The sequence below is a fragment of the Neovison vison genome, chromosome 11 (genome assembly GCF_020171115.1).
Source record: "Neovison vison isolate M4711 chromosome 11, ASM_NN_V1, whole genome shotgun sequence".
NCBI classification, from domain to species: Eukaryota; Metazoa; Chordata; class Mammalia; order Carnivora; family Mustelidae; genus Neogale; species Neogale vison.
Genome location: NC_058101.1, coordinates 132605815 through 132677903, shown reverse-complemented (window position 1 = coordinate 132677903; position 72089 = coordinate 132605815).

The window sequence follows — 72089 nt, the reverse complement described above, 5'->3', positions numbered from 1 at the left end:
ATAACTACATGAAAATCTTAAAGTAACCCAATATAATACATGTTACAAGCCTACAAAAAGGTAGACTTGGGGATGTTGACAGAAAGAGACAGAGTGCAGAAAGAAGACTTCAGCATGTGGAAGATTGCTACCGTATACTTTTAAAAAATTTTCTGTTGAATTCTGTGAATACTGTTTTGTATAATTATAATTAAGGTTAAATCTCTACATTGATGATATAATTGCTGATTTTAAAAGAATATGGTATATTTTTGCATTGTACAGAAATATACTTTATGAGTTTTATATAAGACTGATAAAATATCCATATAGTGATGTATTTTTATTCCTTATTTTATCCTTTTTTCTTATACCCTCTTCATATCTTTCTGATCTTCTTTGTCACAGAAGAAAATACGTATGTATTTTATATGTACATTTACATATTTCCATACATATGCATTTACATATTTATGTATGCTACATAAGAATGCTTCTGCAAACACAAGTATACATATACTCTCTGTACAGAGTTGGGGTGCCTGTGTAGCTCAGTGTGTTAAAGCTTCTGCCTTCAGCTCAGGTCATGATCCCAGAGTCCTGGGATCAAGCCCCACATCGGGCTCTCTGCTCCGTAGGGAGCCTGCTTCCCCCTCTCTCTCTGTCTGCCTCTCTGCCTACTTGTGATCTCTGTCTGTCAAATAAATAAATAAAATCTTTAAAAAACATATACTCTCTGTACAGAGTTATTACCAAGTAAGTCTGTACGTATGCCAGGGCAAGAGCAATGAGAATTAACCATTTTGTATCATTATTTTTTATGTCCCCTGTTTCAGTAAATCTATTAGCAGCATGTTAAAAATAACCTCTGATCACATAGATTGCTCTATGAAATAAATATCTCAATTTTATAGACAAATCAAGGGAACAGCTGTCACATAATCTTACTCTAGGATTTTCAGTACAGCATAGCAATTATGAAGCAGGACACTCTGTCTAATGTAGCTGACATGTAATCAGCTTCCACTGTTGCTTTAGCCAAAGTGAGGTGCATTAAATTTTGAAAGAAAAACATCTTTATTTGAGGAGGAAATTATTCCTAAATGGCTTTACATTAGGTGAAACAATGTTTTTCATAATTATAATGCTATTCTGAAAGGATGCCACAAGTAAATTTTGTCCAATGAAATTATCTATATTTATAATCTATTGTAATTATTTCAGAAGTCAAATCAGTCAAAGATCTGTACAGAAAAATGAATACTAGTATGTTCAAAATTCTAACTTCTAAAAATTTCTGAGCATCCATTAATGGGATAACAAAACATCAGATAAGGGCTGTGTAAATAAAAAAAGTTACAATATAAAGATCAGGAAGTTGTCACCTTTTCATGTATTTGTGTTTAGCATCTATGTAGCACTTACTATGCACTGTATAACTATTAACTCATTTAATCTTGATGCCAATACTGTAAAGGAGCAATTCTTACTACTTTCATTTTATTTTATTTTTTAAAAAATATTTTATTTATTTATTTGACAGAGACAGAGGGAGTTAGAGAGTACACAAGCAGGGGGAGCAGCAGAGAAAGAGGGAGAAGCAGGCTCCCAGATGAGCAAGGAGCCTGATCTGGCTCAGTCCCAGGACCCTAGGATCATGATCTGAGCTGAAGGCAGACACTTAACTGACTGAGCCACCCAGGTGTCCCACCTTATTATTTTCATTTTAAAGATGAGAAAACTAAAGTACAGAGAGGTTAAGTAATTTTCCATGGTTGTACATCTGGCACATGGCAAGCCTGAAATTTGAAACTAGGTATTCTGATTCCAGAGTCTATGCTCTTAAATAGGTCTTTATGTCTAATTTAAGTACTAAATACTATGATTAATTTAAAGGGGTAGTATATCACTGTTATCTCATATGATGAACAATGTTGCCACATAATAGGGACAGTTAAAATGTGAATAATGAAAACAAGAAAGAAAGAACATAATTCATGAAAGTTGAAGGACTGTAAATGGAAAAGATGAGGGAAAAGGTCATGATGCAGAAACACGAAGCCTGTTTCATGGTCACATAATAAAATAACCTTAGTTCCTAATAAAAAGATATGTTATCAGCTTTCTGCTGTTCTTGGTATAATTTAATATAATATATTTAATATATTTAATATATAATTAATATAATTTAATTTAAATAATACTAGATTAGAGAGGAGAGATTAAAATTCATATTCTATTTCTGCCCAGTAGTGCATGTGTTATCTAGGACAGATTGTGCTTTTCAGGAGTCGTCCTCTCATTTTTATTTTATTTTTTTAAAGATTTTATTTATTTATTTGACAGACAGAGATCACAAGTAGCAGAGAGACAGGCAGAGAGAGAGGGGGAAGCAGGCTCCCTGCCGAGCAGAGAGCCCGATGTGGGGCTCGATCCCGGGACCCTGGGATCATGACCTGAGCTGAAGGCAGAGGCTTTAACCCACTGAGCCACCCAGGCGCCCCTCGTCCTCTCATTTTTATAAGTTTCCTTGAAAATCTCTAATTCTGTGCAGTGAGATTGTCAAATCATAGGGTTTGCCTTAAGAGAATATAATTCTATGAATCAGAATAGGCAAAAATTGTATTTTTAATTTATCCTCATGTGTATCTGTGTATATGGTATAATACTTCTATGATAGAGTGAGTGCACATTTACAGATAGCCTACATGAGCATGCATTTTTTTTATTTGTATTTCTCTTTTAGTGTGTTTCTCTTGTTTCCCCTCACTAGTAGTAATATAGTTTTACTATCCTTTGTTACTGCTATGCTACTAATTTTTAAAGTGAAATGTATAGACTACAGTGACTATAGACTACATAAATTACCAAAGGCTTATTTTTGTCTCTTGTTTATAGGGAAAAAAATTACATTTTTAAAATTTCTGTCTTTGGACACTTTTTATCTCTTGCAACTTGTTCAAGTTTTTGATACTGTACCACCTACCACATATGTCCTGATATCTTGTAATTTTATTTATATGTTTGCTCTGTCTTTATGACTTAAGATATTTTCCGGGCGCCAGGGTGGCTCAGTGGGTTAAAGCCTCTGCCTTTGGCTCAGGTCATGATCCCAGAGTCCTGGGATCAAGCCCTGCCTCAGGGTATCTGCTCAGTAGGGAGCCTGGTTCCTCCTCTCTCTCTGCCTGCTTCTCTGCCTACTTGTGATCTCTGTCTGTCAAATAAATTAATAAAATCTTTAAAAAAATCTTAGATATTTTCTGCTCAGTAATCAAATAAACGTTCATTATAGGTTGCATTCTTATAGTCTTATCTTTCTGCTGGACTTCCCAACTTAAAAAAATCTAAATATTTCTAATATTTAAAATAATATAAGGGAAAGCTTAAAGAAATATGATTATTTTTACCAAGAGTAGGTAGCATTATAGATGTAAATGCTTTAAAGAGGAAAAAATTATCAACAATTTTAAACACTGCCAAAAGATACTATATATTGTCTCTCTCTGTAAATGTTATATATATATTGTAATATAAAGAGTAACATATATGACATATATATGCACACACATATAATGTTCTATATATATACATATGTATATATATTTATTTTTATCACTATTATACATAATTATATTATATTATATTAATATTCATATTCTATTATTACATATTATGCATATGTATATTATACATATACACATATGTGTATATATATTCTGGTACATATTTTGAAGTACTATCCAGCCAAGTGTTTTTTCCTATGTATAATAGTAATAAAAATTACATATAAACAATTAACATTGTAGTAGCTTTATATTAAAGACCTCTTTATATCCCATATTAAGAAGCATATAAATAATATTTATCTGGCTTTTTCTCTCCAATCTAAGGGGAAAATACCTAGCACCCCTTTTCTTTAAAAATAAAAGAAAATTCATGCTAATGATATATTTTAAAATGTGTTCCACTTCTAGGGTAAATATGACTAGGAACTCTTGTTGGTTTTGTTGTCTCTTTTTTATTTTATTTTTAGTTTACTTTTTTATTTACTTACTTAGAGAGATACAGCATGCAGGGGAAGAGTGAGAGGGAGAGAGAGGGAAAAGGAGAGAATCTCAAGCAGATTCCATGCTGAGTGGAGAGCCCAGGCTTTTCCTTTTTTTAATTTAAATTCAGTTGGCCACATACAGTACATCATTAGTTTTTGATATAGTGTTCAATAATTTATTAGTTGCATGTTCATCGCATCATGTGCCCTCCATCACCCAGTTACCCCACCCACTTCACCTCCAGCAACCCTCTGTTTTCTATAGTTAAGACTCTCTCATGGTTTGTCTCCCTCTCTGATTTCTTCCCATTCAGTTTTACCCCTTCCCAGTGATCCTCTGCACTGCTTCTTTAATTCTACATATGCTTTTCCTTTTATACAATATGTTTTCCCTTCTAAATTATATGAGGGTGGACTTTTATCCACCCTCAAAAATAAGAATTTGGAATCAACATCCTTTCAGATCTTAAAGCTATTCCTTCTGAAAATAAAAAGTAATTTAAGAATGTTTTAGTACTTAAAATCAGGATGTTGTCTCCTGATAAAAGAAATATTTTACTTGCCTGGCTTTCTTAGATAATTATGATTGATACAAAATAATGTCTAAATTGTTAATGGAAGTAAACATTTGTTGCTATAAATAAAATGATTAAGCAACTAATTAGGTTGCAAGTAGACTATGTTTGTCATTATTTGCTTTATTCACATTTTGATTGAAACAAATTAGATAACCAGTAGAACTCTTAAGATTGCTACTACTCCAGTAAGTCTAGAACAGATTCCTTGGCATTTAGCCTTTTATTTTTTCTGTGTACTGTTCTCTAACATCTTGCCTATCTGTTTAGAGTAAAAAGGCTAATAAGAAATTAGAAGGTGTAACAGGTCCAAAGATGATGAAAAAAAAGTACACACCCACACACACAAAAGGAACAATGTAAGCAGAGATAAAAAGTCCATAGCCACCAGCTACAGCTCAATCAGTAAGATAGACCCTCCAAAACCATGTGTTCTTGTGCATATTTTATACTCATCATTAATTCATTCAACATATTTATCCCACAGATATCAATTGTGCACCTTATATATACCAGGCACTGTTCTAAGCCAGTGGGATTTCAGAATGAAGAGAATAGTTGAAGATATTTGTCCTTTGGAACTTGGGAGTTATGTTCTATGTATACCAATACTTACAAGTTTAAGGAACTTGAATTTACCTACTTTGTTTTGTGTTTTCAAACTTCTATATAGCATACAGAGAGTTAAAAATTCATCTCCTTGGAGGAAAATTCCTAGTCAATCTTTTACTCCTTTGAGGTCTTTATTTCTACTACCACATATTTGTCTCTGGATTTATCATCTAAAATCTCTACTTTTAATTTAGTTCTATCTTTTAAATTTTATTGTCTATTCTGTTATTTTGTTATAATGTTATAATGTTATTTGTTATAATGGAAGCCATTGTACATATAAAACCCACATAACACCTTTATTATGCATTTGTGTATTATTTAAACAAATTCCTATTTACCATCCAACTGAAGACAATGGGTCTCTGATATGTTTTGCAAGCCCATAGTGGGCTCCTCCTTAGTCAGTCTGCTTCCTTCATCGTTCATTTTTTACTCTTGCTCCCAAATTTTATTTTTCATGTCACTTGCATTTTTTCAACATTTATCACATGTATATTTAAAAACTTACTATTTAGCTTTTCAGGTGTGACCTTTCCAGTCCCAATTTTTATATATGTATGTATGTATGTGTGTCTGTCTGTCTGTATGTGTGTGGAGCCCAATATGCAGCTTGAAATCACAATCCTGAGATTAAGAGTTAGAGGACCCTCTAGTTCCAATTTCCTGGGGCTGAATTTTGAATTGGCAGTTTTCCTACTGATCTGCAGTAGTCCCTCTGAAATATGAAGTTTCAATAAGAGTGTTTGTATGTATGTCAGTTTTTTATTTGGTGACACCACTTTACCTATTCTTGTACCAAGATGAACATTTTTAAGTCTTTGGAATGATCTTTCTGCTCAACTTTATTTTTCTTGTTGGCATGATGTTAAATCTTTCTATTCAGTTTGGGAGCATGGTATGCCTTTACCCCATTGGTATCTTTTTAAATGTCCTATAAGAAAACTTTTTAGTTTTTATAAAACGAATTTTATATCATATTTTGATTTATTCCTAGTACATTTTGCTGTATCATAAATTCTATATTTAGTCACTTTTTCTAATAGATTGTTTCTTTTTTCTTTTTTTTAAAGATTTTTATTTATTTATTTAACAGACAGAGATCACAAGTAGACAGAGAGGCAGGCAGAGAGAGAGAGAGAGAGGAGGAAACAGGCTCCCTGGTGAGCAGAGAGCCTGATGTGGGGCTTGATCCCAGGACCCCGGGATCATGACCTGAGCCAAAGCCAGAGGCTTTAACCCACTGAGCCATCCAGGTGCCCCTATAATGGATTGTTTCTTACATACAAAAGTGAAACTTTTTTTTTTTTGTATAACTGAAATTACATCCATAAATTAATCCATAATACTTTGGCTGTAGATTATTATGTGTAATCTATGTAGATATAAGTTATGTTTTTCATTTAATATTTTATTTACTGCCATTATTTAAAGATTTTATAGAAGATTTTATATAAAGATTTTTAAAATTTCTGTAAAATAGTCTGTAAAATATACTGTTTCTCCATTAGTAATGATAGTAACTAAATATGGTTTCTGTTTCTGATTTGTTAAGTACAGTAAAGATTGTGAGCTGACTGTTAGATTTAATAAAACAAATCATTAGTGTCTTTGACAGAAGTATTTGGGGTAGAGTAATCAGGGCAAACACCTGCTTATAGTGGCTTTAAGAGAAAGTTGGAATGAGAGAGTTAAAGAATATTGGTGTATTAGTTTCCTATTGTTGCTATAACAAATTATCACAAATTTAGTGGCTTAATACAACTCTACAATTTACTTCTCTTACAGTTTTGGAGGACAGAAGTTCTAAAATTGTTTAGAAGGTTATGTTCCTTGTGGAGGCTCTAGAGAATAATTTACCTTCTTGACTTTTCTACCTTCCAGAAGCCTCCTGGATTTTTTTGGCTAATGGCCCTGTCTTGCATCTTCAAAACCAGTAGCCTGCATTTTTCAATCTGTCATTCTTTCTCTCCCCTTCTCTTGTCACATGGCCTTCTGTCTGACTCTAGCTTTTCTACCTCTTTCTCCTAAGACTTAAGTGAATGCACTGTGCCTATCCAATAATCCACTATAACTTGTGTCTCAAAATCCTTAATTATGTTTGCAAAGTCTTGTTTGCTTTATAAAGAAACTTATGTACAGGTTCTAGGGGTTAGGATGTGGACCCTTTCGGGGAATTGGCATTATTCAATGGCGTACTTCGTACAGATAATTCTTTTTAAGAGGGTTTATTTATTTCTTTGTTTTGTTTTGTTTCATTTTGATTGTTTGTTTGTTTACAAATAAAGTTAGGAAATGAAGAAGACATCAAAATTCATCAATGATCCCCTACTGTATAAAGCTGATGAATATGAATAATCACACCTTAATTTATATTGCCTTAATTTTCTGAAGTGGTTTACTTTTGAGTTTTGCTTCCCTTTATTTTATTTATTTACTAATTAATGCAACATGTATATTCTGTGCCATGAACTCATTACTCTCTTTTGTATATGAGAGTTAGACTTTCTTCCTTAATTGAGAGCACATTTTAGGAGTTACACAGCCAGTATCAGGTAGATACAATGGGAAGTTTCCTAAATCTCATGACATTTAAGCTGAGACCAGAAAAAATGAATAAAAGTTAGTAACCAAGCAAAGGAAATGGGTATGGACTGGGTGATGGTGTGATCTGAGGAAGAAGAAAATTCCTGGGATTAAAAAAAAAGAATGTATATATTGAAGCCAGAGAATCAGTGCCTGTTTGAAACTGAGAAAACTCCAATATGACTGTAATGTGAGGCAGATAATGTGAATGGAACTTGAAGGGCAGGAAAAAAGCTCATGAAAGTTATTATTGGGACATTGTGCCCTCTTGATTTTCGACTTTTCTCTGACCTTCTGCATCTCAATATCCTTTACTTGTTCTTTTCCCTTTTCCCGTCTATTAAATACTGAAGTCGCCTAGGAATCAGTTTGCTTTTCTTAACTACACACTTTTCATAAGGTTTGTCATCAAACACTATGCTTTAAAAATCACCAATTAATTGACAACACTCAATTCTCTGTCTTCATCTCCTCTCACGCCCTTTATCAATTTGTTGCTTTTCTGCTTCAAATTCATCCTTTAGCACCTGCTCTGAAATGGACTCGGAAATGTTTCTCATTTGCAAACAGCAGGATGTTAAGCTTTGTCAGTACAGCTCACAGAGAGACACTGAAGGAGGAAGACTACAACTTTGCCTTTCATGGCTCCTGTGGAATGACCGATCGGTGGTATGAGCCTGTGGAGACTGGTGGTGCCCTGCCTCAGCTGTGTTCCAGAGCATGCCGTCATCTGTCAGTGACTGTGTCGTGCTGGCCTGGACACAGTGACGGCTTCCTGAGGCCCTCGTGATACAGATACCACACACTCCAGACCTCGTGTCCGCAGACAAGCCCATCTGTGTGTCCATAGACCAGCTTAGACTCTTCTGCTCCCTGGAAAGTTATTTCTTGCTGCATGTGGGCCACCTCTCAACTGGGAAATGAAACAAATATCTTTACTATACCCAGTGGGCGAGAAGTATACATTCTCCATTAAAGGCTGAACTCCAGCCTTAAGGAGGGCCCCCCTTTCGTGTTTTTCCTTACTTGTTGTTTTCCCGTGGTACTCTTTTGAGTTTCTTTACTCTTTTGTTATTGCTCTCATATTAGAGTTTAATAATTATTTTATATTAAGACCCCTGTTTAAATTAATATAGGTGTCTATTGTCTGAATAGACACAGATTGATGTATATTCTCTATCTGAAAATGAATGCTTGTGTAACTTAAACATGAATGAATTTAATTGGAAATCAGTCACTCTATTCCATTACCAATATTCTTTTTTACTTTCTTTATTTAAAAAAAAATATTACCAGTATCCAGAAACCTAAGGACCATTCTAAAATTTTATAGCTACCTCTGACTTTGTATCCAATGATCATTAAATATTATCTGTTCTGTTTATTAAGAAACTTTGGTTCCTCTATCCATTCTCGTAACTGTCAGAGAACATGATTCACATTTGGTTCTTCATCTATAAGCATAAATGATAAATAATTATAATAATATAGTATTATAGAAATTACATCAGCCATGTAGCATATTACTCTGACACTAGAATGCAAGAAACTTTGCCCTTCTTTTGTCCTTAAAACATCTTCATTTTCTGATTCTTTATCATTCCATGTTGGTAAGATATTCAATCTCCTCATTGCCAAGCCTGCTTGAACCAACCTCCTCAGGGTTTTTTTTTTTTAAATGGTTTTAAATGTTTGAAGTAATCCAATGTGTTTAAGAAAGGGCTCTATCATTCTCAGTTTGTATCAGACATTGTAGACATGGTCAATTTGTTAACCAGTATGATTCTGTAAAGTTGGGCAGCTGTTTGATTTCTATGTCAAACACATGAATGAGCTCTGTTCCTGAAGGTCCCAGGATCACAACATTCAGCATAAGATAACTTATAAACTCTAAGCACATTTCTCCATCCTCCATCTGCTCAGATAATTTAACAAGTCCACCTCAATTAATCTAGACCTTCACAAACAGGAGAGTTGTCTTATGCATACTTGACAACTGCTGCTTTTTACTGTGTAATATAAAAGCTACCAAAGCAAGGAAAAGCAGTACATTAGACAACTCTAGAGATGGATAAGAGAAAATAAATACAGCAGTGATCATAGAAAATATATTTTTATTTTTTTTAAATATTTTATTTTTTATTTGACAGACAGAGATCACAAGTAGGCAGAGGCAGGCAGAGAGAGAGGAGGAAGCAGGCTCCCTGCTGAGCAGAGAGCCCCATACGGGGCTCAATCCCAGGACCCTGGGATCATGACCTGAGCCGAAGGCAGAGGCTTTAACCCACTGAGCCACCCAGGCACCCCAATACATTTTTATTTTAATATTTGATGAGATAAGAAAGCACCATTTTTATTATTTTTATTGAAATGGGTAAGTGTAGTGGCTCTTTGGCTGTCTTTATTACTTTATAATGTCAGATAATTATCTAAGATGTTTACTAATCTGTATTATATAGAGAAGACTCCTTATAACTGTTATAGTTTGTTGAGGTGAAAAATAACTTTTCATGCCATTGTTTCAAGAGACTCCCAATAATGTTTTGCATTTCATGTATTAGAAACATCTTTTAGGTCTTTGAAGCAGGAACAATGATGTCAGCCTTGGATTGTGGAGGATTTCATATTAACCAGCCCTGAGTTAGGGTGGATCACTTAAATGTCTTTGGTTTTAAGTAGGAGAAACCAACTTCATCTTAATGTAGAAAAATAATTTTCTTAACTCTATGAAATCTAGTGTTGACAAAAGTAAGCATCTTATTTTACAGTTCCACATGCCTCATGATATTCAAATTATTTGGCATAGTGGGTAGAATTCCCCTTAGTTATCTCCAAGATCCAGGTGCCACATTCGGTAGAGTCACTGTTGTGCAACTGCATATCATGGGAGAGTTATCATCTTATCCTGGTCTTTAAACAGCAGCCTCTCTACTGTTTCCTCATATTTGTGTGAGTAAACATTTCCAAATACTACATATTTCCTAGAGGATCTTTTGATTGCCCCAACTCCTGGAACCCATTTAGTGAACAGTTATATTCTTTGATTGCAAGCAAAACATAATTAGTCTGAACAAACTGAGAAAAAAAGGATCTAGGTATTTCAAAAGCCAAAAAAAAAAGAGAGACATTGAACATACTGACTCAGAAAAGATAGAAATTACAGCAGCTCTAATGATTTAGGTCAAGGGTCAGCAAACTTTTTCTTACAGAGCCAGATAGTCAATATTTTAGGTTTTGGGGCCATTTGATTACTGTTACAACTCCTCACCTCTGCCTTTGTAGTGTGAAGTCAGCCATACCCAATATGTAACCAAATGAACACGGTTATATTCCAGTAAAACTATTTATAAAAATAGGCTAATTCTCTTGTCACAGTTTGTTGACATCTGATCTACATAGTAGCAAGAAGTAAATGAATTCTTCTGATTTTCTTTGTGCCATCTGTCCAAGATTCGAGACTTGGTAACTTGCCACTTTTCTGGAGCTAAAAAGATACTTTGATTGACTTTTGCATCAGCAGTGCATAGGTTGGGGAAGGGTGGTAGGGAAATTGGATGACATATGATAAGATTATATTTATTATATATTTCTACTATAGAGATTCTTGTGGAGGGGAGCTAGTTTATGAAAGAACTTCCTGAAATGATAATATAGAATACACAGTATTTTCAATTCTTAATGAAATCTGTGATGAAAAAATCTGCACCCATCTATATTGATAGATGTTTAAACTTTAGATTTTCCGCATTTATGAAAGAATCTGATGGTCTGTTACATGTTGCCATTTATTGTGTGCCCAGGGAATGCAATGGATTAGAGCCCGAAGTTATGTAGACTATGAAGAAACCTTACCAATGGCCTAGCATCTAAATTTTAGTAATTTTATTGCTTTCTATCCATAATCAACACAGTAAGTTTTTATTATCAATCAAAAAAAGTCACAAATATTTTAGCTATACTTAATTGCATTTTAAGTAGGAAGTTTTATGTGCCAGAGATATTTATATATTCAGTAGAGATTCTCAAGTCTTATTAAACTCTTATCTTAGTAGACATGTATAGAATACCTTACATTGCGTTAGCAACAAGATTGAAAACTTTTAAGATGTAATGACTTTTTTACAGACAAAGGTTCTGTGATATCACATCTCTCTTTTGAATTCAATCAGGATTTTGTATTATCCAAAAAAGCTGTATCCTATTTAAAGAGTTTTTAATTACAAGGGCTGAACTGGATTGAAAATAGATGCATGGAACATTAAGGGACATAATTATCTATAGCTGACAATTGGTCCAGATGTCAGATGCACCACACCAATAGTTTTATATACAAAAATGTCTTTAATTTAAGAAATTGATTTAACTATTTGGAGTAATTAGACACAGTATTTTCAGACGACATAGAGATGGGTACTGTCAAATTGCTTGATTTTGAATAATTTGAAATGTATGTTTACAGAGGAACACATATGATACTAAATAGATCTACATTAATTATTACTGGACAAAAAAACTAATATATACTACAGATGTAAAACTAATATGGTATACTATGGTACATTTGAAATAATAGGATGCTGCATGTCAATTATATCTCAATAAAAAGATTTTTAAAAAGTTAATATTTTCTTTTCCTTGCTTGATATCTATATAGAAAAATATAGAGTTCTCATTTTATGGGTTGAAAATATGATGAAAAGAAAAAACATGAAATGTTACCAACTTTAAAAATCCTAAAACCACTAATATTTACAATATTATATAACTTCGTATTGTCATTCATTAAAATAAATGAGAAGTTTGACCTAGATATGTCTTTACCCTCATATATTTTGCCCAGTGTCTTTAAAATCCTGTTAAGTGTGTGTGTGTGTGTGTATGTTGTGTGTCTATTCTATGTGTTTGGCAGGGAGAAGCAGCTATTCCTATAATCATTTCCTGGGTTTTAGGGGTCTAAATGCCCAATATTAATTCCGGTCAGTATAGAGGAAATGCCATTACATTAGTCAGTCATTGTTCGCATCACTCATTCTATTTATTCATTAGTTATAATAACATTGAGAATTTATTTAAAAATCTCAGTAATGATCTCAACTTTCAAGGAAGACCACCCAGGCGTCTTTAAAGTAGACTCAATGCTGAGCACAGAGCCCAGTGTGGGGCTCAGTCTCAGGACCCTGAGATCAGGACCTGAGCTTAAACCAAGAGTTGGAACCTTAACCCATGCTGCAACTCAGCTGCCTCACTTTGGTCATCTTTAAAGAATTGACTACATGGTTGAACCAATGATATTTCATCCCAGATTGACTGCTATCAATTAATTTCATATATTTCATCTGCTCTTGGCAATTCTTACTGTTCTGGTTATTGATTGCTTTGTAAAAACATCCCAATATTTAGTGATATAAAACAACTATTTTGTATGCTCACAGAAGTTTTTGAGCAATCAGAATTTTAGACAGTCCTAAGCAGGGGTGGGGGGTAGGGCATTTGTTTCTGTTCAGTGATGTTTGGGGACTCAGCTAAAAGCTTGAAGGCCTGAGCTCATCTGAAGCTTTTCACTCACATCATGGTGGTTGACACTTGCTTGTGGTTGATAAGCTGGAATTTTGGCTTGGTTTTCAACTACAATACTTAAAGTACATGTGGTCTCTCAGTGATTTGGGGCTTTTTATTACAATACAGTAAATGGATTCCTAGAGTAAGGTGTCCCAAAGGACAGAACTTGGCAGAAATTAAATTTCTTATTCTAAACTAGTCTTATATATGCCATGTTATTTCTGTATATTCTATTTGATTGAGGCAGTTACAAAGACCCACTCAATTTCAAGAAAAGAGGAAATGTCTCTGCCTTTTGCTGGGTAGAGGCAAGTCTCTGGAAAGGTATGTGGGATTGGAACTATGGTGCCCTTTACTGGAAAACACTATTGGCTAAAGTCCACCATCCATAGGTGGGTGGTGGACTTTAGCAAACTTATATTTGTTCAATATAAGTTCATCAGTTCAAACTTATATTTGAACTGATGTTGGTACCAGTGCAGAATCTAAATATGAGACCGGGTGGTTTTGGAACTGACTATGTTGCAGTTAGAAAGAAGCTGGAGAGACCTTGAGAAAAGTGTTAGTGAAAGCCCATTAGCTTTAAGGAGCCTGTTAGAAAAAGCCTAATTGCCCTCAAAAGCCTGTTCCTGAGAACTTAAGTGAAAGATAGGTAAATGCTATTGGAAGTTGGAGAGCCAGATGTCCCTTGTTAACAAAGTGGAAGAAATTTGACAACACATTTGTCTAATGTGGAGAGAGAAAATGTACCTAATTAACTGAAGAACTAGTGAAGGATATTTCTAGGAAGAGAGTTAAAGATATGATCTGTTTTTTTCCTTGCCATCTATAGTAAAGTATGAGAGAATAGAAATAAGCTAAAGGAAGAACAGTATAGTTGAAGTGCCGTGGGTTTTTTAATTTAAAAATAAAACTTTGTCTTAGACCGAACCTCTCCAGAGAGCAAATGGTTCTAAAATTAAGAAATGGTTTAAGGCAGGAGATGAACCATGAGAGACTATGGACTCTGAAAAACAATCTGAGGGGTTTGAAGTGGCGGGGGGATGGGAGGTTGGGGGTACCAGGTGGTGGGTATTCTAGAGGGCACAGCTTGCATGGAGCACTGGGTGTGGTGAAAAAATAATGAATACTGTTTTTCTGAAAATAAATAAATTGGAAAAAAAATTAAAAAAAAAAAAGAAATGGTTTAAGGCAGGGGTTAAATAGTAGCTTTCTTTTGTTTTACTTTATTTTTAAAGGCTTTTAGCTATATTCCTTAATACATTAAATAATTATGTATATATAACTTATGATATATAAATACATTTATATACTACATTTATAGTTGAGATGCATATTCATTTTAAATAGAAGATTGATCTATTCTACCTTGAACACTTTTTTCAAAATAAGTTACGTAAAATGGGCATTTAGCTAATACTCAAGTTTCTATAGAAATTAATTTTGGAGGGGGGCCTGGGTGGCTCAGTGGGTTAAGCCTCTGCCTTCAGCTCAGGTCATGATCTCAAGGTCCTGGGATCGAGCCCTGCATCGGGCTCTCTGCTCAGCGGAGAGTCCGCTTCCCCATTTCTCTCCGCCTGCCTTTCTGCCTACTTGTGATCTGTCAAATAAATTTTAAAAAAATTAATTTTGGAAGTTTTTATTTAATATAATAACATTTACATAGTTGTAATAGGCTGAGTATATTAAATACTACTACAATCATATACTTATAGTAATGCTAATATATGAATGAAGAAAATGCAGTGTCATTTTATTTTATCTATAATTATTTTTAAAGATTTTATTTATTCATTTGACAGAGAGAGAGTGCACAAGCAGGGGAGACTGGCAGACAGAGGGAGAAGGGGAAGCAGGCTCCTACTGAGCAGGGAGCCTGATAAGGGACTCAAACCCAGGATCCTAGGATCGTGACCAGAGCCAAAGGCAGAGGCTTAACCAACTGAGCCACCAAGGTGTCCTCTCATTTTAGAAAATGTATAAAATCTAAGGAATAAAAGAAAAATATCCTACCATTCAGAAATAACTATCACCAATTTGTATTGGCATAAATAATTTCTTCTGTTCATTTAAAATACTTAATTTATGTCTAGATAAAATTAGCATAATTTTTCACACCCAGTAATTATATCCTTATATGAATTTAAGCATAAATATTTATCTGAAATTGCCAAGCTTGGAGTCAAAAGAAGATCCTTAAAAAGCAGCACAGGGATATATAAATATATTCATAATAACATCTAAATACAAAATACAGAAATGTCCCTTGATAATAGTGTATGTGTCTTGTGTATCACCACCTTTATCACTAAACAGAAAAATTAAGGATCTTGCTTTTTAGTTATTGTAGCATAATTGATTTTCTGTAAGCATTTGCTATTCATCCATGAAGTATTTGGGGATGGAGGGTGGGAGAGGGAATTGGTTTTTGAATCTAAGCTGTATTTTTAATTTAGAAGAAGTAGATATCGATAGGCATGCAAATTTCTTATTCAGGATGTTGATTTGTGTGGGCAAAATATTATCAAGATAAGCAGAAACATGAAATCATTGGTCAACAAGAAAAACAAAAACAAGTGGTTTTCCCTGGAAAAGATAATGAGCAACAGGTTTTTTTTTTAAATTTTAGACAAATACTAAAGGTAATAACATATGTAATATGATATGCATCTTTCATTTCCAATGTGCTTTGATATTGAAGACCAAAATACTTATTCAGAAGTAAATGGATAAGTATTGCTATTCCATTTTATTCTTACAGAAAGAACATGCATGTTTGAAAGGCTTGGGCTTGATATATACATTTTTGTTGTTGTTATTGTTGTTTGTTTTTTATAATGTTCTTGTGAAACTTGCTTATTCATTAGACACTTAAGTTTCTCCATGTGTAAAAAGAGTACCTTTAGTCCCTACCTTGTCATGTGGTCGTGTGTCCTGGAAGTACATGTGCAGGGCCCAGCCTGAACCTGGTTTCGCATGTGGTTATTTCCCTTTCTTCCTCCAATATCACCTGAGACTGGTCCTCCTCTCCTTTAGCTGGCAAGTACTTCATCCTGCAGTCTATTGTCACCGCTCCGGATCATTATGAGAGGGTCAGGTGCTGAGGTAGTAAGGTATTCAGAAGAGAATGAGCGCCTGTGATGTAAATTTCTCTTGTTTAAAGAGAAATCAGTTGAAAAAAAAATAGCAGCTTGGTTTCAAACCTCGTGGCTGAGGAGGCAGTCTGTCCAGTACAGGACTTCTGAAAGGTCATTGGTGCTGCAAATCACTACTGAACTCAAACTGAAGACCTCAGGCATTGAGGTCTTGAAGTTTGCATTCTGATTTAAAGTCCAGCTATGATATAGTGTGACTTGTTTTTTTTTTTATTCAGACATATTGATGGATTGATGGACGTCATTAAGTGGCATCAATCCATATAGTTGTGTTTAGCCGGATATTAGATACCTTCTTGGACAGAGAGACTGAGGGAGAGAGAAGAGGAAGAAGGAAATGGTAAGGGGAAGGGATAGATGGATATTTTAGTTATATAATTGATCCGAGGAATGGTTAAAATAAGGCAGGGAAAAGAAGGTTACAGAATGGCTTGATGCTAAGATCAGAGGTCATACATTTTTTTGTTTAACTTCTAAGTGCACTCTCATTTAAATCATTTATTTGTGGATTTATTTATTTAACCAATATTTATTTACTCTTAACTAATTGCCAGGCAGTGTCCTGGGTATGAGAGACACAATAAAAAGGCTGATTAATAAGGTCTCTACTCTTGAAAAGGATAATCTAATGTGGAAAATAATACACTAATTAAAAATGTAAAAATATGAAAAATAAAGTGACACATTACCTTAAGTGTGCATGAAGAATGCATATAAACTGGTGTGATAAAAAGTGATGAAGTGAACATTTTGTATGTTAGTGCTATAAAGTCTTTACTGAAGAGATAATAATAAAGCTAAATTCAGAATCCCAAGAAGGAGATTAAGAGCAGTAGCTTTCTGGGGGTGCCTGGGTGGCTCAGTTGGTTGAGCGGCCTACTCTTGATTTTGACTCAGGTCATGATCTCAGGGTCCTGGGCTCGAGCCCAGCGCTCCATGCTCAGCGGAGTCTGCTTGAGGATTCTCTCTCTCCCTCTCCCCCTCTCCCTGCTTCTGCACTCTCTCTCTCCCTCCCTCTCTAAAATAAATAAATAAATCTTTTAAAAAAGAGCACTAGCCTTTCGGGCAGCAAGCTAATTTTTGAAAAAAAAAAACTTAAGATGGAGACCCATTTGGCATGGTCATGGAAAATAAGAGGTGATGTAGCTGGCTAACAGTAGTCAGAGATGAGATCTAAGAAGCCAGACCATAACTACAGAAAATAGTTTGTCTTTTATTTAAAGTGGACAAGAAAGTGATTGGAGAGTTTTGAATTTGATCTATCCTGACTTTTTTCCCCCCAGCTTTTTTTTTTTTTTTTAAGATTTTATTTATTTATTTGACAGAGATCACAAGTAGGCAGAGAGGCAGGCAGAGAGAGAGGAAGGGAAGCAGGCTCCCCAGTGAGCAGGGAGACCTATATGGGTTTCAATCCCAGGACTCTGAGATCATGACCTGAGCTAAAGGCAGAGGCTTTAACCCACTGAGACACCCAGGAGCCCCTCCCCCCAGCTTTATGTAGCTGAATTATATAATACTGTATAAGTTTAAGGTATACAATGTAAATATTTGATATATACATATATATTTAGAAATATTTACCACAATAAAATTAGCTAATACATCTGTCATCTCACATAGTGGCTTTTTTATTTTTATTTTTTTTTGGTGGTGAGGATATTTAAGATCTACTCTCTAGCAACTGCTAAATATTCAATATGGTATTAACTATAGTTTCCATGATCTATCTTTTTTTTTATTTCTTTCTTTATTTATCTCTTCAAAGATTTTTTTTTTTTTTTTTTTTTTTTTTTTTGAGAAAGAGAGAGAACGTGAGAGGAGAGAAGGTCAGAGGGAAAAGCAGACTTCCCATGAAGCTGGGCACCCAGTGTGGGACTCGATCCCAGAATTCCAGGATCATGACCTGAGCCAAAGGCAGTTGCCCTACCAACTGAGCCACCCAGGGCCCCCTCCACCCATCATTTATCTTTAAAAGAACACTTTGGTTACTCTAAGAGAATGTGTTACACGAGAGCAATAGTAGAAGAAGGAAAGAGATGGGTACTAGTGGCCTGGCTAGGGATGGGAGAATCAGAGATGGAGAAATGAGGTGGGAGTTGAGATTTGTTTTGCAGCAAAGCTATCAGGACTTTGCTGGTGGAATGGATATGTGGAGGAGGAGGGGACAGAATAGTAATTTACTTGATTATAATCCTGCTTACTTCCCCACAGCTGTGGAAGGTGATGATGTGGGGATGGGTATCTTAGTGTAGGTGGAAGGTTGTTGTGGGAATCAGAGGTTTTGTTTTAGTCTCACTAAGTTTGCATGTTGTATATCCCAGTGGACAAGCAAAGGAAGCAGATATGAGTACATTAGTCCAGAGTTCTTGGGACAGGTAAGAAGTGAATTCATAGATTTTGGAATTATTGGCACAAACATGATGTTTAAAGTCATAGAACTTGATGAGGTGACCTACAAAAGAGGGGGAGAGACAAGTAGTTCTTCCTGTTTAAGGGGACAGATGAGTGGAAGACAGGGAATGATAGTAAGTATGCAGAAAGGAAGGTTGAGGAAAGGGAAGGGGAAACAGCGATGCCAAGAGTACAGGCGATAGAATAACCAAAGGAAGCAATTATCACTGACCACTTCAAAGTCATTTATGAAAATGCAGTCTTAGTGGAATGGTGCAGGAAGCCCAGGGAGAGTGCTTAGAGTAGGAAATATGAGATGAAGAGTGGAGACAGAAATTATAAAAGCTTTGAAAGTTTACCTGAAAGCAGAGGAAAAAGATGAGGTAGTATATAGGGCCATACAGAATGATGAGGAAATTTGTTATTTTTGCTTTTTCATTTGTTTTTTGTTATGTTTTTTTCAATAGGGACATACTGTTTGCATACTGACGAGACTACCCAGCATAAAGGAAGAAACTGATAATGGAAAATGAAATTAGTCATAGGAGGAAATTTCCTAATATGAACTTTTTTGATGGGAGCAAGGGGCTTTTCATTCATAGTACTAGGAGATCATCGGTATTATCAATGCATGCAATTTTAGGTAGAATTATATTTTGCAAAATAAACACAACTTGAAGCCATGCAGTGTTTATACCTTTAAGAAACCTACAATCATTGGATTTTTTCTGTCATTAAAGATGTATTTATTAAGCAAGTTTAAGTCAGGAACTAATTGTAGGACCATATTATTTAACTGATTATTGGCCCACTGATAATTTATAGCCATAAAATACTTTTCATGAGTTTGTCATAAAATCTGTTTCTCTAATAATGATAAATAATTCATCAGATCCATACAGTGATTTCTTTGGAAGGTAGAATAAATACTAGAAATACAATGTATTGTTAATTTAAATGGAAATAATTCAGTTACCAAAAGTCGTACACAAATTTGCCTTCCATATTCATAAGAAGACTTTTCATATTAATTAAAATCTAAAACTGGCATCAGATTACTACAGAACTTTTTACTAATAGCAACAGTATTTTTTACTATTTGAAATAGGATTGTTTATGAAATTGTGTGCTATATCAATGATGGATTTCTCTGGGACTTATAAATTTACTTTATGCTGAGACATTGTCAATAGAACTTTAAAGTATGTAAGTTTTTTTTTTTAACTAGTTAAACGCAGTCATTATGAAGAGATATATTTAAATGTGTTTAATGCTCCAGAGATGTGGCTTTTATTTATCTCTCCATCTCTTTCTTTTCCTTTCTCCTCTCCTCTCTTCTCCTCCCCTCCCCTCCCCCTCCTTTCCCCCCTTCTTCCTTTCTTTCTCATTTCACATTTTTATTTAAATTCTAGTTAGTTAACATATAGTGCGATACTGGTTTCAGGAGGAGAATTTAGTGATTCATCACTTACATATAACACTCAGTGCTCATCACAAGTGCCTTCCTTAATGCCCACCACCCATTTAGCCCATCCTCCAAACTAGCCTCCAGCAACCTTCACTTTGTTCTCTGTAGTTATGAATTTTTATGGTTTGCCTCCAGAGGGCTGGCTTTTAAAAATATGATTGTCAGTTTTTTATGACTCCTCTTGGTAATAAATTCTTCATTAAATACAGTAATATATGCTTGCTTTTACTATTCAAGCAACATAGGTTGTGTACAGAAAAATTTAATAATCTCAGTCTTTCCCCTACATACCTCTTTTCTCTGAATTACTAAACTCTCTGATAGTTGTGTGTTTTTGAACAATTATTTCTGTGTTCATGTGAATATATTCAGATTGATATCTTTACATGCAGAATTTATTTATATTTTCATTTTTTATTTTGTTCTCTTACTGTTTTTAATAGGAAAGTTACTCTGCAACTTGTTCTATTCACTTATTATTGTATTATATATCATCATAGTCAATGTGTGTATATGTACAACTTATATCTACACATCATGCATGTCATACACTATGATTAATATGATTTTGACAGCTCTAAAGTAAAGGGAGTAAAAATATATTTACTATTTAATAATGAAATGAAAGCCTCTAAATTTCCTACTCTTTTCAAAGTATCTCAACATAATATGTAAGAACAATATTAGCAGGGTTAAAGCATGAAGAACAGGAAAAGAAAAATATTAGTGATGACTGATTTTTCAGACAGTATTCATGCTTTCTTACAAAAGCTTCAGTACTATTACTGTTTAAATGTGTCTGAGTACTTTTAGGGTAGCTTTTGAACAGAAAAAATTAGTTCTCACATTATAATTATATAATTCTTTTAAGTTTTTAAAATACCTTTTTTATTATCTGAAGAGAATGCTAAAAGCTTTACACATTTTTTTAAATAAGTGACTATAGTCAGATCTCTTTAGGTGTTGGAAGTGAAAATAAAAATACAAATTATCTGTTATCTTGAAGTGTCTTAATTACTATGAAAGCACGAGAGGAGCTCTATTTCAATAAATAGGTAATGTTAAAAGTATTATAATTACCCTTTTGCTACTGTGATTGTTAGCTTACCAGGACCAGGGAAGAATTGAAGTGAGATTTACTGAGACATAGGATGTGCCAGTCCTGTACTTCAAGATTTGAATACATTGTTTAATTTAGGTCTAATGAAATCCTTATAAAGGAACAATGACAAACACTCATGCTCATACATAATGCATTTCTGAAAATTGTTTTGAAAATTGAATATTAAAAAGTGGCACATTAGACTTATATACTACAAGTGGATCCTATTTTGAATAAGAATGAATACAAGATCATTAAACAGAATTTGTTTAACGCAAATCATTATGAAGTCATAAATGATCATTTAAACAAATGTTTCTTAATATCAAATAATGATGAATGATATTGATTTCTATACTATCTTTAAAATTATATACTTATTTGACACAGAGATCACAAGTAGGCAGAGAGGCAGGCAGAGAGAGGAGGAAGCAGGCTCCCTGACGAGCAGAGAGCCCGATGCAGGGATTGATCCCAGAACCCTGAGATCATGACCTGAGCTGAAGGCAGAGGCTTTAACCCACTGAGCCACCCAGGTGCCCCTATATACTTTCTTCTAACACTATATTTATTTTTGGAATTTATTCTCTTGTATCACAGTAAAGATCAGAGGAATTACATTTTCTTGTATGTTTTCTCTGCGGGGGAAAACTCCATCATGAGCAATAGGAATACTGGATCTAAGGAAATGAGCTAATAAAAATTTTCAGCTAACTTGTAATGTCATTTAATAAACAGCACTTTGCTACTATGAAGAGGGAATTGAGGGGCACTTGGATAGCTCAATCGGTTATGCCTCTGCCTTCGGCTCAGGTTGTGATCTCAGGAACCTGGGATCAAGTCCTACATCTGGCTCCCTGCTCAGTAGGGAGCCAGCTTTTCCCTCACCCTCTGCCTGATGCTCTCCTTTCTTGTATTCTCTCTACCTATCAAATGAATAAATAGAATCTTGAAAACAAAAAGAGGGAATTGGGTATAATAGTTGGAGCACAAGAGAATTTAAGATAACTATGTAGTCATAATGTCTTCAGTAAGGAAGGTACTTGTTTAAATAAATGTTTGGTTATCTTTATGAAGAAACCAGTGATAAATTGTATCAGCATCAAGAGCTGTGTGGACCCATCCATGTCACTTTACATTTGGATACTGGGTATTACTTTATGTGAATATTATCTCCAGAATTTTTTTATCACTACTTACTGTGTTTCACTAAAAGTGGACTATGTTTTCCTATATAATAATTTCTAACTCAATAAACAGCATTAACACTTGTAAAAAACTTTCATTTTAGTGTTTTTCCCCCTCATCCCTGTGCCATAGCAGGAGCAAGAATCATAAAATAGTCAAATAGTCCCTGCTGTGCAGAAAAGTATGAGAAACATTAGAATTCATGTAATTGTGTGGGACAGGTTAAAGATTATTTGAGACATGAAATTATGACATTATTAGAAAAGATGGTTTGGCATGAACAATATATTACTGTTTGAAAATGTAGATTGTATGTAATCCAAATGTATGGACTGGAAAACTTCTTCTATGTACTTCTTTCCATTCTGCAAATGAGAGCCTTGAGAATGAGGTACCAAAGTAATTAGTATTGAGTGGCTGGAGACGTGAGTTGAATTTAAGGCTTGTAAATTATTTTATTATGAGCTTTTTAGTATATTATGTTGTCTCTTATCTAAATTCCAAAGATAAAATGTGTCTTCTTTTTTATTGTTAAAATAAAGCATTAAAAATATAAGTTTGGTATTTCAGTTGTGGATTAGATGGATTTAAACATACACTTCTTTATCTTCCACTGAACTCAAGTATGAAACAGGCACAACCTATGGGATACTATTTGGAAACTTGGGAACGTTATGTATTAGTAGGCAGATTGGTGAAAGAAGACCAGAGTTTGAAGTATCACCAAACTAGTGGTGAGTTGTTTCTTCCCCTCTAGCATCCCCAAGCTTGAACTCTACTTAAATATAATCAAAAACCCAGGTGTGGTAACTGTGGTATGGAGAAAAGTCCAGGAGAAATCTTCTAATTCTGGCTGATTGGGTGGAAAGGTAACTTCTAAATCTCAAAAGAATGGGAAATCTCCCTTTTATTGTCTTTATGCTCTGTTTTATGCTCTAGCTAAGTGGTGCCAGCCAGGTAAAGGGAGCCTATAAGATTCAAAAGTCTAAGGTCAGGCACATTCCTATCTCTTCTTGGGTATAAGAGAATAAGGTTCAAATCCATTGTTTAGGTGTTCCCCCCACCTTGTTCTTTAGAAATAGGCAACATTTGCCTAGAGGATCCCAAAGGAGAACCAATGGAACTAGAATATATAGGAAAGGTAGATGATGAGAAGGAAGAATGTGAGAAAATGACCCTATTAAGTTTTTTAAACATTTCTGAACTCATTGTATTGTGCATGAATGGGTCTACTCTAAAGAAACTTTGAGAATTGATCTAGTGGGTAGAATTCTGCCCAGTACTAGAGTGAATTATCCTGGGTGGCAGAAATATTAAACAAGTCTAAATAATACTGCAAGATATTTTGAACTGACATTGGAATCACAACCCACAGATCACTAACACAAAAATAATCTATATTCTCTTTGGGATATAAACAGGACTCCAAGTCTAAAAAGCAATACAAAAAATGTCCAGAGTAGAAACTAAAATTACTCAACATGCAAAGAACCATGAAAATTTCAATACACGTGGAAAATTATCAGAAATACCAAAGATGAGATGACATAAACATTTGAATTATGTGAAGGTTTTACCATAGGTTTTTTTTAAATGATTGAAACATTTTTATTCAAATATCAAAATAGAAAGTATCAGCAAAAAGTAGATAAAATAAGGAAAAATCAAGTGGAAATTTAGATTTGAAGACATGAAATATTTGAAGACAAAATAAAAACTTCCCAAGTTTGTCCAAAGATATAAAATGACAGATTCAAAAGCTGAGCAAATCCTAAACAGGACACACCCAAAGAAATCTGTGCCCATATACATTGTTCAAAATTACTCAAAACAGAGAAAAAAATCTTGAAAGCATCCAGAAAAGTAAAATGTTGGTTATAGGGTAGAATGATTTGAATAACTGAAGATTTCTTAATAGAGACCAGGAAGACCAGAGGTGGCAAACTTTGTTTTTTTAATTGTTACAAGAAAACTTCTATCAACCCAGAATCTTATATCAGGGAATATTTCCTTCAAGAATGAAAGTGAAATAAAGACACTCTCAGATGAATGAAAACAAAGAGAACTTATAGCTATCAGACCTGCTCAAAAAATAATTGCTAAAGAAAAATCTTCAGATGAAGGGAAATCATACCAGAAGATAACTTTTGGAAGGTTAGTATGAATAGCAAGCAACAATAATAAACAACAGTATGAGTAATAAGAAATAGCAAATATCTGGGTGAGTATAATAGGCTATTCTATTTTTGAGTTATGTAAACCATGTTTGAGAGTAGATTGCTAAAACACATAGCATTGTCAAATGGCAGTTTCAGTAAATGCGGATTTCATAGATAAGTACACAGATCTCTTAGACAACTACAGCAAAGAGAAAAGAGTAAAGGGACATAAGTGGTGATAAAGTTTCTTCAGTATAACTAAGGTGGTTAAGTATGTATTTTTTAGTACAAAAAGCAACCACAAAAAATGTATGCACACACATTCCCAAAAAGATATAGTCCAACTCACAGAAGATAAATTAAAATTGAATACTAAATATGGCCAAAGAGCTCAAGGAAGAGATAGAATGAACAGTAACAAAAAACAGTGGGAAAAATGGAAAACAAATAATGATCGAAATTCAAATACATAAATAATAACATTAAATGTAAACAAACATACAAATAAAAATATAGAGATTGTCATATCAATTCAAAGATATCCTGAGTATATTCTATCTATAAGACACAGATTGCCAATATCAGGGAAAGAAAGAGAGTTTGTGCCGTGCCCCCACAGACATTGAAAAAAAAACTACAAAAGGAAGCACAAACTTAAAAACTTACATGAAATGAACTAATTACACTGAAAAACAATCTGACAAAAGCCACCGAAGGTTAAGTAGCCTGAATAGCCCTTTAGCTATTAAAGAAATTGAATTTGTAATAAAAATTTTTCCAAAAAAGAAATCTCCAGGGTCAGAACATTTTATTGTCAACCTTAGCAAAAGCAAAACATTTAAAGAAATACCATAAATGTTCAAAATCTCCAGAAAATAGAAAAGGAGTATAATCATTTCCTACTGCTCTGATGATTCTGTAACAATCATCAGAAATCTAGTGGCTCAAAACAACAGCCATTGATTATCTTACCGTTTCTGTAGAAAGTCCAGTTACTGCTATCTGGGTTCAGTGTTAAAGTCTCGCAAGGGTGAAATCAAGGTATTACCTATGAATGCTATATCATCTGAATACCAAAGTCCTTTTTAGAAGTTATAGAATTGGAATCTTCAAGTCTCAAGGTCACCTGCTGGTCCCTGTCTTGTGATCATGCCAGAACAAGGCAGTTTGTTTCTTCAGCCTTCAAGCCTGAAGGTCAATGCTTGTCTGCCAGTCTGTTTGTCTCTTTCTCCCCTACTCTCTTCCCATCTCTCTGACTATGTTAAAGATCTCACCTGAAGGTCAGGCCTACCCAGAATAATCTCCCATTTTTAACTCAAAATCTACTGCTTATGGATTTTAATCACTTTGGGAAAATCCCTTCTGCCATGTCAAATAACATGGGCCCTATCTCATTCACAAGTCCTGCTCATACTCAAAAACAGGGATTACACAGAGTGTACACACTAGAGTGTAGAAATCTTGAGCCCATATTTTTTTTTAATTTTTTTAATTAACATATAATGTATTATTAGCCCCAGAGGTACAGATCTGTGAATCGCCAGGTTTACATACTTCACAGAACTCACCATAGAACATACCTTCCCCAATGTCCATAACTCAACCACCCTCTTCCTACTCCCCTCCCGAAGCAACCCTCAGTTGTTTTGTGAGATTAAGAGTCTCTTATGGTTTGTCTCCCTCCCTATCCCATCTTGTTTCATTTATTCTTTTCCTAACTTCCAAACCCCCCATGTTTCCTCTCAGCTTCCTCATATCAGGGAGATCATATGATAATTGTCTTTCTCTGATTGACTTATTTTGCTAAGCATAATACCCTCTAGTTCCATCCATGTGCTAGAAAATGGGAGATTTCATTTCTTTTGATGATTGCATAGTATTCCATTGTATATATACATCACTTATTTATCCATTCATCTGTTGATGGACATCTAGGTTCTTTCCATAGTTTGGCTATTGTGGACATTGCTGCTATAAACATTCGGGGCATGTGCCCCTTCGGATCACTACATTTGTATCTTTAGGGTAAATAACCAGTAGTGCATTGCTGGGTCGTAGGGTAGCTCTATTTTCAACTTATTGAGGAACCTCCATGCTGTTTTTCAGAGTGGCTACACCAGCTTACATTCCCACCAACAGTGTAGGAGGGTTCCGCTTTCTCCGTATCCTCACCAATATCTGTCATTTCCTGACTTGTTAATTTTAGTCATTCTGACTAGTGTGAGGTGGTATCTCACTGTGGTTTTGATTCATATTTTCCTAATGTTGAGTGATGTGGAGCACTTTTTCATGTATCTGTTGGCCATCTGGATGTCGTCTTTGCAGAAATGTCTGTTGCCCATTTTTTGATTGGATTATTTGTTCTTTGGGTGTTGAGTTTGATAAGTTCCTTATAGATTGTGGATACTAGCCCTTTATGAGATATGTCATTTGTAAATACCTTCTCCCATTCTGTCAGTTGTCTTTTGGTTTTGATAACTGTTTCATTTGCTGTGCAGAAGCTTTTGATCTTGATGAAGTCCCAATAGTTCATTTTTGCCCTTGCTTCCCTTGCCTTTGGCAATGTTTCTAGGAAGAAGTTGCTGCAGCTGAGGTTGAAGAGGTTGCTGCCTGTGTTCTCCTCAAGGATTTGGATGGATTTGTGTTCTCCTCAAGGATTTGGATGGATTCCTTTTTCACATTGAGGTCCTTCATCCATTTTGAGTTTATTTTCATGTGTGGTGTAAGAAAATGGTCCAGTTTCATTTTTCTGCATGTGGCTGTCCAATTTTCCCAACACCATTTGTTGAAGAAGCTGTCTTTTTTCCATTGGGCATTCTTTCCTGCTTTGTCGAAGATTAGGTGACCATAGAGTTGAGGGTCTATTTCTGGGCTCTCTGTTCTGTTCTGTTGATCTATGTGTCTGTTTTTGTGCCAATACCATACTATCTTGATGATGACAGCTTTGTAATAGAGCTTGAAATCTGGAATTGTGATGCCACCAACTTTGGCTTTCTTTTTCAATATTCCTCTGGCTATTTGAGATACTTTCTGGTTCCTGTAAATTTTAGGATTATTTATTCCATTTCTTTGAAAAAAATGGATGAGATTTTGATAGGGATTGCATCAAACATGTAGATTGCTTTAGGTAGCATAGACGTTTTCACAATATTTTTTCTTCCAATCCACGAGCATGAAACATTTCTCCATTTCTTTATGTCTTCCTCAATTTCTTTGATGTGTACTTTATAGTTTTCTGAGTACAGATTTTTTTTTGCCTCTTTGGTTAGGCTTATTCCTAGGTATCTTATGGTTTGGGGTGCAATTGTAAATGAGATTGACTCCTTAATTTCTCTTACTTCTGTCTTGTTGGTGGTGTAAAGAAATGCCACTCATTTCTGTGCATTGATTTTATATGCTGACACTTCACTGAATTCCTGTACAAGTTTTAGCAGATTTGGAGTGGAGTATTTTGGATTTTCCACATAAAGTATCATATCATCTGCAAAGAATGATAGTTTGACTTCTTTGCTGATTTGGATGCCTTTAATTTCTTTTTGTTGTCTGATTTCTGAGGCTAGGGACTTCTAGTACTTCTAGTACTTCTAGTACTGTTGGATATCAGTGGTGATAATGGACATTCCTTCTGTGTTCCTGACCTAAGTGGAAAAGCTCTCAGTTTTTCTCCATTGAGAATGATATTCACTGTGGGTTTTTCATTGATATTGAGGTGTGTACCCTCTATCTCTACACTTTGAAGAGTTTTAATCAAGAATGGATACTGCACTTTGTCAAATGCTTTTTTAGCATCTATTGAAAGTATCATATGGTTCTTGTTCTTTCTTTTATTAATGTATTGTATCACATTGATTGATTTGTGGATTTTGAACCAACCTTGCAGTCCTGGAATAAATCCCACTTGGTCGTGGTGAATAATCCTTGTAATGTACTGTTGGATCCTATTGACTAGTATTTTGGTGAGAATTTTCGCATCTGTGTTCATCAAGGATATTGGTCTGAAATTCTCCTTTTTGGTGGGGTCTTTGTCTGGTTTTGATATCAAGGTAATGCTGGCCTCATAAAATGAGTTTGGAAGTTTTCCTGCCATTTCTATTTTTTGGAACAGTTTCAGGAGAATAGGAATTAATTCTTTGTTAAGTGTTAGAATTCCCCTGGGAAGCCATCTCGTGCTGGGGTCTTGTTTGTTAGGAGATTTTTGATGACTGCTTCAATCTCCTAACTGGTTATGGATCTGTCCAGGTTTTCTATTTCTTCTTGGTTCAGTTGTGGTAGTTTATATGTCTGTAGGAATGTATCCATTTTTTCCAGATTGTCAAATTTGCTGGTGTGTAGTTGCTCATAATATGTTCTTATAATTGTTTGTATTTCTTTGGTGTTGGTTGTGATCTCTCCTCAGTCATTCACAATTTTATTTATTTGGGTTCTTTCTCCTTTCCTTTTAATAAGTCTGGCCAGGGGTTTATCCATCTACTAATTCTTTCAAAGAATCAGCTCCTAGTTTCATTGATTTGTTCTACTGTTCTTTTGGTTTCTATTTCATTGATTTCTGCTCTGCTCTTTATTATTTCTCTTCTCCTGCTGGATTTAAGCTTGCTTTGTTATTATTTCTCCAGGTCCTTTAGGTGTAGGGTTAGATTGTGTATTTGAGACCTTTCTTTTTTCCTGAGAAAGGCTTGTACCGCTATATATTTTTCTCTCAAGCATGCCTTTGCTGTGTCCCACAGATTTTGAACTGTTGTGTATTCATTATCATTTGTTTCCATGAATTTTTTCAATTTTTCTTTAATTTCCTGGTTGACCCATTCATTCTTTAGAAGGATGCTCTTTAGCCTCCATGTATTTGGGTTCTTTCCAAATTTCCTCTTAAAATCTTGTCATTGAGTTAGGGATTCCAAGCCTTGTGGTCTGAAAATATGTAGGGAATGATCTCAGTCTTTTCATACCAGTTCAGACCTGATTTGTGATCCGGGATGTGATCTATTCTGGAGAATGTTCCATGTGCACTAGAGAAGAATGTGTATTCTGTTGCTTTAGGATGAAATGTTCTGAATGTACCTGTGATGTTTATCTGGTCCAGTGTGTCATTTAAGGCCTTTATTTCCTTGTTGATCTTTTGCTTGGATGAACTGTCCATTTCAGTGAGGAGAGTGTTAAAGTCCCCTACTATTTTTGTATTATTGATGATGTGTTTCTTTGATTTTGTTATTAAGTGGTTTATATAGTTGGCTGCTCCAATATTAGGGGCATAGATATATAAAATTGATAGATACTCTTGTTGGACAGACCCTTTGAATGTGATACAGTGTCCTTCCCCAACTCTAATTATAGTCTTTGGCTTAAAAGCTAATTGATTTGATATAAAGATTCCCACCCAGCTTTCTTCTGATGTCCATTAGCATGGTAAATTGTTTTCCACCACTCACTTCAAATCTGGAGGTGTCTTTGGGTCTAAAATGAGTTTCTTGTAGACAGGATATTGATGGGTTTTGTTTTTTTATCCATTCTGATATCCTGTGTCTTTTGATGCAGCATTTAGCCCATTTACATTCAGGGTAACTATTGAGAGATATGAATTTAGTACCATTGTATTGCCTGTATGGTGACTATTATTGTATATTGTCTCTGTTCCTTTCTGGTTTACTACTTTTAGGCTGTTTCTTTGCTTAGAGGACCCCTTTCAATATGTCTTGTAGAGCTGGTCTAGTGTTTACAAGTTCTTTTAGTTTTGTTTGTCCTGGAAGCTTTTTATCTTTCCTTCTATTGTCAGTGATAGCTTAGCTGGATATAGTATTCTGGGCTGCATGTTTTTCTCATTTAGAGCTTTGAATATATCATGCCAGTTCCTTCTGGCCTGCCAGGTCTCTGTGGATAAGTCTTCTGCCAATCTAATATTTTTACCATTGTATGTTATAGACTTCTGGTCCTGAGCTGCTTTCAGGATTTTCTCTTTGTCACTAAGACTTTTAAATTTTACTATTAGATAATGGGGTGTGGACCTATTCTTATTGATTTTGAGGGGGGTTCTCTGTGCCTCCCGGATTTTGATGCTTGTTCCCTTTGCCATATTAGGGAAATTCTCTACAATAATTCTCTCTAATATACCTTCTGCTCCCTTCTCTTTTTCTTCTTCTTCTGGAATCCCAATTTTTCTAAAGTTGTTTTGCTTTGTGATATCACTTATTTCTCAAATTCTCTCCTCATGGTCCAGTACTTGTTTGTCTCTCTTTTGCTCAGCTTCTTTATTCTTTGTCATTTGGTCTTCTATATAACTAATTCTCTCTTCTGCCTCGTTTATCCTGGTAGTAAGAGGCTCCATATTTGATAGCACCTCATTAATAGTTTTTTTGATTTCAGCTTGGTTAGATTTTAGTTCTTTTATTTCTCCAGAAAGGGCTTTTATTTCTCCAGACAGAGTTTCTCTATGCCTTTTTCGAGCCCAGCTAGCACCTTGAGAATTGTCATTCTGATATCTAGATCTGACATATTACCAATGTCCAAATTGATTAGGTCCCTAGCCTTTGGTACTGCTTCTTGTTCTTTTTTTTTTTTTTTGGTGAGTTTTACTGCCTTGTCATTTTATCCAGATAAGAATACATGATGGAGAGAATAAAATATTAAAAGGGTGGCAAAGACCCCAGGAAAAAGTGCATTAACCAAATCAGAAGAGACCCCCAAATTGTGGGGGGAAGAAATGGGGCAAAAAGAAGTTCAGGAAGAAAAAAATATAATAAAAAAAAATAAAGAGAGAAAAGGAAAGAAAATATGTATATTAGACTGGAGAATAGACAGAGCCACCCACTGAATTTTGGGTTTTTTGGTCTCTTAGAAAAACTACCTCCCAAAATTTTAAAGAAAGAAAAAAAATACACACACACACACATACACACTATATATATATATATATATATATATATATATATATGGGTAAACATGATGAAGGGATGGAATATGACTATAAAGATGAAAATTTTTAGAAAAATCTAAAAAAGGAGTTAATAAGTTTGTTGGGAAAAGAAAGAAAAAGAATATGGAGAGAATTTGCTCAGGCTGGAGACTAGAACAAAGTCCTATGCTAGATTTAGGGTATATTTTGATCTATTGGAATAAGTTGTAACCCAGATTTTTTTAGAAGTAAAAACTCTATGTGTATACAAAATGAAGTTAGATACAATGAAGGATAAAATATGACTATAATAATGAACGTTCAAAAAGATTTGTTTTAAATGAAAGTTACTGTTAAGATAAACTAGTTAAAAATGTTAATAGAGGAAAGAATAAAAGTTAAAAAAAATTAGAATAAGAAAAAAATTAAAAAAAAAAATTAACCTTGCATGACTAAAGAATCATGGGGAGAAAGCCATGAATTCCATGCTTTGCTTTCTCCTCTGGAATTCTGCTGTTCTCCTTGATAAGTGAACTTGATCTTGGCTGGATTTCTTGCTGATCTTCTGGGGGAGGGGTCTGTTGTGGTGATTCTCAAGTGTCTTTGCCCGAGGTGGAATTGCACAGCCCTTGCCAGGGCCTGTCTAAGTACTCTGTTCGGGTTCGTTTTCAGGAGATTTTGTTCCCTGAATGCTTTCTGTAGAGTTCTGTAGGAAAGGAATGAAAATGGTGGCCTCCCAATCTCTAGCCCTGAGGAGCCAAGAGCTCAAGAGCTCGGGGCCCCACTCTTCAGTGCTCCCTCAGAGAAAAGTTTTCAAGCACTCCCATCTCCTTGGCCTCTGGTCATGCTCCAAGCTCACCTAGCCTGTAACAAAACATCTCTGTCTCTGGAAACTCTGGACTTTCCAAACCCAGCAGATCCCTGCCACTCTTTCAGGGGGGTGTCCCCTCATCTCCCACTTGTGGGGTCCCTGCTCACACAGCAGTGACATGACTGTGCCACGGAGTTGAGAGCTTACTTCTTGGCTCCGTCTCTGTAGCTGCTTCCCTGCTTTAATACCTGTGAGGTCTGTGACACTCAGACACCCCTGATCCTTCTGTGACCCTGCGGGACCTGAGACTATGCTGTCCCTGCAAGGGCTCCAACCTTGCTTAGCCTCTGGAGTGATGTCCCTGAGTGGAGCAGACTTTTAAAAATTCTGATTTTGTGCTCCATTGCTCCACTGCTTGCTGGGAACCAGCCCCCTCCCCCGCAGTCTATCTTCTTGTCACTTTGGATTCACTTCTCCACAGGTCCTACCTTTCAGAAAGTGGTCAATTTTCTGTTTCTAGAATTGCTGCTCTTCTTCTCTTTGATCTCCTGTTGGATTTGTAGGTGTTCGGAATGGTTTGATAAACTATTTAGCTGATCTCCCGCTACTTGATGTCATCTCTGCCTACTACTCCTCTGCCATCTTGACTCCTCCCCTCTTGAGCCCATCTTAAAATCCAGTCTGCCATAAGGAGATAACACTTCCCAATTTACTATATAAACCCACAGCCCAACTCCTGGACATTTACTCCAGAAAAAGGAAAAGTTATCTTCATATAACAACCTGCATATGATCATTTATAGAAGCTTTATTAATAATAGCCCCAAACTAGAAACAACCAAATGTTCTTCAACAGATGAGTGAATAAACACTATGTGGTAATATATCTATTCAATGGAATAATAACATCAATATAAAACAAACTAACAAAAAAAATGCACTATTGACACAAAAACTGAGAAGAATTTCAGAGACCGTACACTAAATGAAGGAAGCCCATCTTAACAGGTTACATATGATATAGCTTCGTTTATATGACATTCTTGAAAAAGCAAAACAGAATGATGGAGAGTTAAGTCATTGGTTACTGATAGCTACAGATAGGGTGGATGATAATAAAGGGGTAATTTGAAGGAGGTTTTTTTGGAGGGATTATGGATGTTTTCTAGATTTTGATTGTGGAGGACTATATACAAAAAAAAAGGAAGAAGAAAAACAAAAAGGGAAAAAATAGACCGTTTAATTTAAAAAATAAACTAAAAAATGAAAAAAAATGTTTCACTATTAGACCAACTGGGTGAAGAGTGAAAAAGGAAAAAAAAAAGCCACATTATTCATAAAGCTATACATTATAAAACCATAAGGTTTTCTTTGCTTCTTTGGTCCATTTTCTGTTCAGACTTGGAATCAGTCATTTTTTTCTAGGAGGCTTATTTTACTTTAGTAGAAAATGGCATATTAATCTTTCTGATAGAGGCAGTTACTGACCCTGGATGTGTCATAGTTTCTAACCCTTTTATGTGGACGGATACAGGAAATGTTTTTTAATATAAAATACATTACTTTCTAAGATAAAATACACTGTGAGTTCAAACTGCTACTCCCAATTTAAATTCTAGACCACATAGTGTTTATGTAACTCTTTAACTCATATCTATTCCTTTTTCTCACAAAGAATCATGGTTCTCAAGGACTCCAAGGGTGATATAATAAAAATATGAATAATTATTTTTTACTTTCTTTTACATTGTACATAAAACGTTCTCAGAAAGGTAACACAACACGCATTTGCTGAAAAATTTTAAATATTTTTATTAAATATTTTAAAAAACTATTTTATTTTGTATGTAGCCATTGCATAATTTCTCTTTTTGTTTCTAATTTATTCTGTTCTACTTATGAATATATATTTAACATAAACCACTTTGTATCAGTAATTCTACAATCATTTTAATTTCAAATGCTCATTGTCTGAAAGAAATCTGGGAAATAAACTTCCCTGAAAATTTGCATGTTGAAGACAATTTTCCTGCAGTGTTTGTACCTGGAAAGCAGATTAGGTAGGAAAAAAAAAATCCTTGGATGAATTTCTTTTTTATATCATGAAAGTTTTCATAATTTTAGTTTATTCTCCCATTAAAAAAGTTTTTGACATTTGAATTTTTTTCACCCTTACAAGTCATTTCTCTGTTTACCTGTTTTCATGAAGGTTTTCTTTTTCCTTTCTTTTCCTTTAACATCCATAATTTGCTAGGATATTTCTTAGTGTTATGGGTTATAGTTTTTTCCAAGTATGTTGTACTTTTTCAATATGGGGTTTCAAACCTTCTTTAATTTTATTTTCATGAACTTTTCTAAAATTTTATTTCTAATGTGATTACTTGCTTTTTTTTTTCACCCTCTGTTATTCCTAATATATGAAAGTTGGGTATACTTTTCTTATCTTTGAAATTTTCATTTTTTATAATTATTTTCATTTCTTTGTTGTATATTCAGTGTTTGTTCTTTTACCTCTTTTAATATATAATCTATGTGTATTTCTTCTTGTGTTCTCTCTAGTTTAGATTTTTGTTATGTCCCAGATCTACCATGTATGTATGGGATTTGACTTCATTTCTTTCTGTTCATCTGTATGCAAAATGATTTTTTCTGAAGTTTCAGTGAGAAATGCCCAGAATGGCCAGCAATCCCTGTACCAAGAGATGAAAGATTACTCTAAAGTTTGCTGTGAAAGAGAGGAGAAGGCAAGGGGATCAAGGCTCAGAGACAAAGACCCTTTGCTCTTCTTTGCTCTTGCCTTTATTGGTCCTCAGGATAATCACAAGCCTTTATCACTGTTTCTCAAGCACAGGATGTCTGACAAGAGGTCTTCCTGAAACTAGGAGGGTCTGTTTATGGAAAGAAATGGCATGTTAATCTGCATGTTCTACAATTGTGAAACATAGCCTCAGGGACAATACACACATCTCTTAGATCACAGAGCAGCCCTTTGGGCTGAGAAAGCTTCAGGGATGGCCATTCCCCCAGGCATTGCAATGGCAGAGTGGCCCTGCAAGCCTCAGCATTGCAAAGGCCTAGGCCTTCACCGAAACCTTCCCTCACCCTCAACAGCTTCTGTATTACATTTTAGCAAGCCAGGTATTATGTTTGATTTCATGCTCATTAACCCCAACAGAGGGACATAACATTTTTTTTTCTAACTTCATAACTTTAGAATTTCCACATCTGTAAAGTTTTAAACACATTTTTTTTAAAGATTTTATTTATTCATTTGACAGAGAGAGATCACAAGTAGATGGAGAGGCAGGCAGAGAGAGAGAGAGAGAGGGAAGCAGGCTCCCTAAACACATTTTTGAGACTTCTTGGCTCTGTTTTCTGGATCTTCTTTTTCTTTTGTCTCTGTTGTCCCTGTTGTGTCACATTTGAAATCTATTTTGAATAGTTTTTCTTCAGAATGGAGCTTTGTCCTGGAAGTATGCTATGGCTAGTTGGCTTTGAGCATGCATGAGACAAAAATTTAATGACCTTCAAACCTCCTTATAGCCCTTTACACTCACACACTTTTGGAGTATGTTAACCCCTTGTAGTTTTCCTATCAACTCACTGAGGTTTCAAGTAAATAATTAATGGTTATTCTGAAAATTTTAGCTCTCAGATATTCCAGTACTTCCTGTTACTTCATCAGGAACATTCAGGTAGGTTTTGTAGTTGGTGATGGTTTATCTGCTTTCACTCCTATTTTGGGTTATGTGAGAATATTTTTCTGCGTAGTATTGTTGTATACATCTTCTGTGAGTTTTTTGTTTGTTTGTTTGTTTTCTGGTTTGGTTGTTCTGGTTGTTTTGTTTGACTTTATTGGGCAATTTAGACAGCTGCTTTCTTGCCTGAATCTTATTTCTAAGAAGTTTTTGTTAAAGGTACTCCCATTTTTGTTCCTTAATGTTCCTGTAGTCCAAATCAGCTTTAGCATCAGAGTAACTATTTTATCTTTTCTTCTTGTTTACATTACTTGGTAATAATTTGTTGAGTGATGTATAAAAACCAGGTATTTTTCTAAGTGCTAGCAGAATAAATAAATGTTATGATACCGATCCTTCTTCTCAGATTAAGGGTCTGTGGAGTAGATGTAATAAGAAATATTTTTAACATAATGTGACCAATGCACATAGGTCATTTTCACTTTGCCCACCAGCTACTCCTTTTCTCTCTTCACGGCTTGTTTCAGATACCATCTCCTCTCTGAAAATCTCTTTGCAACCTTACTCGCCACATCTTCTCACCATCATCACAAAAGGCACACTATAGAATTGGGCCTCTGTCCACTTTTTTCTTTTTCTTTTTTTTTTCTTTTCTTTTCTTTCTTTTTTTAAGACTTTCATTTATTTATTTATGTGAGAGACAAAATGAGCGAGGGAACATAAGCAGAGGTAATGGGAAAAGGAGAAGCAGGCTTTCTGCCAAACAGAGAGCCTACTGCCAGGCTCAATCCAGTATAAGTGAAGGCAGGTGCCCCTAGAATTTGGGTTTCTTAAAGGCTGGCGTTTTTGCTCTTGTTTGTTTATAGCTCCAACAGAATATAATGTGGGCCACATAGCTGCTGATAAATACTGAATGACTGATTCTAATATTTTAAATTTTGCTAAAAATTTAAAAAGGGATAAATAATTCTACTCTGAAAATAAAAGAAAGTTTTATAGAGAAGATACATTTGATCTGTGTCTTGAAGTCTTGAAGTCATCAATAAGCAGCATTTGGCAAAATGCTTATAATTATCTTTTTTCAGAGATAGGTATTTTATTTCTTAGCTAGAGTTTAAATTCCTCATAAATGAATCTTCTCTATTGACTAGCTTCCCAATGAGTTAATGTCCTTAATGAAGGCTTCCTAAGTAACATATTCCTGCTACTTTTAAATTGCAAAATTCAGCGAAACTAAGAATATAGAATTAATGTAAGTTGATTCTTGTTAAGAACCATTTGTGGGAATCTGAAGTTGATTCAGTTATCAGAATAATGTTATTATGAGCAGTTATAGTCATTTCATGAAAAAATTCCTTTTAAGCTCTCAATTTCCTGAGTCCTTTTTGGTTTTTAAGGGCTAAGTTCATTTTTTCCCCAAATGGCTCTAAGCCATTGTATTTTTCCTTCACAATATGTCTAAATGGCTGTTCTTCTTCCCTTTAGATTTTTCTCTTTATTGACCAGAACTTCATTCTTTTTCTCTAAATTAAACATGGAAAGTAATTTTCAAAATCGTGTGCTTTACACTTCCATACAATGAATCATTTTTTGGCCAAGATCACCTCTATATGAAACTTATTTTTACCCAAAAACTTGCTTAAATAGTTACTTTTCTTTAAAACCTATTACTTAGCGATTCAGTATAAATCTAATTGTATTTTGCAGAAAAACAAGTCAAGTGTATTAAAAAGGCTGTGATGATTGATTTAGAATGGATTTATCAAATCATGGCTTTATAATTCTTCAACCTTTTAATATCCTTGGACAACTTACCAGAATTGTATCATACTCATATCATCACCATTTAATTCCCCCTCCTGACCACATACATAGTGACTCAAATATATACTCTTCTGTAAAGGGTCAGAGGCTGGAAATATTGGGGAGAGTTTTTATATCTTTTATCAAACTTGGCCATAAAATTATTGAGAACCATGGTAAAGGGTGTACTTCCAAGAGCAGGAGGTTTCCACTGTGGTTTATACATAATCGTTGAAACTACAAAAGCAGTGACTCTGTGTGTAGGTACATGTGTGTTCTGGCATTTCCATGACAATCACTGGATTCCCTTTGTCTTGACAGTTAAATTTACCATAAAGCATAATAAGAAGGGAAAAAAAAACATGTTATTTCAGAAATATCTTTTTATATGTTTAAATAAAAAAATAGATTTTAAAAATACGTTGAAATATATGCTAAAGAGTCATAAATGTAAAATACATAATAACTATGATCATTTTCATGTGTAATTTATCAAAGTTTATTGTTTATTGTTTATTCTCCTAACTTAAAATTACATAAACTATATCAGGTAGGCATTATTATTATTAATTTATTTTTAACCCATGAGATAAATAAAATTCATAAAGTTTAAGTAAATTCTTAAATGAAGTAAAACTTGCTCCATTTTGGAGGATTTATTCAAAATAACTCAAATGAAATGCTTTGCAAAAACAAAGAAAACAGGTTTATTTTGCAATAATATTTTATACCCTATCACCCAGAACTTCCTAAAGTGATGTGTTCACAAAGCATTTTTGTGAGCATGTGCTTGTGTGTGTATTTATATAGGTTCTAGTATCCCAAATAGTGATCTTTGGAAAACACTATGAGATCAGTCACCTATCCCCTTCATTGAATTACCCTCGTCTTGAGTTTCTGTCCATTAATATTACTTCTATAATGTTCATCTGCACATTCCTCTGTTAGGGGCTATAAATGAAAATAACACTTGGATGACTTCCTTGAAAATTTGGTATAGTTTTAATTTAGATAGTATGTTTGGCTTTTAGAAAAATCTATAGTTAGGTGCCCTTGAGCCCTTAATATAATTTTGGCACTTATTTTAAACATTAGAACTTGTTTTTATAAGTCAACAAAGTCACATTGTTATATTATTCTCTGTTGGTAGTGGGGAGGAAGCCAATACTAGAGAGAGAAAATGAAATGCTACTAGCAAAGGACTTAAAGATGCAAATTGCTTTTAAAGGTAAATCTAGAGACCACTTTTAAGCTGCCTTTGACTGCCAGCCTAAATTTCAAGTAGCTTTAGAATGTGGAATAATTAGATTGCCTAAAGAAAATAAACACACCAACTTCAGAATTAATAAGAACATATCAATATATATCTTCATCCTAATGTTGCATCAGAATGCTTTAAAAATACATTCACATCACCTGTTAGTGAGGCATTGTGCTAGTTTCAACAGAATAAGAAACCTCACAGGATTAATAAGGCAGTTACATTATCAGATTTTTATACTGCTTTCTTTGAATTTCCCAAATCATTTACATTATGAGCCTGTAACTAATGTCTTTTTGGAGTTAGCTGGCTTCCTGGAGGTTTAATTGATCACCAGCTTTTGATCAGATGAGTTAACTCAGCATTGCATATTCATTAAGCAGTTAATATATGCACTGCCTGCATCAAATCTCATGAAGAAAGATAAAAGGCATCCAAACTCCTGAGGAGGCTGAAATATAAATCTGGAATTAAATATACTCCTTTTAATACCATAAAATCTATCAAGGTACTCATCAGCCAGTACACAAAATCATTTAATGAGATATGTAATGTATAAAACAGAGTATTTTGAATTTATTCCTTAAACCACCTTAAGATTTATAGAATAATTTCTGTAAGATTTAAAATCATAGAATCTATGCATGGTTTGTGTGTGACTTTCAATTTCAGGGAGTGTGTTTTCTGCACACACATTTATTCAACACATTCCCAAGCTGTCATTCAGTCTGTGCCTGAAAACCAATAAGAAGTGATAAAAGTAATCAGTTCCACATATGGGCAACTCTGACTGCCTGAAAGTTCTTTCTCTTCCATTTTTTCATAGAATTTTCCCAAATCATACATTTACCTTATTCTTTTTTGTAAAATTGTCTTATTAAAATATTTACCCTTAAATAGACAGAAAATTTTAGGAAGGCAGGGCCATTTTAGGTTAGCTTATGCAGTTTCTGATGCTGATTAGAAATTCACTAACCATTTATGAAGTGATGTTTAATTACTAGTAAATGTACCAGTTAGTCCTAATTTGATCCTTGCTAAGTTTCAAAACAAGTCTCACTATTATGGTAGCAATTTGGATGAAGTTACTGTGAAAGAGACAGGTGATTTTTTTTTTCTCTGTATTTTTTTTGAATTAGGTTCTCCTTTGACAGAAAACTTAAAATAACAATAGCATAAAAGAGAAAGAAGTTAATTTCTCTCTTATGAACAAATCTGAAAGTGGACAATTATGGACTGACTTCTAGTGTCTCATAATTTTGTTTTTGTGTCTCATAGACGTTATCATGTAGCTTCTATTCCTTAATTTCCCCTATGGACAGATTTATTTATTTATACAAGCTTCAATCATCTTGTTTACATTCTAATCACCAGAAAAGAGAAAATGGAAAAAATATATACTTGTATATGTTTATATATATTTATATATAATTTTACCCCAGATGTTCCATTCATTACTTCTTCATATATTTCATTGGATAGAACTTAGCCATATGGAAAAAAACTAGCTGAGATATGTTCCTCAGTTGTCATTCTTCCTACTTCAGTAGTATTATATTCCTCAAATTTTAGGCTGAATTATGTGGATGACAAAAGTAGAGATTATATTCCCAGGAATCCCTTAGTGCTAGCTATATACACATGGCTAAGTTTTGGCCAGTGAGATGGACAGGGGGGCGGTAGGTGCAAATTTTAGGAATTTTCCTAAGCAGAGAGTCACATTCTTATTTCCTTTCCTTGTTTTTCTGGCTGGAATGATGACTGGAGGGTTGGAGCTGAAGCAGGTTTTTGATTTATGAGGTCACTTGACAAAAGAGAAATGAGTGACTTATCACCAAGAAAGAAGAGACTCGGTTCCATAGAGCCTACCAGCACTTGAACCACCATCTCCAGTTTCCAATGAGAAAAAAATAAAATTCTATCCTATTTATAGCACTATTTGAGGTATTCTCTTTCTTACAACCAAACATAATTCAAACTGCTAACCTGGAGTTTTCCTAGATCTCTCATTCCTCCTGTTTAAATATTTGGCATTTTTTAAATGCCTCATTTCCTTTGAACACTTAAGTTCAAACAAAAGTCTATAGACAGATGTTAATATCAGCCTTATTCATAGTAAAAACTATAACTGGAAAATGATGTTTTGCCTGAAATTTTAAGGCTAAAGACATAAGGAATTATACATAAACACTGGGCTCAAGTTGGAAAATTTGTTTTTCATCATGGTGTGAATTAACTCAGAAACTGCTTTACACATATGTGGGAGCTTAACAGTAAATGAATTGATAGTAGATGGGAGCCAGGTTTCTCACTGTCAGAGAGGGAAGTTACAGATGAACAAGAAAAGAAGCTAAGAATAAACTCTGTTTTTCCATTTGTATGGTACCTGATATATCCCTAATGTGGTTGACATAATGAAGTGGATGGATCTGATGTTGTCCTTGAGATTTTAACCCATTTTCTACTCCTCACCGACAGATAATTTCTTCTGTTGTTGGTCTTGATAAAATGAGTGGCTATCAAAAAGGATGACATTTAATTGCATTTTAACAAGCTTTCTTCTAATTTTGACAGGTTTATTAAACGTCACTATAAGACATAGATATGTACCAGAAGTATTAGTCTGAACATCTTGTAGTTAATTTATAATTCTTTTTCTGCCTTGAAACAGAAGTTTTCCAAAGAAAAACTCTCACTAAGAAATCTCTAATCGGGCTCTGAGAACAGGCCGCAGGTCCGAAAGCACTGCATTTTTGTAACACTTAATAATCTTACTAGTCAAACTAATATGTTACTTATTAGGCAACATTCATTGGGCATTAACAATGTTCCAGGCACTTCACATACATTATTTCATGTAATTATCACCATATTCCTATGAAATACTATGACTATAACTTAGTAGATCAAGCAAGCCACTTCAGGGAAGTTAAATGGTTTTCTTAAAATCCTCTCAGCTAGTAAGTAGAGAAATCAGGAATCACATTCATATTCGCATGAGCAAAAAATTTCTTCATCCTTTGATACACAGACCCATAAAGCACTTTAAGGTCAATATCAACGGTTATTGTGCTATCTTACCTATCAAGGGGAAAAAAAAACAGAAAACAAAAAGTCAGACAAGCTTGGGTGGAACAGCAGGGTTAGTGTAATAGATTGCCAGAACTCATTCAGAACAGAGCCCTTTCCCTGTTCCCAAACACCTGGCATTCCAGTGAAAGGCTCTGGCAAATACTTGGACAGCACAGCAGGAGATGTAATATTTGAGAAGAAACTGCAGTAGGTAGATAGGGTCTGCTGGCAAGTGAGTGACCTACCAGCAGAGGCTGACAATGATATGGTTTTGAAAATAGGATTGATACAAATTTAGAAAAGAAAGAAATCACATTATATTCTCTTTATTGCAGCCTAAAGCCTCCACTTACTTAAGTAGCCTTTATTTATTTTTTTCTAAAGATTTTATTTATTTATTTGACACAAGCACAAGCAGGCAGGGTGGCAGGCAGAGGGAGAGGGAGGCAGAACTGTTGGGATCCCTGCTGACAGAGAGCCCAACACAGGGCTCCATCCCAGGACACTGGGATCATGGGCTGAGCTGAAGGCAGAACCATAATCAACTGAGTCACCGGGGCACCCCATATGTAGGCTTTGGTATGGCTTGTAAGACTATCCTTTAATCTGAGTTCTTCATTAAATTGAACTTGAATGCCAAAACTTGGGGAAAGGATGATCAAAAAGACATTTAAATGCTAGAGAACTGCCTAAAGTGGAAATATTTTCATTGGAAAGATCTTGGAGAGTCAGGTAGCACCATGGGTATCATAGCAGAGGATGTGGCTTTATCTTGGAAGTGCAAGACGTTTTGAGTAGGAGGAATCTAAAGAGTACACTTATTTATTTATCCAAGTAACATTTCATGAGCTGCCTCCACATGTCAGGCACCATTTGAGGTGTCCTGGGTATATAGTGGGGAGAACAATGTAACTCTCATGGAGCTTATATTCTAGAGGCAAGAATAATCAGAAGTAAATTGATACATAATGTGCAGTATGGATATATGCTTTGAAGGATAGTGAAGTTAAAAGAGAAAATCCTAACTGAGAAATTATGCTACTTGTCATATGGCATTAGATGAAGCCATCACTAATATGGTGATATTTGGGATAGACTAGAATTTACATGAGGGTGGGAGGGAGTAAACTATGAAGATAAATGGCTGAATACTCTTCTAGGTGAGAGCAAAGAATGGAAACACCATAGAGTGTGTGCTTGGCGTATTCAAGGGCTACAAGAAACCCAGCATTGTTGGAGGGAAAGAGAGTTAGAGAGTTTTGTGGCAGTACAGTAAGTAGAGGAGTATTAGTATTAAAGTAATAGTACTAACAAAGGGGAGAATTCCCTCAAAAGGGTTTAGATGCCTACATTTCTACTTCTTCTGGCCAGTTCCATTGCCCCCTTAATTCCCCCACCCCCTAAAAACGGTGTCTGCAATCTTTGCCCTTAACAGTAGCTTTAAAGTGTAAAACTTGGGTCCTGTAAATTAAATTTGTGAGCATGTTACTATTTTTAAGTTCAAACATGAAAAATTTTTAAAAGGTTTTGGACACTTAGCATTCCTGGAGATGAAGATTTTTAAGTACATGAGGTTCATATTTAATGTACTTTCACTATAGAGCAAATAACTTACATCTAGTCCTCTAGAATTAATAATATACCAAACTGTATCTCAGTCCTAGGTGATATCCCCTGGAATGATGTGAAAATGCAGCCTATAATAGCTCCCTTTGATGTTTACTTTATTTTAATAAATTGCAACTTAGCGCAGCATTGTTTGTACTCTAATAATATTCATTATAATCAATGCTTAATTTGAAAGAAAACTTCCCAGTCAGTACTCTTATTTCTCTGCCCTTTTCATTCAGGGAAGTGGTTCAGTTGTATTGCATCTCAATGGTATATCCCCATCATGTTTGCTTCTTTCCAGATTAATTATCAGCACCCTGGTGGCAAGATCATCCTTTCTCTGATGGACACTGGTAAGCCAGATCTAGCTCTTCCTCATACTCTCCCATTCATGCCACGTATTTGAGCTGAGTCCTTAATGCTAGCATGTGTGCATACTTAGTGACTGAAGAGACACAATTTACCTATTTAGTATTTGTACATTTTGAAATTTGTTATGACTTCGAGCTTTACTCCTAGTTACTCTAACTTGAGCAAAAAATCAGAAAAATGTATTTAATGTATTTTCAAAACTTTTTTTTATGTTTTATGGGAAGATTGATTTTCTGCTTTTAATAAAAATGGGTTGTTGGTTTTTAAATTAGGAAATTATTTGTCCTAAATGCAGCAATTTTCTTCCAAAGAAACAGTAAGAACTGAACCATTTTTATTAAATTCATTTGAACAGCTATTTCTTGAATGTCTACTCTGTGTCATACAATGTCCTAGGCCCTTTGGATGGAACAGTGTACAAAAGAGATGGAAATAGATGCCTTTTGGAGTTCATTTTCCAGCAGTGTAATTGCCACTTAATGAGGCAATGGCATATTTCTTGAGTGGTATACTGAAAAGCAGCTTCCAGAAGTGACTTAAGGTATTTGTTCTATGTTATTTTTTAAATTAAATTTTCTTGGTCTTCTTCAGTCTGACAAATACTGGCCCATCAACTTTTCACTCTCACCAACAAAGATGTTACAGGAGGTCAATCTGACCATGTCCTAGAAATAATATATAGCAAATACAGTTTAATCTGCCAGACTAATTTAGTAAATCACTGATAGAAAATACCAGGTGTCATTAGCAAGTGTTAAAATAACTTCCTAACTTGGGAGTAAAATGTACTAGATATCTGACATAGAGGCTTCACACTGTTTTGTGGGGGTGAAGGAGTAGCCATAATCACCTGAATTAGAGGTGGATAATCAAGGCTAACTTGACCCTATGGCTTTATTCTTAATGTGAACTCTTTTTATTGATTATATGCAGCACAAAGTGTCAGACAACTAAGAAACTAACACAATATTAGAACTAGAGGGGACTTCAGAGGATTCTAAACACAATCTCATAATTTTTACATTGAGTAAACTGAGATCCAGAGTGGGTGTATCATCATCATTAAGACTATTTCTGAGCAAATCTTAGATAAAATTTTCAGATTCTGACCTTCATGTCTCGCTCTTTCCAGTGTGGTTTACAACTTTCCTAAAACTCCATAGTCAAAATACTGATCAGAAAATAAATCGCTTAGTATTGCAATGTTTATTTAATATGTAAACTTGTTGTTTAAGTGTCTAGAGCGCAGCTTACAATTCTAGAGTACAGCTTTCAGGCAAAGCATCATCTGGAATTCAGAAAGTAGAAGGAGCTTTGTGAGATTTCTTTTAGGTCTGTATTGGCTGGAATTTATGTTGAATGACCTACAATAAAGAACCCAAATAGTAGTAGCCTAGAGAGATGAGTGACTGCTATTCTTACATAACAAGAGACAAGAGGGACTCTAGTTCCAAATGTCCTCAGTGATTTAGGACCAATCTGTCCTTCTGCCCAACCATTTTTAGAGAATGACTTTGCTCTTATGCTTATCACCTAATGGATACAAGTCAGTTGTTCCATTTCCAGCACTGAATATATATTATAGACAAGATTCAATGAAAAATAAAAGAACACATTTATCCTTCCCTGTTTTAAAGAGATTTTATGAGAGTTCCACCTGGCCATTATGTTCCATTGGTTAGGACTTGATCACATGAGCATCCCTATTCACAAGGATTGTTGGAAATAATTTCTTCACAGGTTTTGTAGAGGGGTAGGAGAATATCTACAGTGATATTCTGCTGCTAAGGAAAATGATTTGAGAGAGAGTTTGAGCACGAGCAGGGGGAGGGAGAGAGGGAAAGGAAAAAGCAGACCCCCCACTGAGCAGGGATTCCCAACCTGGTGTTCCATCCCAGGACCCTGGGATCAGAACCTAAGCCAAAGAAGGCAGATCCCACCCAGGAACTCCTGGAAAACTATTTATATTTTGAATATATTTGAATTTGAATTTATTTATCTTCTTGTTTCAAATTTTTATTTAAATTTTAGTTAATATTAATGGAATATTGGTTCCAGGAGTAGAATTTAGTGATTCATCACTGACATGTAACACCCAGTGCTCAGCAGAACAAATGCCCTCCTTAATGCCCACCACCCATTTAGCCCATCTCCCACCTCCTTCCAACAATCCTTAGTTTATTCTCTATAACTAAGAGTCTCTACGGTTTGTTTCCGTCTTTTTTTTTAAATCCCTCCCCATATGTTCATCTGTTTTGTTTCCTAAATTCCACATATAAGTTAAATCATATGACATTTGTCTTTCTCTGACTGCCTTATTGCCTGATACACTCTAACTCTATCCATATCATTGTGAATGGCAAAAATTTCATTATTTTTGATGGATGAGTAATATTCTATTATATATATGTAGTTACACACACACACACACACACACACACCACCTCTTCTTTATCCATTCATTGGTTGATGGACATTTGGGCTCTCTCCATAGTTTGGCTATTGTTGATTCTGCTGCTATCAATATCAGGGTGCATGTACTTCGTCAACTCTGTATTTTTGTATCCTTTGGGTAAGTACCTAGAAGTGTAATTGCTGGGTCATAGGGTAGCTTCATTTTTAACCTTTATTGGAACCTCCATATTGCTTTCCAGAGTGGCTATACCAGCTTGCATTCCCACCAACAGCCAAGAGGGTTCCCCTTTCCCCACATCCTCACCAACACCTATTGTTTCTTGTGTTGTTGATTTTAGCCATTTAGACAGGTATCTCATTGTAGTTTTGATTTATATTTCCCTGATGATGTGTGATGTTGAGCATCTTTTCATGTTTGTTGTCCATCTGTATGTCTTCTTTGGGAAAAAGTCTTTTCATGTTTTCTTCCCATTTCTTAACTGGATTATTTGTGCTTTGAGTGTTGAGTTGGAGAAGTTCTTTAAAGATTTTGGATACAACATTTTATCAGCTATGTCATTTGCAAATATCTTTACCTGTTCGGTAGGCTGCCTTTTGGTTTTGTTTATTGTTTCTTTTGCTGTGCAGAAGCTTTTTATCATTATGTCCCAATAGTTCATTTTTGCTTTTGTTTTTCTTTCCTCCAGAGATGTGTCTAGTAAGAAGTTGCTCTGGCTGAGGTCAAAGAAGTTACTGCCTATGTTCTTAGGATTTTGATGGTTTCTGTCTTACATTCAGTTCTTTCATCCATTTTGAATTTATTTTTTGTGTATAGTGTAAGAAAATGGTCAAGTTTCATTATTCTGCATGTTGCTTTCTAGTTTTCCAAACACCTTTTGTTGAAGAGACTATCTTTTTCCCATTGGATAGTCTTTCTTGCTTTGTTGAAGATTATTGGCCATATAGCTATGAGTCCATTTCTGGGTTTTCTATCCTGTTCCACTGGTATGTGTGACTGTTTTTGTGCCAGAACCATACTGTCTTAATGATTACAGCTGTGTAATATAGTTTGAGGTCAGGAATCATGATGCCTCCGGCTTTGCTTTTCTTTTTCAGAATTGCTTTAGCTATTGAGTTTGAATTTATTTTTAATGTATTTAAATTTATATATTTAAATATGCTTGAATTTATATTATGAAATTTCTTTAGAGGGCCCCCATTTTAAATGACAGATTAAAATAAATAAGACACATAATTGTCATGGAGAAAATTAAAATAGGAGCAAAAAAGGGTAGTTCAGAAATGAAGTTGTGTTTTTAAATAGAGTCATCTGGAAAAGCCTCATTGAAGAGTATTATTTACATAAAGGTCTGAAGTAAGTGAAAGAGTGACCCAGGCACACTTTTGGGGAAAGGGATTATCGGTAGAGAGACAACAAGTACTGTAGTGGGAGCATGCATGAGAAATTTAGAGAAACAGGAGAAGGATAGAAAATTAAATATTGATGCTAAAGCAAAATATAGTTTGCTCTACTATATTTCTATAGTTCTATTTCTTAAAAATCACTTATTGTAAATTGTAATTATATACATTATAACATATGTTATACACTAACACACATATTTAATAGGGAAAGAGGAATAATGAACAGAACTATAAACATGTAACATGTTTATTCCCTTTAGTAGGAATTTCAATAATAAATTTGAGGCATAAATATTTTTGAGACTGCAACTGGATTACAGAATCCTCTTAGACAAGGAATTATAGGTACAAAATAAAGGCATTAACATTCTATTAGTAAAATACTTTCTTTTCTCCTAATTAAAATACAAAATTATATTTGTGAGGTCATTAGAGAAGGAAATTTTAATTCAGATAAATGCACTCCAGTTAGTCTGACCAGTCTGGCAGTGGCCTAGGATAATATAATTGTGTTTGGTAAGCAAGTGATAGAAGTGTTCAAAATGTTCTAGTTAATGCTAGAGCTGATCATTAAGGGCTTTGAATGTGAAGTGCTTGTGGAGTAGGGAAAAAGAAAAAAAGAAAAAACTTTTGGGCTAGGAAGCCACACAAACTTGCACAGTTCACATAGATAAAAATATTCTATAACCAGGATACCGGCCAAGATCAGTTCACACTGTACAAAGGACCAAAATCACAAGGCTAGAATTAAAGAAGAAATCAGTAGGACATCAATCAGGAAACAGTCATCGTACAGATTTAGGCAGAGACCAACTTCTTAAGCATATTTACACAGAGTGTGTTTAAAACCAAGTCAGGGGGCACCTGGGTGGCTCAGTGGGTTGAGCCGCTGCCTTCGGCTCAGGTCATGATCGCAGCGTCCTGGGATCGAGCCCCGCATCAGGCTCTCTGCTCAGCCGGGAGTCTGCTTCCTTCTCTCTCTCTGCCTGCCTCTCTGCCTGCTTGTGATCTCTCTCTGTCAAATAAATAAATAAAATCTTTAAAAAAAATAAATAAAAAAAAATAAAACCAAGTCAGATCCCACCCCCCCGTACTTGCAGCAGCAGCAGTGCCAGACCCATGACGTCACAGTCTTGCAGCTGCTGCTCTTGAATCACTGCCCACTTGCAGAAGTAGGAAGGGTCCAGCTTCGGCCCAGCATCTCAGTCACAGCAGCGTGAGGAGCTGTGTTGTGTTGGGCTGATTGACTACTACCTCAGTGGAGGTTTCTGAAAGAAGACTAAATAGGGAACAACGCTGCAACCATCCTAGGCACAAAATGCCTCAACCTGAGAAATGAGTTTTCTTTTGCTGAGAAGCAAACTCAAGTTCGTGATGGGTATTATGGAGGTGTTGCTGTGGTTTTTCAAGAGATCCACACTGGCTGAAGAATTCTCATCCAAAGCAGTCAATTCCAGGGATTCCAGTGGATCCTAACACTTACGGATACCACCCCCTACCCCTCACCAGAGTTGAAGGAGATTTTGTTAGGACTTTCAGTGCAGGTATTTTTATTATGACTTTCAATGCAGGCAGAATTGGGTGGGAGGGGGTGGATAAAGGATTTCATATTACTTCTATCAAGGAACAGACCAAGTATAAAAATTACTGACTAATTAAATCTGACCAAAAGATAGAACAGTTCTGAGTTCTTAGAATCTAAATGATCTTTCTTTTTGGTATTGCCTCTGGTTTCTGCCCTTTTCCAGTTCTCTGTGAGTACGAGTAGCTATCCTATTGGGTATACCAGAAATAGATCTGGAGACAAGGTCTTGGATGCTTTTAATATCCACCAGTCACTCTCCACTCACCCACGTTATCACACATGTCACAGGCCTGAAGCCAGATGATTGTGTGCACATCTTGGAACACGTCATATTTACTAAAGCATAATTAACTACTGGAACTCAGCATAAAATCCGTTAAAATGTTAAGATAATTCAAAGACTTCCAGGCTGACAATTTAGAAGTCAAGGGCTTTAATTTTTACCTATTAGAATGGAGATGATTATCTAAAGTTTCTTTAAAGGAGTTCTGTCTCAAAAAAGTCATTGCCTATTGTGGACATTGCTGCTATAAACATTCGGGTGCATGTGCCCTTTGGACCACATTTGTTATCTTTAGGGTAAATACCCAGTAGTCCGATTGCTGGGTCACATGGTAGCTCTATTTTCAACTTTTTGAGGAACCTCCGTGCTGTTTTCCAGAGTGGCTGCCCCAGCTTGCATTCCCACCAGAAGTGAAGGAGGGTTCCCCTTTCTCCGCATCCTCGCCAGCATCTGTCATTTCCTGACTTGTTAATTTTAGCCATTCTGACTGGTGTGAGGTGGCATCTCATTGTGGTTTTGATTTGTATTTTTCTGATGCCAATTGATGTGGAGCACTTTTATGTGTCTGTTGGCTATCTGGATGTCTTCTTTGCAGAAAAATCTGTTCATACCCTCCACCCACTTCTTGATTGGATTATTTATTCTTTGGGTGTTGGAAAGAACCTAGATTTCCATCAAAAGATGAATGGTAAAGAAGATGTGGTATATATAGACATTGGAATACTATGCAGCCATCAAAAGAAATGAAATCTTGCCATTTGCAACGACGTGGATGGAACTAGAGGGTATTATGCTAAGCAAAATAAGTCAATCAGAGAAAGACAGTTATCAAATGATCTCCCTGATATGAGGAATTTGAGAGGTAAAGTGGGGGGGTTGGGGGTAGGGAAGGAAAAAATGAAACAAGATGAGACCAGGGGGAGACAAACCATTAGAGACTCTTAATCTCACAAAACAAACTGAAGGTTGCTGGGGGAAGGGGGGTATGGATAGGGTGGACTATAGAGGCATTGCTCAAATATGGCTGCCTGCTTCCCAGGGAGACAACTGGACACATACTTTCTGATGGTACCATACAAATACCTACAAGGTAGTTTTGTCCTCCACTGATAATAAATCAATAAATAAAGATTTAAAAAAAACCTAAAAAACAAGTCATTGGTAGTTATGAGTATGTCTGGTGCACAGGTAAAATTTTTTTATACCAAAAAGGAAAAAGTAAGCAAGCCTAGAACATTCTCTTACTATTCACACTTAAGAATCGGTTCCATTCAGGGGCACCTGAGTAGCTCAGTTGATTAAGCATCTCCCTTCAGCAGAGGTCATGATCCTGGAGTTCCAGGATGAAGCCCCACTTTGGACTCCCTGCCCAGCGGGAAGTCTGCTTCTCCCTCTGGCCCTCACCCCACTCGTGTTCTCACTTTCTCTGTCTTTCTCACAAATAAATAAATAAAATCTTTAAAAAAAAAGAAAAATAAAAAGAATAGGTTCTACTTAGGGATTTCCAGTAGGATGTATAGTGAATAACACTAATTCTTCTGGCAATTAAAGACCTTGAGCATGATTAAATAACTTATTGAGGATGTACAAAAATGTTGAGATTATGAATAAGGAAAAGAGACAAAGCTTTTTACTTCTGTCAAGCATGTGTACATGTATTTTATACCTGCCTCTTTATGGAGAAGGTTTATGAATTCTAATAGTTATGTATACCAAACTTAAGCAGAGCTGAATAATACCATTAGTGTCTGTCTGTCTCTTCACACACACACACACACACACACAAAGTATGATCATGGACAATTAGAGATAATTTATGCATTTTATACTGCTTAATTTGTAATAAAGCTGTACTCTGCATTACAAATAATCACCAACTGAAACTGGAGTGCAAATGTTATTCATCAGAGATTCATTTTCCAACATTATAGGATTATAAAAGCAATGAAGAGTAAAAAATGTATTTTTTTCCATTCTTGCCCAAGAGCTGTATTGGAACTTGCATGGAAGCCTTTGGTGTCCATTTTCTACTATATTTCTATGTGGCTTTCTGGGTTTCAAGTGAAAGTGGCAATGGTATCTGTACCTTCTTCTCCTTATAGATCTGTATGCTCTGGCTGCCAAAAAGATCAGTGTGCATCTATTGCTGTCCATTCTATTCACCACAGGGAAAACTTCACCCTTTCCTTTCTGGTGTCTGGTGGTGATATCTATAATGAAAACCCACTTACTTCTCCATTTATTTTTCATGTTTCACATAGAAATTCCAGTTTGGATTTCATTTTTGTTTTTGTTTTATTTTGCCCTTACTGATAATTCATCTCAGTAAGATTTTAGCACTTTCCTGAAAGGAGCAAATTTAGAAGCTTATCTGGGTCTTTCTTACTTTTCCTCAATATTCCCATTTCCATCCCATATACCATCACCTGGCCTATCTCTTTCCCCACCCATCCATGTACATTGTCTTTTACTTTAGGGCAAACATCTGCATTTTCTGAGGAGATTAAAAAGTAGCTCTTTTGTCAAAAGGTACAAACTTCTAGTCTTAAGAAATAAGTACATGGGGCACAATATGATGGTTATAGTTAACACTGTCATATGGTACATTGGAATGTTGCCAAGAGGGTAAATATAAAAGTTTTTTTCACAAGGGAAAAAAAAACACACACACACTTTTTTTTTCTTTTCTGTGTCTATATGAGATGATGGATATTAAATAAACTTACTGTGGTAATCATTTCACAATATAAGTAAGTTGTTCCACCAGATCCCTAAAACTTACACTGTGCTATATATCGGTTACACCTAAATAAAACCCAGAGGAAAAAAGCCTCTCTTTTCCTCAGCAGTTGAGGGATTTATTCTAAAAGTTGGCCTTTACATATTCCAAGTCGCCTAAAATGACAATCTGGATTTTTCAAGTTATAATGACCAAGGAGTACCAATTCAGGGCCCCTCTAATCTAGTCGTGACACACTAGTTCTGCTCTGGGCCCAATGTTCTGCATCTACTTTTAGAGGACAAGTTTTACTATTTTTTCAAAGTCACTATGGGGATTAGTTGGGGTCTGGTTGACCTCAAGAAATCATTAATTTTGATTTCTCAGGGACCATGTCCCCCTTTTTGCATTTAAAAATGGTTCTTGTCATATAGTCAGTAGAATTGCAACAATGTGGTGTGGTAATAGATGGTAGCTACACTCGTGAGTAGAACAAGAAGGTATCGAGTAGCTGAATCAATATGCTGTAACCTCAAACTAATGTAACATTGTGTGTCACCTATACTTCAATTAAGAAAATAACTGAGTAGTCCAGATAAACCCACATTTATACATTGGGACTTTCAAACTTGAGTCAGAATGCAGAGATTAGAGTATGTCAAGAGAGACATGCAAACTGCCTCCACAAAGGTTAAATATCTTTATGAAGAAGCCATATCTTTATGAAGAAGTAAACTTAAGACAGAACCTATGTTTTATGGCATTTGAAACTAAGGTTACAAGGACTTTATGTTCAAATATTACAGATAATTTCTTAGCTAGTCTCTATACTTTGACCCATTAGAGTCTCTTAATTTTAGAATAGATGGTAAAGATTCAGAAACATTATGGAGTGATGATTATTTTGCTAGTGCCAAAAGGAATCACTTAAGCTGAAATTTAACCATTTTCTTACAGCATATTTTACTGTTCAGTTTGCGTCTTGGGCAAGTGTTCTTCATCTAGATCACATACACTTGAGCTGAAGTCATATTAGATCAACTGAGTAACATTAGACTATCATCAACAAATGGCCTAATTCTTGGAATAACATGAATATTTAAGTACAAACTTAATGCTAATACACTTACTTAACTTTTGCAGTTAGCACAGCCTAACCATCTAACTGGAAACCTAACCAGAGGGGGGGAAAAAACCCAAAATCCAAACAACAAAAAAAATATTATTATGTATGCTGTACATGGCAAGATAGGAATCAGAAATGTCACAACACTGATAAAAATAGAAGGCTTGTAATTATACTTTGAGTACAAATTTGCAAAATGGCTCAAATTTTGGATGTTTTATTCTCAGAAAATTGAAGGACTTGCACTTGAATAGGTAATAGAAGTACCACTAAAACAGTTAAGTTCTAAGAATTTGTGTTTGACACAAGAGAATATGTAGTATAGATCAGTTTGATTTTTTTTAGTCAAATTAAATACGTGCTAGAGAACACATTTTATAGAATAGGATGAATGATCTTACTTTTGGTGCCAAAACACCAACCAGTTTCCATGGAAAATCAATGTTTAATGAATTCTCTTGAGAATTTCCTTTAAAAATGTGTGAATAAGTGAAAAAGCTTTAAAGAATGGTATTTATATTTAAATCTCACTAATACAAAACATAAGTAAGTCACACATTAAAGAAAATAATAAAAGTCATTTTGTAAAATCATGATATAATTGTCTAATAGGCCTTTGAACATAGTGTTGTGATGTAGCACAGGCCTAGTTATGTGAAATATGCATATTTAAATTTTTTGATGTTTTATTTATAGAGTATTGCTGTGAAGATTTGAATGAAGACTTTGAAATTTTGAGAAAACTTGAAAGAAATCACAGTGTTTTTGATAGCTGCTTTCAACTGCCCCTAAATTATAGGATTGATTAAAGCAAGTTAACTGAACCCCATTGAAAGGAAATGAATCAACTTCACTCAAACAGACTAGTTGCTCTAGGCAAGGCCATTTTTACTAAGCTCTGAAACTAGGTGCATCATCAAGAACACTTGTTTAGGTTTGTTTCCTTAATTACTGTAAAGAAGTTTTGGCAAATGTGTATGAAATAAGGAAGGAAACGTTTCAGAATTTCTTTTACTTCACTCTTGATTAGCCATCTAGACTCGTCCTCAGAGATTCTGAAGAACTTAATTGGACCCAGCAAAAGACAGTTTATCCATTCGTTCCTTCTTGCGTTAAACAAATACCCATGCTATTCTTTGGAAAGATTTATTTGACACATTTCTCAACATACTTTTTTTTAATGTATCTTGTTTATTAATATACTTAAGGAGTTAAAACATCGCTTAAAATATTAGTCCATAGGGTATGATATTGATATCATCAATATTTTTAGTGAACTATAACCATCGAGAGAAATTCAAGGATGCTTCTTGTCACTTCCTCTTACCCCCCAAAAGAACACTGATATAATTTACAAAAACTCAATAGATACAGACTCATCAATTGATAGGGTGGGGTCACCAGTAGTTGGCATTCTGAAAGGATTAAAATTAAATATGGTTAGGAAAATTCTCTTTTCTTTGGTTGGGCTCTTTTTTATTAATGAAGCCTAAGAACATGCCTCTACCTTGGAAGGACAAATAGGAACAAGTAAGGAGATCATAAATAAGAAAACCTGGAGAAACTTGCTCATGTCTGATCCAGATATAATTCCTAAGTGAGCCTACTCAAGAGTCTCACTCATTAGGGTGAGAAAAGAATACCAGTTTGGTGCCAAAGCAGAAAATATATTCACAGATAACAATGTGTATGTGTTCTCTGTGGAAACACATAACTCCATAGTGTATTTCTTTGTGGACATAGGGAATTGGGCACTGTATTGGTAGCTAGCTATTTGGGTTACTTAGAATTCTTATCTCAAAGCTGTCATGAATTTGGACATTGCTTTTATTTTTAATATACTGAGTTTTCTGTCATATAGGCATAGCATCATTGCATGCACTCTAGTAAACAGGAAAGCAATAGAAAGCTTTTGATTGTTACCTAAGCATCATCATGAATAAGTACATTTGAAAGTAAATAAATCATTGCCAAGGTTGAACACAAAATTAAAATGTATTATAATGTAGACAGACATTCCATTATTGTATAAAACATTCTCTTTAAATTAGATTTATGTAGACATTGATTAATCCATTTCCTTTCTGAAGTCAATTTGGATTATTTTTCAGAATCTACCATTTAATTTAGGCTGTCAGGAAATGTTGCCATAGTTAGCTGCATCATGTTAGCATGAAATGAAAGAATTTTTGAAAGTTTTCCTTCCTATGCTATTATAACTGTATTGTGTACAAGGCAATTATATCCTTTGGGACTAAAATACATTTTACAGTATGTAAATGGAGCTCATTTATAACCCACTGAGCTCCTACAAGTGTACTCTCCCACTTACAATAGAACTCCCTGCTTATTTCATAGCTAGGGGGCCCAGGATAAAAAGAGAGTGCTACGGAATTCCAGAAGATGATTTGAATTTGGCCTTTTCTTATAAGACAAGTATACACTGTTCATTATTTCTCTTCTCCATTGTCTTTAACTATCTTTGTTCTGATTATTATTTTCTGTTATTCTAATAAGTAAGGACAGGAATCTCAGACTATTAAATTTAAATACTTCTGATCAATCAAAAGAATTTTATTCTTGAGCTAATCCATAAGTTTGGTAGGTTTCAATCTCAGGGATAGATAATACTTTAAAATTCCTTCATTGGATATGTCAGATAACCATGTGTATTTTATGGCTTAGATCTACAGGTAAAGGTGATGACTAGTAGACTCTGTTTTGATGAGCTTCAATATAAATCCTCAGCAATCATGTATTTTTGAATACTTTCTGCAATTTTCTTTGGAATTGCATTTCTATAGTTATTAACCAGTTTTCTCCAAATTTTAACATGGAGAGTTTTAATGAAAACATGGTACTTTGTACAAACTAAAATCATAATACTCCCCAGCAGAGACAAATATTAAAGATCTTGCATGTCCTTTCTTTGGCAAACTCACTTTTAACCTCATTCTTTTTCTGTCTTGTTGCAGCCAGATGGAATACTTCTCAAAGGTGGGGTCTACCTTGTGTATGCTTCTTTACTCTCATTCATGGTACAGTGGAGAAATAGCGCTTTACAATGAGAATTGCCATCAGGGACAATTCTAATGAAATATTAAGTAGTAAAGTATGTCCTGTGTTCTCTCCATTTCCTCTTTCACAAGACTATGATATAGCTTAATATTGTTCATAAATTTCTGTGGCATCGGTATCTGTGGAGAATTGGAGGGTCTCATTCAATCCTGGAACTAACACAATGATAACATGATAATCATTTGTATGGCAGTTTATAAGGAATTTCAGCATTCATTAACACATTTTACCCTAGTCATAATGTGTACCACTATTACCCATTTTACCCCGGGAAGCACATCCGGTGTTTTACTTATCTCCATTTACATTTATGGGGAATAAAGACTTAGAGACAGAAAGTGATCTACCTGAGAATATATGGTTGGTAAGTATCTGATCCCGAGGTGATTAATGATAAAGCCAAAGCTCTTTCTATTGTACATTATAATACCTCCTCTTTCATCTGCACACCCAAGTGTAGAAAAATAAATACTTGTGCTTGTGATCCAAACTAGAACACAAGGAGAAAAGTCATGACTGTTATTTTTCCCTCCTGACTTTATTTTAGTTTTTTCCCATTAAAAAATTATTTTCATAAATTCTTTTGTCTGGGTGAAAATTAAGAAAGACAATGTGCATTCATTCTAGTTTTGTGTGTTTTCTTCCGGTTGATGCCTATAATTAGGGCTTGATCTGACCCATTACTTTTTTACTTTGGGAAAGAAAAAAATCTGTTTGATATTTTATATGAAATGTCATTAAGTTTTTTCTTTAAGGCAAAAATCTCTTTGCCAATTCACCTAATATAGACAAAAGCCAGATTGCCCCCAGAAGAGTAGATGTTCAGAAGTCTCACAGGCAATTTCCTGGAATAGTCCAGCTCTGAGAGGGTAAGCACACATGATATGCCAGATAAAAACAACTGGATGGTGGCAGAGAACAACTAAACATAGCATTAGAGTAAGTGGCTGCATTAGTTACAGTCAACGGAAATTTCCAGAAAATAGGTCTAGGCTTTTAGTGAGTGTCTGTGATCTAATTCTACTCAACACAGATAATTCATTTTCCAGAAACTAATATAAAGTTTTTTACTCAAAACTCAGGTACAGAAGTATTTACTCTAAGCATTTGGTGAATTTTGAAACCACTCTAACAATGAACTGAATTGCTTTAATATAGCATAATATTTAAAGTGTATTTTGAGTATGCATTGTGCTACCACTAAGCACACCATTAAAATAGTGAACTTATGTATATATGTGTATGTAGTATGTGTAAGTATATATATGTATGTGTATACATTTATTCTAATAATACATATTAGATTTATGCTTTTATTAGTATTACTATTATCACAAAATTTGCCTCATGGTGTACTTGTGTTCTTTATGCTTTTTTTCACTTAATGAGATACCAAACCTGAATTAGGGCTCTTCTATGCCTTAGTCAACAATGCTTAAGAATGCATATTTTGTCATATCCTCACTAAAATGAGACGTTATGAAATTCAAAATTTTTTGAAACGTGGAACATGAACTTTATTATTTAATTTGCATTGCTGAATTGTAGAGGTGGAAAGATTGAGATTGTGATAGCTCAGAAGGTCAAGAAATCTTTTGCAAGGACATGCTTATTGAGGTGACATCTGAAAGGAGGCAAGCCAGCTGATTCTTAATGTGAGGATACTAGGAACACAGTGCCTATTTGAGGGACAGAAAGAAAACCAGGGGTTCAGGAGCAAAGGCAGGAAGAGGCACTGGGTTGAGGTGAGGCTGGCAAGGTAAGTGAAGACTAGGTGATATCAGAAATTGTAGGCCTTATTTACAATAGGGCTCTTTATCTGAGAACAATGAGACACTGAAGAGTTAAAAGCTGAGGGTGTGAGCATGTTTGGGTTTGCTTGTTAAACACCTCACTCTTCATGTAGTGATTAACTAGAATTAATCTTAGAGGGAAAGAGTAAGAACAATTAAAACCAATATTTAATTTTTTTTGCTGTGATGAGACAGCACTGCCCCTCTCCTGCTCTACTCACTACCACCACAAGAGAAAAGCTACTACTCCTGTGAGTGTACTAATGTGGTCATATTTTAGACCTTGACAAGACCTTTCACCTCAATCTTAACTCTCACAGTTATCATCACTAAAAAGTAACTAAAATCAGTTTTTAAAAAATCTCATTTTTCTATCACCAACTATGCCAACCTGCCTCCAACCTGTACAAAATATTCTTTCTCCACTATTGACGTAACAATAGATGGTAGTTTTTCCCCAGGGCCAGTTTACTTGTGAATTAGATTCTACTCACTATCAATTTTTCTAAGTCTTTGATTTTGAATTTTGTCTTCAGCATCAGATTTTTTTCCATTTCTGTTTGATCATTCTAATTAATATACAGACATGCTTTAATACAGATACCTTTAAAACAATCACCTTTGAGCTCACATATTCCTACTACCCTATATTTCTCTCCTTTTCATGAAACTAAAATTCCTAGAAAAAGTTGTCCATTGCTCTCTTTCCTTACTTCTGGACTTTTCTTCCAAAACTTTCAATTTGGCTTTCATCCTCACCAGGAAATCTAATCAAGTTAGCATTGATGTATGTTATGTCAAAGCTGATGGCAAAATATTTGCCTTAGTCTCATGAACTTCAAAGATTTATGTGCAGTTTACCACAACCTTCTTGAATACAATTTCTTCTCTTTGCTTTCATGACTTCTGGTGTATTTAGTTTTATGTGTAAATCCTTAATCTATCATTCTTTGCTGCTCTATAAGAACTCTAAAATTAGACCTAGGGTTTTACTTACTTTCCACCTCAGGTCTCTCAAGCGACCACATTTTTGCTATTGTATTGAAATATTGCCACCCTATTGTTTATTATTGAGTATTAATATCTAATTTTATCTCCATCCAGACATCTTCCCTAAGCTCTAGACTTAGATGTCCAGTTGCCTGCATGATATATCCATTTCAGTGTATTTATTCCTCTCAATATATTACAGAAAAAAATAAATATGGATACTTTCCTACTTTATTCTGCAAAACTTCCCCATTTTATTAAATAACACCGAAGTCTCTTTATTTGATAAAGAAAAAACTGTAGAAGCCATTTCTTATTCCCTTCTCCTGACAATCCACAGGCAATATCTCCTTCAAGAAAACATCTGTGTACTCTCTATGGGCACCTAGGTGTCTCATTCAGTTAAGCACTTTCCTTCGACTCAGGTCATGATCCCAGGGTCCTGAGACTGAGTCCTGCACTGGGCTCCCTGCTCAGTGGGGGCATCTGCTTCTCCCTCTGCCCTTCCTCCCACTCATTTTCTCAATTTCTCTCTATCTCAAGTAAATTAAAAATCTTAAAAAAATCTGCGGACTGAGTATTCTGTATTACATATAACATGTTATAAATGTTATAAAGTGGTTGTTTCTCATCATGTTCTCTGTTCCTTCTTTCACTCATGCCACCATCACCATTTTTCCTAAATTCCTCATAATCCTATAAACTGACCTTACTGCATTCCCTCTGGAACATAACCACCTATTCCACATATGTCAATTTTTGTCTTTCTCCTGCTTTCTCTAGTGTCTTTACATCACATGTACACAATCAAAACTCTTTGTGTATTTTTGAAAACCCTATAATATGCAGCCTGCTCGTCCTTCTCATCTCAGCACCCTCCACACTAACTTTGCAGTTGCTTCTCTTTCTGTTGAGACCTCTCCTCTCACAGATCTTCATTTGACCAAAACCTTTCATGATCCCAATTTCAACTACAATGGCAGCCTCTCAGAGAGGCATTCCTCAATGACCTGTCCCTACCTCTCATGCTTTTACATATTGCCCAATTTTGTCTTCTTTATAGGAGTTAAAATGCATACACATTTGGGAGTCTTGTTAGAGAGTTAGAGTTGTGGGCAGAAATTCAATCCTAAGGGGAGAGTGTATAAAAGATGAAAAAGAAATCTTTGCCTTGAGTCATGAATAAATTTAACATATAATACTCAATGCAGAGAAACTAGCTATCAAGGAGAAACAGCAGATAAAAGATGTAGCAGAGAACTGCAGGGACATGATAAAAATTCAGGAAGTTAAGTGTAGCTATTGGTGTTGAATGCCTCTGAATCATCAAGTAAGTAGAATTTAAAATGTCAACTAAATTTGAAGATATTTTAAGTTTTTGATAACCTTGTCAAGTAGTATTTTAATGGAATGGTATTGGCAGTAGTCACTCTGGAAAGTATTGAATAGAGAGCAGGACACAGGGAAAGGTAAGAGTCTATGTGGGAAATATTTTGGAAGAATTTGTGTATAAAAGACACATTGGACTAAGAGCTGGAAAGATTATGGGCATAGGAGGTGGGATTTCTTTTCAAAAATTAGAACACATTTTTGGAAGAAGGTGGGGAAGTATCAGGCTTGAAGGGACAAGTGTTATATATTTTCTAATGTTCCCAGCAAGAGAAAGAACAAACAGTAATTGAGATGACAGCAAACTAGCATCCTCAGTGAGTAGTCTGGCTTCAGTTAGAGTAAGGAGGGGGAGGTAATCCTTCAGAGAAGATGAGGATATTAAGGGGTTTGTTAATTATAAAGACAAAGTTCTAGAGGACCAAGAGAAGGAGAGATAATGAAGGGTGCAGCTAGGCTCAAGAAAGTTCAGATGTTATTGGGGTGATGGTATGATGAAAGATTAGCAGAGATAAGAGTGTATGGTACATGAGACCTATAAAAATACTTCAGAAGTACTGCCTAATATCCAGAGAAATTTTGGCTGAAGGGATGGCTGACTCAGAAGCTTCAGAATCTACAGTTTACAGGAGCCTCCTACTCTGGCCACATGGAAATGTCAAGATCTATTATCTTGCACTATTTTTAGCCACACCAGCTTTAAAGTAAAATTAAGTAAACAATGTGAAGAAGACCACATTTTATTTGATGGTATTATATATGTTTTTAAAAAACCCTGTATTTTAAGTAAAGCGATCTATAAACATACTTCTCAAAATAATCTTCTCATAGTGGTTATGTCCATGACAGTTGGTCACTCATCCCAACATAGTTAATGCTTTTTTTTTTTCTATTGAAATAAAATGGTTTGGAAGACATGTTATTTGATGGGTAGGAGAGGGAAAACAAGAAATTGATACCCTGCAAATAAAAAGAAAAAAGAAAAGCCAAAAAGTCATAAACAACAAGAAACAGGCACAAGAGAAGTTCTTTGAAATCTGACAAATACTCCACACTCTACTTGAAATGAGCAAGTAAGCCAGTTATTATGCTCTCTATTATATAGTTGAAGCAATTGAGGCTTACAAAAGTTAAGGATGAATCAAACTCATAATTACTAAGTGATGGAGACTAATTTTGAACTCATTTTTTATGAGTTTTTGCCCAGTGTACTTTTCTTCTATAGTACGCTGCTACTTCATCGAGGCTTATATTATGAACCTGATTATAACCTTTGCTGAGGACAAAATTGCAGTCATCTGAACATCTGGTGCCTCTTTTCTCTTGCACTAAGGCCTCTTTAAAGAGTTGGTAGTTGGAATACTAATTTCAATTCTGACAGTAATTAACCATCAGCGAGATTTTCATAGTTATATTGTATAAGAAATTGCTGCAGAACTAGAGATATTTTGAGTTGATTTTAATGAGAACAGCCATTTCACTGTGATTTCCAAAAATATTAAAATATTTTAATAGAATGAAAATGTTATGTTCATTTCACCTTTTTTGACATACTTAAGATCACATAAACATGTATATGATGTTTTCTTTAAGGGCCTTCCAGTAGGATAAGAAACAGGTTATGCATTGTATACTTATTACAGAAATGTTAGACAATATAATAATGTAAATGAAAAAGTTTTTTAAAGATCATCTACCATCTATAATTCCCCTATCCAAAATCAAGTATGTATGGCACTTTAGTATATTTCTTTGAGTCTTGATGTATTAATCTTGTATGCATTCATTCCCAATAACTATTTAGAGGGAATATAATTTGTGCCAGACATTGATATAGGCCTAGATATTGAGCCTACAGAATGTAGAAGATAGACAAGCTTTCTATCTTCATTAATCAGTCTTTCACTCTCTCTCTCTGTCTCTGTCTCTGTCTCTCTTTACTACAAACAGACATGAATGTGATCATGAATGTGATCATGATCATACAGTAAGGTATCTTTTTATTTCTTAGAATTATACTTTGAGTATTTCCCCATTTTCAAATCACTTTTATGATGTATTATTGTGGTGTATTATTGTTATGTGCATATTGTGATGTATAGATCATTCTCCTATCATTAGGGATTCAGATCCTCATTTGTAATATTATATTACCAATATAATGAGTAAAATTTTTGTATATTTATTAATCATTATTGTAATCATTAAAATGATATTAATTTTATAAAATCTGGAAACTTAGGAAATAAAACAAAAAATAGTCACTCATCCATCATCTATAAATATTCATTGTTTATAATTTGATGAGGTTCCATCTCACCTATTAATGAACTTGTCATAATGCCTTTTACTACATTTGTATGCTTTAACTTCAGTTAAAATTGTATCTCACACTTTTGATGCTGATTTCTATATTGAATTCTTAAAAAAAGAAACCCAGTGGTTTGAATGCCCATCTTAATAACTCCTGAAACTGCCAGTTAAATTTTGCTTATTGATTAAATTTTTTGCACTTTTAAAATTTATATTTCCTTGACTATGGTAAAGGTGAATATTTTTTCATAATTTTATTAGTCAAGGCCAGTTCTTTCTCTCTGCATGTGTATTTGGATACAAAGACATATGCATATATTCTTTTAGAGATATTTTAAGATCGATTTATCTAGATTTCATGTATGTTGAACTGAGACCTGGTGGTAAATACCTTTCCTTATTGGTGGTTTATTTTTGAGTGTTTAAGTAATAAACTGTGTATGCAAACTCATACATCCAAGCAAGCAGAGATACTGTTGTTTAATTGCATTATCAATGTAAAATATTATTCAGATTTTTTCTTACTTTTTGAGGGGAAATGACGTTAAAACTAAATGCAAAATCATTTGAACTTATGTTTAATTTATTCATATAGACCACAAACAACATCCCTATTATACTGTGTCTTTGCCTATATACTTTGCCTTCTCTGCTGTTTTATAAATTTATGTCATGTTATCAGAAGCTGGAAATTGAAACAAGATGCCTACACACCTATTAGAATGGCTAAGATCCAAAAAACTAACAATACCCAAATTTAAAAAGCTGACATTACCAAATGTTGGCAAAAGTGCAGAATAAGAAACTCTCATTAATTGCTGGTGGGAATGGAAAGTCAGCAGCTACTGTGGAAACCAATTTGGCACTTCTTATAATACTAAGCATAGCCTTACCCAATGACCCAACAACCATGTTCCTAAATACTAACCCAAGTGAACTGAAAACTTATATCCTCCCAAAACTGCACATGGATGTTTAGAGCAGTTTTAATGTGTCCAAAATGTTATATTAGATTGACACGCTGTATGAAATTAAATTCACAGAGGACTTCAGCCTGAGGATTTATATTCACCTTAGTTAGGATTTAAACTTAAAAGTCAGGGTTTTGACTGGCACTTACTATTTTAACATTATCCTTTTGGGTTAGTTTGGAGTTTTGTCCCCGAACACATGTCCCTGTAGTTAACACCTCAATACTAGTTGCCTAGCTAATTCATAGCCAAGCCCAGCACTTGGCTAAGTGTTTCTATATAAGTTTCTATATTAGTGTTTCTATATAAGTTTAATCTCAACATACTCCTAGAATGGTTATAATACTACGCACCAAGCTTCAGTTCTCTAAACAATGGCATTTTCTCCCAGTTTTCATGGAAGTGTGCACTATAAACTTTACTTCCTTAGTTTATTAATAGTTCAGGGGGTTTCATGGACTATGTGGTGAAACTGATGACTATTTGTAGTATTGTTCCTATGAATAAAAAAATTAATTTTCTAAGAATTGATACAAAAAGTTTCTTATAAAGTAATAATTACACAACTTGGAAAGTGCCTATTTAGATTAAAGTCCTTTATTCATACTTCTATGAGACAGTTCTTCTCTGGGCTATGAACATAAGAATATATATTGTTATCCCCATCATTTTCTCTAATTCTTACCATTATCATATTTTTTATGCAAAATTCAATTTTCCAGTATGAAATGTATGTTATTATATGCAGTATATTTGTGAATCCCCCCAATAAAATGCAGGTGTAATCACTTAGGATGTAATTCTTATTTATTTAGAAAGTAATTAAATAATATTATATTCATAAAATCCTGATAATTTAGTGATCATTTTTTTTATATAATAATACAGAATTCGTTTTGTGATCTGAACTACACGAATATTGCCAGAACTGTCAGGAATGCTTTTGCATTAAACTGAAAGTGGTAACTTTTCATCACCACCATCTCTATCTTACTATTCCTACATCATGCTGAAAACCTTGCTCTAGGTCTTAGAGATTTATTTTTTTAATAATTTTTTTTTTAGCAAGTAAATCACATGGTTTTCAAAAGCACAACCAGGTCACTCTAAGTCACTATCTAAAAGTAGGTTATGAAGAACAAGAGTGCAGTGAAAATGTTCTTGACAATTCAGTGAAGGGACTTTTGTGAGTGAATTACTCAGCCCAGTGGAAAATTCCCAGAGATTTTGACTGATTCTCCCTGCTAATTCAGTGTCCACTGATCTGGCCTCTACAACCAAGTGGTATGGAATGAGACCTGGAGTTCATCCTAGATGTGTTTCTGTGACTCTATAATAATTGGTAAAATATAGTATTGTTTTTAAGAGTATTTTTCCAAAACATGTTGAAAATAGTTTCACTATTATAGTATTACAAACAAACATACTTGGAAAACTTCCTACAATCTAGGAAAGAGCAAGAACTGGTGTTTATTTGAGTATCCTGGCACTTCTAATATTGCTGAACCTGAAATAGTTCAAAGTGAAGCATTACAATGTTAATTCATATAAGACACTTACAGTAGGTTTTTTTTTTTTAAGATTTTATTTATTTGTCAGAGAAAGAGAGAGAGAGAGAGCACAAGCAGGGGGAACAGCAGGCAGAGCAGGCAGAGGGAGAAGAAGGCTCCCTGCTGAGCAAGGAGCCTGTTGCAGGACTCAATCCCAGGACCCTGGGATCATGACCTGAGCTGAAGGCAGCTGCTTAACCAACTAAGCCACCCAGGAGTCCCTACAGCAGTTTTTGAAATACAGTTTCAGATAAATGTTCTCATTTTCCCTTTTATTTATTTATTTATTTATTTATTTTATATATTTTCAGTTTTATCTTAAACATTACTGGAGTTCTAATTTCATTGTACCTTAATATTTAAAAAATGGAATATATACATTGCAATAAAAATTCAGTAATTAGAAACATGCATTGCAGAATTAGTTACTTAGTAACTCTGTTAATTGCTGAATATATGTAGAATTTATAGTAACTGAGCATTCTCCCCCCAGGTGAAACTTGCAACTGACCATCCCCATAAAGGCCATATTTATAGGGAAAATAATAGGGTTTGGAATTAAACATTTGTTAGCCCACGTGTAGTCTGGAGCAAGCTACATTCTTATGTCATCATGTTTTCATATTTTCAAGGACCCTAGGCCATGTGTGTTTGCCTCCCCTCTTGATTCCATTTGGGGGGTTGGGGGAGCAGCCCCGCCTGGGGCAGGATAGGATGTGAGATAAGATTTGTAGCTCTTGGTGTCCAGAACAGAAGGGCCAGTTCTGACCCGGAGGCCAGATAATACATTTCAAACAACCGAGCTTCAGCTTATTCACATGGCATGAGTCTCACAAACAACATTCTTTAGCCTGACTGTGGGTGTGCAACTGCAGGTTATGGGTTATGCGGGACAAACCACAGAAGCAACTGACCGTACAGAACAACTAGATATGGCCATCTGACTTCTTACAAATCTGACTTTTAGGAGGCTGACTTCTTCAGCTGTTTATTGTAATTGGGCTCCTGGGTATGTTGCTGCAGGTCGTGGGTCACAGTTTCGTTATTGTGTATGGAGTGGCCTTGGTTTGTGTGTTCAGTCCCTCATTACTACTCTTCACGACTATAATAATAAGTGGATGAAATTAAACTTATATAGAGAGAAACGTTGAATATTGTGGAATGTATGGCTCATAATGTGGGAAGTAGTTTTAAAGTACAAGTCCAAATGTAGGATAAGAAGATGAATTATAGACAACATAATAATCACTAATGGTTACATTATTTTAATTAAAATTAAAAGTAACAGGGGCACCTGGGTGGCTCAGTGGGTTAAGACTCTGCCTTCCACTCAGGCCATGGTCTCAGGGTCCTGGGATCGAGCCCAGCAGCAGGATCACTGCTCAGTAGGGTCATGCTTCCCCCTGTCACTCTGCCTGCCTCTCTGCCTACTTGTGATCTCTCTCTCTCTGTGTCAAATAAATAAATAAAATTCTTTAAAAAAAAATTAAATTAAAAGTAACAAAATTTTTGAATTTCAATAGTTTCATAAAAACCATATAATATAAATTAGTTTCAAACTATAGGACTGTTTTGTAGTCATGTACGTATTTTATAGCACTGTGTTTGGAAGGTTCTGTTTTTTCCTTTATACTCAGAGTCTCTATGCATGTGCTCTTATCTTTTGCTGCCACCATGTGGTTATATAAAGAAATAGTACTATAAATCTACTTCCCTTATTTTTTAGGTTAATCATCAAGGAGAATTTAGAAAAATTAATTATTAGGCCACAATTCTAAAAAAAGAATTTTAGCACAATAGAATAATAGTGAATCACAGATAACCTTTTTGTTAAAATATGCACATACCCACAAATATATATATATACATATATAACATACCTATCTATAAAAATGTAGTGTTCTCTATGATATATAAATGTATATGTAATAAAATATTATCTATGTCTATATCTATATATCTATTATATATAATGCTCATATATAGTATTTATGTATTTACATATATTATCTACATAATAGATATATAAATATTGATATATATGTTATCAATATCTCTATATAGAGAGAACTATGTCATTTCTTATTTGTCAGTATAAGCAATAAACACACCCATTTATTTCTCTCCTCTTTCAAAATCTCATCACATTGCTAGTAAAAAATAGCCAGAGTCTATGAACTTATAACATTAAGAAGATCAAGACAGTTGCCCGCCAATGTAAGGGCATTGTATGCGAATTTTGGTAAATTCATTTGGTAAATTCAAGAGTGGCTCCGAGCTTGTGGAGGGAAGGAGCGCTGCTGAGTGTCTGGAGGAGGGCTGAGTGTGAGGTAACTTTCCCGGACCACCACGAGAGAACGATGGGATAGAGACAGAAGTGAATAGTGGGGCCAGCAAGAGGATGAGTAGCTACGGAGTCATTCATAGACAAACTAGCCTGCATCTTCTCCTCTGCTCTAAAAAATGAAGTGTAATATGTAGTCATGTCACCCATATGTTCCATCTAAAAACTGGAACCATTTATTTAAAGGGAAATTATAGGTCTTCGTGTGGTTTTTGGTGACAAAAACTAAAGCTCCCCATATTTGGCATCACAGAATGTATGTAGTCTAACTTCAGATTTCCCGGCTGTATACCTTACATTTAGGCCCACCAATTGACATTCCCTGATCATGTTCGTGGAGATCTGCTTCTGTATTCGCTTTTAGGAGGGAGATACACTGTGGGGAATGGATTTGCTTGACACCTAGGAAATTAGTTTATATCTCATCTTAAAAAGGAATGAAAATCCTATGTTCAGTTGGAAATTTAGTTGAAAATAACAAAAGAAAGGACAAAGATGAAGTTGAGAAACTGAAACTGGAAGTAGCAGATATCTTTCAGAGATTTAGATCGTAACTCTCGTGAAAAAGGGGCTGTGTCAAATTTTATTATCCTGTGGTCTTAGAAGTGTGTCTGGAAAATTATGGTCACTAAATAAATATTTGCTTAATGAATAAATGAAGACAGTAGAATAAGAAAATTATATTGTATATTATCAGAGATTTAAATAACTCCAAAAAGTTAATAAAGGAGCACTTAGAGAACAAGGAAGAAATTGTGACAGTTTTTAAAAAACATAGATGATGAGACCATCAGTAGAAAAGATGTATAAGACATTGCAGAAAATCTGCAAAACATAAACAAACATAAAACAAAAAGAATAAGGAAGATTAATCCAGAAAATTTAAAGATCTCCTACTAAAAGTCTCCCAAAACAGCAACAGGGGAAACAGAGGGGTGGTAAATCATGTCCAATTTGTCAGAGCTAAGGAAAAATACAAATTGTCATTTGCTATTAGAGGGGTCAACCAGTGACAAACCAGGTTAACGACCTCCTCCCTCCCCCAGATCTCAACTACAGATCTACTTGTGAGGTTTCAAGTCACTAACAAAAGCTTTGGAAAGCTTCTAGAGAGGGCCAGGAAAAACAAACATTATTGAGAGAAGAAAACAACTCTCTCTGAAGAACTTCCAGATGTTTCATCATCAGTATAACATGGTGGAAGACAATAAAGCTATGTTTTCATGCTTCTAAAAAAGTTATTTGGAAATTAGAGCTCTGTAGTTAAATTAACAAGTGATTGAAAGAACAAAGTGATTTTCTTTTTACTTAGAAGAGCAAAATATCAGAAAAAATTCGTTCATATATCTTCTTTAGAATAAGGAAATCTTTAAAAAAGAACTGTAGCAACATGGAATAATTGTGTAATAGAGAGGAGAATATAGGATCTGTAAAATATTGGAATTTACGAAAGGGTGGAAAGGAGAATCATTCTTAGTAAGAATAGATGCACTGTTGATCAGAGAACACAGCGAGGATGGAAAGTTGAAAATAGAAAGCTCAGAGGAATATAAAGTTAAAAAGGTGATTTATGCAGTAAGTACCGAGATTAAAAGTGTGTTTCTTTTTGGAAATATACACTGACAAGAAGAAAGATAAGACAATTAAAAATTTAAAGTTGTATTGGGGTTCCTGGGTGGCTCAGTGGGTTAAAGCCTCTGACTTCAACTCAGGTCATGATCTCAGAGTCCTGGGATCGAGCCCCGCATCGGGCTCTCTGCTTGGCAGGGAGTCTGCTTCCCCATCTCTTTCTGCCTGCCTCTCTGCCTACTTGTGATCTCTCTCTGTTAAATAAATAAAATAAAATCTTAAAAAAAAATTAAAGTTGTATTAAAATTTCACTCTGAAGTAATTTTGCTAAATACTGGTTGATACCTGTGACTAGTTATTCTAGTTTATAATGAAAGCTTACAGATTTCAGTTCAATTAAACTAGTTTCTGGTGTTTTTGAAGTAATATGACCATAATATGGCATTTAAACTTTTAAAATTATAGATATAATCCATTAACGTTCAAATATAAAGGATAAGGGTCTATACATTTTATGCCCATGTCAGTCTTGTATCATACTTTCTCATTTTGGTGGGTGGAGCACATCATCTATTTTCCTTGAACACATCCTTTTTTAGAAGGGCATTTTCCTTCTGAGAAAGGGCATTAAATGTAATCTTTGTGAGGCACTGTATGTGCACAATTTTAATTATATTTGAATTTGGTAATGTGCTAGAATTTTCGTTCAGAAATCATTTTTCTTTTCTTTTTTTTTTTTAAAGATTTTATTTATTTATTTGACAGAGAGAGATTACAAGTAGGCAGAGAGGCAGGCAGAGAGAGAGAGAGGAGGAAGTAGGCTCCCCAGAGAGCCCGATGCGGGACTCGATCCCAGGACCCTGAGATCATGACCTTAGCCGAAGGCAGCGGCTTAACCCACTGAGCCACCCAGGCGCCCCCAGAAATCATTTTTCTTACACTTTAGAACATTGTCCTATTAATTTACCAGATTTTAGTGTTACTTAAAGAAATTCAGTTTAAGGGTGCCTGGGTGGCTCAGTTGTTTGAGTGTCTGCCTTTGGCTTAGGTCACGATCCCAGGGTCCTAAGATCAAGTCCCAGATGGAGCCCCCTGCTCAGTAAGGAGTCTGCTTCTCCTTCTCCTACTGCTGCTCCTCCTGCTTGTGCTCTCTGTCTCTCTGTCCATAGTAAATAAAATCTTAAAAAAAAAAAAAAAAGAAATTCAGTTTAATTTTGATTGGATAATCCTTGACATGAGGGCTCTTCTTTACCTTTCCCTAAAGAAAGCTTAAGTGATTTCTTTGCCCCTCATTTTCTCAAAATTTATAAATACATATCTTAGTCTTTTGACATCCATATATGTTTGCATCCTTATTGCTTTTGTTTTTAAGTATCATACAAGTGGGCTTATACTTCATAATCTTCAACTTGCTCTTTTCATTACATTGTATTTGTGAATGTAGCTATAGTCAGTTTTTTTTAAGCTATTTCTAGTTTAGTAATTTTCTCTGCAAATTAACTTAATTGCATTAAATTAAAATGCTCAATATTCTTTTTTTAAAAAATATTTTTATTTATTTATTTTATAGACAGAGAGAGATCACAAGTAGGCAGAGAGGCAGGCAGAGAGAGAGGGGGAAGCAGGCTCCCCACTGAGCAGAGAGCCCGATGTGGGGCTCGATCCCAGGACCCTGAGATCATGACCTGAGCTGAAGGCAGAGGCTTAAACCACTGAGCCACCCAGGTGCCCCAAAATACTCAATATTCTTAATCCATTCTCCTCCTTAAAATATTTAGGTTGTTTTGAATTTTATTTTGTTGTGAGTAATATGCTGTGAACACTATTTCGTCTAAGTCCTTGTACACTGGTGTGAGCATTTCTTGCAGGCATGCATATAGAAGGAGAAATGCTAAATCACAGGGAAGGTGCATCCTTATCTTCACAAGATAGTGGAGAAATTGCTTTCCATTGTGATTATGTTCACCAGTGTCTTGTCTTTGGTGGTAAGAGCATCTTCACCAAACATTGTATTGCTAGATATTCTAATTTCATTGATTTAATGCCAACATGAGGTGAAACTCATTTGCATTTGTCTGATCCCTGGTGAGGTTGAGCATGTTTTCATATTATGGCTATTGAGACATTTTATTCTGAATTTTGCCTTTACATGTGTCTTTTATTTATTTTCCTATTATATGTTTACCATTTTACCAAGCTCTTGTATTCTAATCTGATGATAGTTTTA